At 39.3% G+C, this 72089-nt stretch overlaps 1 protein-coding gene across 1 annotated transcript; it reads left to right on the plus strand.

Annotated features, from left to right (window-relative positions):
- The first annotated feature begins 1537 nt into the window (after window positions 1-1537).
- Window positions 1538-59735, plus strand: LOC145994106 (uncharacterized). The gene is made up of 4 exons (XM_083130193.1): window positions 1538-1840; window positions 27363-27438; window positions 31913-32386; window positions 59548-59735. The coding sequence occupies exons 1-4, from the start codon at window positions 1679-1681 to the stop codon at window positions 59733-59735; spliced, it is 900 nt and encodes a 299-aa protein (XP_082986319.1). The 5' UTR covers window positions 1538-1678.
- The last annotated feature ends 12354 nt before the right edge of the window (window positions 59736-72089 follow it).

Below are 72089 nucleotides of genomic sequence, written 5' to 3' on the forward strand. Positions count from 1 at the left end.
TAACTGATTTGACAGTCTCAATATCGCAGAAATTCCACAGAAATGGGCAATAACCAGGGTTAAAATGTACAAAAATTGCTTTTGGACACTTCTCTAAAATTATTAATCTATCTCACCCCCTTAATTCTACCACCCGTTACATCAGTACCATCATATTCTTCACCATTTCTTTTCTATATCCACAACCACTCAACCCAGAGAGAGAGTAGAAGTTATAATCTCTAATAGGGACAAGTTTTCCATTCCGATCTAAATTTCGAAAACAGTTTATCGACTTTCGACAATTGGGAAATTTCAAACTTAGAACCTGAGGATTTCTTAAATCTTGAATGATAAAACCATATCGGGAACTTCTAATGAAATTATAATGTTCGCGCTATAATTTCACAAGCAGCTGCTTCGGGCAGAACTTACATGAGGTATTTGTTAAATGTCAGGAGATTTTTGAGTATTTTCCAGAGAAATTCTGAAACTATCAGGAAATTGCATACATTTGCTTTGCAGTCCCATCTGGTATGTGGAATTAATTTATTTCCCATCCGGATCCTGTTCTATACGCTTGTAATTTATGAGAACAAAATAAGTGTGAAGAAATTGTTACGAACATGTCTCCGAGCATAGTGGATAGAACAGGTAATCTGGTAATTTTACTGAACCTAAGGAGGGTTTTGATTTGGTTTGAGTTGGTGTTTTAAGTTCACTTTATGCACAGATAGGCTAATCGGTACTGAACCTACAGTTTAAAGTAGAATCCGAACCACTATGTGCCTCCACCGGGTATTGAACCCGGGACTCCTTGATTACAAGGCGAGGACGCTACCACTGCGCCATCGGGGAGGCCTGATCCTAAGGAGGGGTTGGACCCGTTGAATCCCCCCTTAAATACGCCCATGGGTGCACCTAAAATTGACATAATATGTATATAAGTTTATGCAAAATCGCTTGTTAAGATGGAAAAATGCTTCAGTTTGAGTTTGGTTTGTAAATGTGTATTGAAACATTCTGAATCTAAGTGAATCTAAGTACGTTCATTGGGAATCCTACAGAAATATATAATGATGTAACTATTGTGACTATTATGACGAGTGTCTCATCTACGATGTTGTATGCAGCAGAAAGTCACATATAAACTGTAACAAAAGTTCGTGTCTAACAGTGACGTTAAGTTACCTTCACCGTGACGTAACAGCAGGATGAGAGATTCGAGCTTTCAACAGGAGAAACACTAAAATACTTAGCTAGAAATGATCATATATCTAAAATAACATTCATACACATAACTGAGTTTATAAATTATGATTAAAACGTAGAAATGTTGAGAATTATTAGCAACTAGGAAACCATGCATTTTCAGTGTAAATTATAAATAAAACTGCGCATGACAACTACAATTAGTGAAGAAATCAAACAAATTGAGTTTAAAGCTATAACATACTTTATCACTTGACACGCTCTAATGTCGTTTCCGATCTCATTGTTGTTGCATCGAAGAGGGAATTTTATGATCTGCTACATAAATGAGTGAAATGTAGAAACGTTTCTCTCAAAACTCGCTTATTAGAACCATTTGCACCTGCCATGAAGACATATCGAGTAACGAACATCGCTGAAGGTGTTGAGTCAGATGAACAGAAGATTACGAATCATTCTAATAAGTAATTAGAATATAAATACTGATATGAATAATTTGGCTTCATCAAATTGTAGTCTTATAATTTTTGTGACTTTGTTTGTGTCTATGAATACGTGCTCACGATCTATGAAGGCGTACCATCGAAATCCTATATCATTAGAGGCCAGGAAAAACAGAAGTGAAAATGCAGATAATATGGTTGTTTCAGTAAGTAAAAATGTATTTTATTTGTAACGTCACCACGACAAGTTGTCTAACTAGATATATATAAATTAAGTTTTAGTGGTCTTCAATACTGAGTTCCGAACATGTAAGAGCAGGTAAACATTTATATTATTTTTAAATAATGATTAAATTTGTCAACGTATAACTAACTATACTCCATGGTTAACAATCTTTGCTGACCAAGGCCTGCCAAGTGATCTTTTTCATTTGGTTATGCGTAGTAACCGTATCGCCGAGTTCTATCACTCTTGTTTTCATGATTTTCATAAGTCAACTGGTTTGTACTATTGCTTTTCAATAGCTCCCCGTTTTTTTCCTTACGATTCTGTGTAAACACCAATATTTTGGGGCTGCTTCTTAGGGTCGAACATAGGACCGCTCGCAACAAAGGAAGCAGCACTGACTATTCGCTAGAAATCAGCTCATATAGTAACTCAGGAAATATTAATTTTTATATTATTATCATAATCTAGTTTGCCTCTAGCTGTAGGTATCGAAGTGTAATACTTCATTGTTCAAAGTTCGTTATCAACTGTATGGAGTACAAGGACATATTTGCAACACATGCACATTTGGCTTCACCAAGTACGAGGTTTGGAAAGAAAGTAGCTGCAACATTGAGGTCATGTTGCTAGTGGGCATTATCAGGGCAATGTAGTGCATCAGTGCCAGACTGTGAATATTGCATACAACCATTGGAACATGGAATATCATCATCCTACGGTGCTGAGGAAATGGTGGGTTTCCCAAACAGGTGTTTTTCATGACAATCCCACCTGTCGCTATGTTGCCAGACTGAGGTATTAGGAACGGTGGGAGTACAAACTAAAGGAACTCCGTCCTTCGAGCAGAACTGTCACTGGTGCCTAGTGTCTTCCAGTAGTATGGTAGAGGAATAAAGAGATGACAGGAATGGAAAAATATGTTGGTTTTGGAATAAATGCACTGTTATAATGCATATGTTATCGCAACCTTACTTTCCTAGTATAGTTACGCATACAGATGAACATATATTCCGTTTAGTATATTTTTCAGTTTAAGTCAAATGTAACAGCAACGTTTATAAGTGAGAAGTTTCTTGATGTTTCCCATTAAATTTTCGAATCATCTCTCGTCCCTCCGCAGTGGCGAAGTGAAAACGGCCTCACCATGTAATGAAGAGGGCGCCCGGTACGATCTCCGTAGAGACAAGTTGTGTAGTGGTTCTATTCTAGCTTTAAATTGTAGATCCAGTGCTAATTAGTCCATTTGAGTATAACGTTGACTCAAACAACGAAACATAGGAAAGTAAAGATCAAATGGAGACATGGTGAAAACAAAACAAAATGGTGGCTATCAGTTATGACAGGGGTTTTCGAACATTTTTCAGTCGTGGCTCTCCTATTCTTTCAAAAACTGTACGCGCCTATCCTCAATAATAATGTTTAAATACATGTTGCGTAACCATGAAAGATCAACACAAAATTTGTTCATGTGTTTATTTAGTGTTGTCCGTGCCAAAGGGGAGGCCATGGGGACCATGTCGTCCTCCCTACCTCGAGCTATTTAAAATTTTAATTTGAACCTCTAAAAACATACGAAAATAACGTTGATGATTTTGCAAGAATTTAATATTGTCCTTGCACAAATTAATGGGGTGTTTCTGGAGAGAGACAGGCTCCAGAAGCCTACAGTCTGCAATATTTGATAATTTAAGTTCCATAACCATTGATACCAGACGTCCATACTTAGTCCATTCCTTTTAATCCAGTCCCGACATTTTTCGTCTCAGCTCGGACACTACTTGCTGTAAAGGAAGTATCTTGCCACACTTCAGCCATTGTACTGTTTCCGTAGGACTATCCTGTAGAAAACTTTGTATATTTTTGAAATAAATTGTTTGAATTTATTATGTGCCAAAACAGTTGTTTGACACTCCACAAATAGGAATCCCCTGATTATTGAATGGTTTCTTCGATTACAGTATCACTAATGTTTCACATTAATTTGCTTAGAGGGGAATTTTGTATATTCTTTACAATATGGAACTAAGGTTCCTCAATCACTGTTATACAAAACTAACCATGTGACAAGGGCATTTAGCTCTTCACCCTCAACGCAAGATCTGGGGTCCCTTTTCACCACCACTGTGCAGAAGGATAAAACAGAAGTTTTCTTTCTGCAGCATCAGTGTTTTTCTGCAACTGATGTCGATTCTGCCTATGCCTTAAGGTTAATGAATATAACGTAAATAGGGGAATCCACTTCACAGCAGAATCCTTGCTTGATATTTTTAGCAAAAAACTGCCTGAAGTACTTTTAACAAATACTGTTATTTTTCCAAAATACTCAAGAAATTAAGTACAATATTATTTTAGAGATTCTGTCAATCGGAATTTATTTTATTATAACTTTACTCTTCTACTTGTAATTCTCTTTAACATAAATACACAGGGATGTAATCGTACGTACAACAATGAAAACTTTCACAGCGTGAAGAGAACTTCAAAGCAAGAACATTCGCGTTGAAAACAAACTACATTTGCCATCTCACATGTATGCAACCCCATTGAATAGCTCTTTGGTTGCCATTGACATTTATTTTTCTATCGAATGAGATTCTAAGAGCGAAAATTCGCCGTAGAAAATATAGTATGCCAGCAGAGACACTGCAGGGTGAAGTCATATATCTTAGCCGTTTCCTTCAGATAATTCATTCACAGGGATCGCACTGACCTACGAGAAGTCAGGGAAGTCAGAAAAAACAAGATAGGAGTGAGAAGGTCGTTGGAAACACAGGAATTTCATTAAAATCGTTCAAAACCTAAGACAGTCATGGAAATCCAATGATTTTTGTTTGCCAGAATTGGTAACCGAAAACATATTTAGTTTTTTCTTCTCAACAATCTTCCTTTGGGTGCAATATTGCTTAAAAATGTTCGTTTACTTTATTTTTCATTTATTTTCAGACATATTGAAAAAACTTGATTTGTTTAATTAACTTACAAAGTTGAAGTGTAACTCTTATTTATTAGCAAGTTAAATAATTATAAAGTGGTCTGCAAAGTTATGTAAAACACCAGAAAAAGTCAGGAACTAAGGTTTTTCAAAATGGGTGAACCCTCATCTATCACCGCACACGTATATGTTGATTATATTATAAGCTATTTGATTTTTTTGCATTAAAACAATTGTGAGTTTTGTAAGAGATGTTTACAATACACAGGATTCCTGAAATCTATCCATATCATACATATTTGTCACGTAGTTGCATAGTTACACACCAGTTAGAAAATGTTGTTCTTCAAGGATTCGTAGCATCGAAATGAGCAAACTTCTTTACACACCCTCCGCCATACATATACATATATAATATGTTTACAGCATTACAACCTCTCCAGAGAAAAATTATAAAATCCGCCTATGGGCCTGCTCCTCCTCAAAAAATCCTGCTAAGGGTCTGGTTGGAATACTTCTGTTCACAGAAAGTGGCACGTTCGTTTGAGTTGAAGTCCAGTATCGGGTCCGGCAGTACAGCCGAAGTAAGTGTTCGTAAACCAGCAGTGTTGCTTACTATCAAACATTTTAACCACATGCAGGGAATTTTGTGTCTCTCAGACTCAAAGAAAAAGGGCTAACGGAAAGATTGCAGAGTAAATGTGAATTAAGGGGACTGTTCACGCCTACATTGAAAGTTATGTAAATGCGAAAAATTCGTGAAAAATACTTTGTATATTTAAAAAAAAAAAATATATTCTTTTTATAGTCTCTTCATCGTTGCGAGTAGCCGAAAATGGAAGAAAAGCAACACTAAATAAAAAAGGCAATTTGAATAAGCGAGGAGGAAATAGTACTGTTTGTTTTAATTGCTGAAAATGATGCAAACAAAAAAAAATAAAAAAAAAATTTCTTATTTCGGAAAATTGTTATCCTAGTCCGGGAGAAGGCTTGAAGAATATATAAACTCCTTCCACATCCACATTGGCAAACAATCGCAAAGTCGGCACAGAATATGCGATGGGAAAAATTTAAATCCGAAGCAAGAAGAGTTTGTCACAGCCAGGGAGTCACATGACACACGCACACATCAGTCAACCAGGCTATTAACAATAAGTCAATGGGGAATATTTGTAAAATTAAAATTGTCGGTCTCTCCTTTTTTACACGTGCATGTTGGTTTCGTAATTGAGCAAAAAATAGAATTGTGACTCGTAAAATCACTACCGGCTGAATGAATTTCTCCGTAGATTCCAGAATAATGACTCTTCATTTTCTTTAAATAAATAGTTTAAAAATAATATAATATATGTGCCGTCACATAGCGGAATCCGCTATGTTGATGGACCCTCGAACACGATTATCATTTAGGGTTGGAAACATTCACCTTCCACAAAAGCACGACTTCGCAACGTTTTCCTTCATTTTCATGCACAAGCTTGACTTGTATCCTGTCAGCAATGTGCACAGCACACAAACACTTCTGATGAAGCGTATTGCTTTCAAATGAATGTACCTAACGAGAAGCGACATCAAAAGTTTCGAGCTGGACAGGAAAAGATGCAATCTTATGGATAAATTATTCGAATAGCTTGATTTCTTCACCGTGGTTTGTGGCCATGTCGGATAAAGGCCAGCTTTGTAAGCAGAAATCCTAAGCTCGAATCCCCGTGTCTCCAAAATATTTTTTCTTACCAAATGGGTGCTACGTAATTATTTTATTCTCGTCACACCAATTGCAGCCTGAAACTTTGTTATTGTTTGCGTGACAATAAGAAAATATGTATTAAAACTACTACTCGTTCAGAGAACGTGAATGTTACTCGAGACTACTTGAAATTGAGATTTTTTAGTTGCTGCTAAGCCTCGATATTTACAAGAAGTGCTAAAATTGAAAATTGTTGTGTGATTAAACACACCGTTAATATTTTCAAGAAGAAAACCACTGAAATTAATTGAGTAAGTTGTGAGGAACATCAGCAGATGTATTTTCAGATTTTCCGTCATTCACGTGTCACTCTCCTCGTTTCATACAAAAATATATATTTATAAGTGGCCCACTCGATGAATGCTCGCACCTCAAGAGGAATTTTGAGATTTGAAAGAAAAAAGCGTGGTCCAAATTGTAAAGTCAAGACGTACGCAGATTGTAGATGTTATTATTATAAACAAAACAGAATTAATCAGTAACTACAATTATTTACCTAAACATCACTCATATGGCACTTAGAATAGAGCTGTATAATATGTCTTTTGGATGATTAGCTGTTTGAGTTATTTTATAGTGCACGAGTAAGTGTTTGGATAAACCCTCTCTTCTAAATCTGTAATTTTGTAAACGTCAAGGAATATAATTTGATCCGGTTGCAAGAGTTATTACTAAGAATTAAAAAAAAAACTACTTTTAACTACAATTATCGACCAAAATTGCTTTCAAGTAGTGTTTGTATAAAAATAAAGCACTATATTCGGCGACTATATAATTCATAAGTCCTCCTCCGGAGTCGAGCGGGCCAGTCTCGCATGGAACGCGTGAGTGAGCAGACGTCGTGCGCGCTGCTCCTGCATAAGCGGTTACTTTCCATTCGCGTGGCAACTTTTGTGTCCTGTTGAATAGAACCAGTTAGTAGAATGGTGCTTCGGCGAATTAATACCCTGAAATTAAACTTTCGGAATGTTGCAACTAGACCCTCGACCTTAGACTTACATCGTTGGATTAACGACACGTTGCAGCTAACGCCAGAACAAGTAGTGAGTATAGAAATTGATTTGTATCATAAGTGTGTGTTCCTGAAATTAACTTCGCGAGTGCTTGGTGAACGTTTGATACAGAACTCAAATGGCTGTGTTAAATATCACGACGATACCGATGAATATAGTGTTGACATGACGTGGGCAGATATGGATTATGTGACGGTCCGGATACACGTTGTACCCGAGGAACTCAAAGATGACGAAATACGTTCAGTTTTGAGCCAATATGGCAAAATTATTGACAAAATTTTGGACGAAGTGTACACGGGAGAACATATTTATAAAGTTCGAACGGGACGAAAAATCTTGAAAATGTCATTACGTCACCCGATTCCCTCGTATGTTACAATATGTGGACAACGGTTCTGGGTGACGTATCTTGGTCAGGAACGCACTTGTGCTATCTGCGATTTGGGGGGACACGTGGCTGGGAAGTGCCCCCAACGACGTCCTGTTGGGCCTGTGAAGAATCCTACCCTGTATGCTAATGTCGCCAGATTTGGGCCCAACCAGATCGATGCCACTGAACCAGTGATGTCGGCAACCTTTACGAACCTATCTGCGCAGCATACCGAGACCGACACCAATAACTTGGATCGCGCTTCGACTTCGAACTCCCCCCCAAAACAGACGGAACAGCTACTAGTTGAGCCCCTGAGTGAGACCGTCGACGCAAGTGAAATGGAGGTGATAACGGAGGAGTCAACAGACCAGAACCAGAATGCAGAAGACACCCCCATACTGGAACCAGTGAACATGGATCTCGAGCAGCATGCCGACACGTCGGTCGATTCGTCCGACGGCACGCCGGAGCCAGATCCGGGGATATCCACCCCCGAGATGATGGATGCTACAATGAAGATGGAAGGTGCGAACAGTGAGATGCCTATGCCCATAGATGCCGGAACTTTGAAGTCCTCACAAGCTAAGGAAGCGGAATGGCAACTTCAACGCCGTCGCCAAGACACCTTTGAGCATCGCCAGAAGAAACGCAGTACGTCGAGATCGCCGACCGCGTCGAAGCGACCTCACCCCAAACGAAATAAGGCAAGGAAACCGGCAGTAAATACGACAGTGGGCACAGGTACCGGTGATAGAACACAGGATAATAAGTAACTTTGACAAAGTATATAGATAGTAGTAATGGTAGTAGTGTCTGTTCTATGGTGTCTAGTTCTAATATTTGTAACCAATAACTTAAGTTCTGACAACTCAAGCGAGTGTTATAAAACATTAATGCAATGCAAGCATATGGAACAGGAAATAATTTATCACGTGGCTACCATAAATATCAACAAACTTTCATCTGAACTGAAACGAAAAGATCTCATAGACTATATACGTTCTTATAATTTAGATATCGTTTGTATTCAAGAACTAGGTATAGGAAATCTTGATATTGGGTTTGATTATGTAGTATATAATAATAGTAATCATAACTCAACGGGAACGGCAATTATAGTTAGAAATAGTATTACAGTATCAAATGTACTATACCATCCATCAGGTAGAATAATTTGTGTAAATGTGGGTGACGTGTGGATATGCAATATTTATGCTCCGTCAGGTAGTGACGCACGAAAAGAGAGAGAGGAATTTTTCAATACTCAAGTAGCTACAGCCCTCGGTGGAAATATACAACATATATTGTGCACGGGAGACTTTAACTGTACGTTAAGGCGAGAGGATCAAATCCCTGGTTTTAATACTTCACCAAGTTTAAACATTTTAGTGTCTGGGTTTGACCTAATAGATGTGTGGCAAAGGAAACATCCTAGCGAAAAAGGATATACATACATTAGAACAAATACTGCTAGTAGACTAGATAGGTTTTATGTAACAAAAGAACTGTTCTCGCATTCCACAAAAATAGAGGTACTTCCAAACTGTTTCAGTGATCATTTAGGTGTCCATTTAGATATAGCTTTAAATATCCCACACGTTCGGAAAGGAAGAGGTTATTGGCGATTAAACCTTCAACTACTTCAAGATGAAGCCTTTCGTAAGGAATTTGAGGAACAATGGGGAAAATGGGAAGCCATGAGTCATAGACAGACGGACTTCATAAAATGGTGGGACTCCTATCTAAAACCCTCAATTAAATACTTTGGCATGCAATACAGTAAAGGAAAAATGGCGGATTTTTATAAGAAGTATAACTTTTACCATGCAGTTTTGAGAGAATTAGCAAACAAACTCAAAACAGATCAAACTGTTCTGAGTGAATATAAGAAAATACAAGCGGTCGTCCTGAGAATGTACAACCAAAAAATACAAAGATATAATTATCTAAGCAAATTAGTAATGTTCGATCCCAAAGAACAACTTTCGCTGGCGCAAGTCCTAGGAGAAAGACGCAGAGAACAACGGAAGTTGATAACAGAGATCGACGATGAAGGAGGAGTAAAACTTACAAATACGAAAGACATTCAAAGACATTTAGTAGATTACTTTTCCAATAAATTCAGTGACACAAGTGCTGACAAGGAACAAGGTTTTTCCGTTATTGAAAACTATATACCAAGAGTAACAGAGGAAGAAAGGGATTTCCTCCAACAGCCCTTTACAAGAGAGGAAGTGGAACTAGCTGTAATGGCCGGCAAACGCAATCGCGGTGGAGGCATAGATGGCTTACCTATTGAATTATTCCAAACATTTTGGCCAGTGGTACAGACCATGCTGACGCGATGGGTAAATGAAGTTTTCCGACAACAACGCATGGGGCAAACGAGCCTGTTAGGAGTGATGGTACTCGTGCCGAAACCAGGACGACTCATCTCGGCAAAGAATTTTCGCCCGATAACACTCTTGTGTGTGGACTATACAATATACACACGACTGCAACAATTGGCGGAGAAATTAATAGGACCACAACAATTCATCTTTCGAGCGCATGGTGCAATTTTTGAACTGTTAAATACATTAAGAGACGTTGTGGCACTTCAACAACAGAAAGTTGGATCAAAAGCAGCAATCCTGGCCTTGGACTTTGCAAACGCGTTCGACACAATCAAGCACGATTATTTCTTTACGTTGTTAAGAAAAGTAGGATTAGGAGAAAAAATTGTATCTGCTATTCAGTTGCTTTACACAAATGCAAGAGTACGCCTTAATGTTAACGGGACACTGTCAACGTCTTTCCCACTGAAGCGATCATTAAGACAAGGGCGTCCATTATCACTCTTTGCATTTGGCTTAGCAATTACACCCATTGTACGGTGGATGCAAGAACAGGTGCGGGGAGTGGAAGTCTACAGAAAATCGTTTCGAACATTCGCGTATGCAGATGACGTAACTGTTCTGATAAATGATGACAACGACTTGCAGAAGTTACAGGCTATCTTAAAAACAACGCAAGAATTAACAGGGTTAAAAGTAAACGATAAAAAATCCAAAATTTTGCAGCTAGGAAAAAACCCAATAAACTGCTATCAAGATTCACCTTATGATATTGCGAATGAAGTGACAATCTTTGGGGTAGTGTTTTGTTCAACGATACAAGAAATGAAAAATAGAACATATAGTGTGGTGATATCAAGATTACGACATGCAGTGTTTGGTGATAAGCGAAGGAATATATCCATAATCTCTAGAGTGACTTACAGCAACGTGTTTCTTCTTTCAAAAGTATGGTATGTTGCTCAAGTATTACCACTACCACCAGCAAGTGCAGCAGAAATACGACGGCTGGTCACACAGTTCATATGGCAGTCCCATGTACTTAGAGTGGCCTATACCACTTTGTGTTTACCATTAAGAACAGGTGGACTAAATCTAATGAATATTGAAATACAAGCACAGGCTCTCCTCAATCATAGAAATATTCAACTAGCGCTAAAAGATACGCCGAACTTGACCGGATATATACTCCATGCCTACTTAAGAGACATCGAACTTACAGCACCTGTATTACTGCCAAAATTTGACAGTGATACAAGTTATTTCCGTCCAACGGTATTAGAATTTGTGTATCTTTTGATAACTAGTCCACAAATACAGACTGAAGCAATTACAGTGCAATTATTGTATCGTCAACAGTGCGACAGGCTCAAGGTCAAACCCAGAATAGTGAACCAGCAACCTAGTATTAACTGGTCGAATGTATGGCGCAACTTAACAGCAAAACATATTCCAGCCTCCGTGCGCTCGATATGGTACTTGGTGATTCATGATATAATATTAACTAAAGAAAGAGCATATCGGATTAATCTAGAGGCAGAACCTAATTGCATAACTTGTGATCAAGTAGATACCCTCAGACATAGATTAACAACTTGTACTAAAATGACAGACAATTGGAAATTCCTCTGCCGCTGTCTCGGCAGTATATGTAGGAAACCTCCTGCATATTTTACAGTGGAACATCTCCTCTTCCCAGATTTTATGCTTTTCCCGTTAAGAAAATTACAGGCAATACAGTGGCTATTAGCACACTACATCTATTATGCCTGTACACCAAAAGGCATCATGTGTAAACAAACATTGTGCGAATACTTTCAATCAGTTTACTTACAAATTGAGGCCGATGCCCGTACATATTTATATGCAAACTATTTAAGAAATGTATTATTTATAGGAATGTAAAACATGGAAAGTTAGGTAAAAATGTAAGCAAAAAATAGAGGTAATTATGCAAGATATTAAAAAAAAAAAAAAGAAAGAAAAGCGGGTTAAGGCGTTCACTCGTCTTGAGATCGTTCGCTGCGGGACGGCGTAGGTTCGAATCCGGCTCTGGTCGGAATTTATTCGGCCTACGTATAGGGCCGGTGGCAACCCACCATCGTGAGGAAATTGGGAAGCTCCGAGTGAGTGAGCGTAACCTGGTCAAGAAGACCTACAATAACGGCTGGGGGTTCGTCGGGCTGATCACCCATCACCCCAACACTGGTCTGAGACCTCCAGGCTATAACAGGTGACGGCGGAACAGTGTGGGAGGGAGACCAGCAGTCGGTAGGTAAGCCAAGGCCCGCCATGGTGCTGTAGAGCTGTAGGGTTATGTTATATAATTCATAAACATGATGGAAAGTTTTCCTGTCTCTTTTTTATCTAGGAATTTGGATTATTTCATTTTTATGTTGTTGGAAAATTATTTTTGTTGTTGTTGTTTCGACATTTAATTTTATAGTTCTCCAGATTTATCGTGAGCTACATTAAAAATTGATAAATTCCGTTACATAAGAGAGAGACTTTCGTATGTTGTGTTGTATATTAGTCCCTTGTAAGAGAGTGGCTCTGGGTTCGATAGCAGGTGGCAGGCACATAGTGGTTCAGATTTCACTTGCAACTGTAAGTTCCGTCCCGAGTATAATTGAAGTGTGAGTGTGACGTGTCCACAGACTTTTGCCCCTTTTTGAATACAAAAATCACTTTGCCACTTGCCCCTATGAAAATCAAGAGATATTTGAAATAAATGTATAAGTTTTCCTTCTCTATGTAACCTCTAAAAGCTCAGAAATATAGGTCCTCCGGTTAGCACCATATGTTTTTACATCTGAATGTTTGCTATTGAATTGAACGTTGGCGGTTTTCAAAATTACATATTATACATCGATGGCCAAAATAAACCGAAATATCGAAATCTACTTTCGAATCTTGCTACACTTCACTGTTTACCGCGTAAATAAAGAGAAGAAAAAGAATCATATCCTGAGAGGGTTCGAACTCGCGACCCTTGCAGTTTGTTAATTCATACCAAAGCAAATTGAATTATTTCTGCTTCTCGGTCGCAGAGAAGAAACAGCTGGATTGACAGGTTAACGAAACTACGTGACTGGTGCTTATATTACTCGAACACGGCGAATACTAGACCTTGGCAGTCTAAAGCAGCTCTCGCGAAAGCCAACAGACAAGAGGAAGCTTTTATTCAGATAGTTCGTAACAAGGAAACAAACATTCCATGGAATGTAACGTCGAATTTAATTAAAACCAAGTCATACGATAAGTTACCCCAGACGTTACCTGCGTAGCATAATGTGTATGGAAACGACATATTGTCCCTTTCATCTCTCTATACTGCAATGGTTGTATTGCTATTAATATTAGATTGCATTCCGGATTCAGCTGTTTCGCTCAAATTGCACCTCGAAAAGAGAAGTATGGAGAAGTATAATAAGTAAAATATAAGAAGAATAATTCAAACAGATAATTATCCAAATTCATATTTTACAGCTCTATTTTAAGTGCCCTATGAGTGATATTTAGGTAAATAGTTGTAGCTACTGATTAATTCTATTTGTTTATAATAATAACATCTACAATCTGCGCACGTCTTGACTTTACAAGTTGAATCAGATTTTTTTCTTTCCCATCTGAAAATTCCTCTTAAGGTGCGAGCATTCATCGAGTGGGTCACTCGTAAATATCTATCTATGCATGAAACGAGGAGAGTGACACGTGAATGACGGAACACCTTAATATACATCTGCTGATTATTGTAGATTAGACACACACAGGAGATGTACTACGCAGAAATTTTCAGCGAAAAATGCAGGCTCGACCAGGACTCCAACCCGGGTCTCTGGCATACCGTGCCATTGCTCTACCCACTCTTTTTATTATTATCATTACTATTATTACAAATTACATTTTATATGAGCATGGTTAAAAATAATATACCTTCTTTTTTATTCATATACAACCTTTAGGAAATTTGCATAATTCTTTCTGTTATAAACAATTGGCCTTTTCCGAAAGTCGCACGAGTTTAACGCGTTAAACGAGTTATGGTAACTGGCTGTCCTATAAGTGCTTCCGTGCGTTTCGTGAGTTTCATTATGCTGTCCCAAAAGTAGCATTCCGTGCGTTTCGTGCAAAAACGAGATTCACCAAACTCACGGGCCAGGAGGCTGGTTTGTTATGTGAGAATCGTCTGCTCCTTGCAGACAAAGCGCGTGCTGATGGATTCAAACTGCACTAGTTCGGAAAATGAATTATAATTTTAACAGATAGCGATATGAAGGCAGATGCACAAGATGAGTATGCCTTAACCGTTCTTGGAATGCGATTAATATGAGTAATAGTGCCCAAAGTAGAGTTTATTTATGCCATTGGGACATTCCTTCTGCTGGACGCCATGTGGAAAATTTCTCTAAAACAAAATGCTGCACCTGTGCTTTCGCCTAGAGTGTCCCATAAGTCTGTAAAATAACTGGTTTCACCAGATTCACGAGCCCAGTTATTTTCGTTGAATGCGTTCGTTTCGTTAAGACTTTCGGAACGCACCCACTAGTGTTTTCCATTAATTCTTGTTGTAAGAAATCTTTAAAATTACATGCGTACTTGCAGTTTAATGTATAGTAAATAGAATTGCTAATAAGCCATTGTACTGCATTCCATTTGGTTTTAGGATAATACTTAAAATCTGGTACTATTACAGTCTGTGTCGTATAATTAGCTGTTGATGTACGACATATTCTACTTAACATGTTTCGTAATTGTTGCCACATGGTACTTGCGTGATGACATTTAGATATTCTGTGTTCTATTGTATCTTCCTCATTGCACACATTACATAATGACGTGTCACTGAATTGATGTGGATGTATTTTACTTTTGGTATCATATTTATCAGTCCTCCTCCGTAGCGGGTTAAGGCGGAATTTATTTGGCCTACGTATAGAACCGGTGGCAACCCACCATCGTGAGGAAATTGGGGAGCTCCGAGTGAGTGAGCGTAATCCGGTCGCGAAGTCCTACAACGGCTGGGGGTCGGTCGGGCTGACCACCCGTCCCCCTAGTCTGGCTGCAGATCTCCACGCCCCCTTGGTGGCTCGTATGGGAGGGAGGCCAGCAGTCGATAGGTAAGCCTTGGCCCAATATTGGGCTGTTGCGCTATTGGATTATCATATTTATCAAGTACTAACAGGTACCATAAGGATTGAACCTTGTTAGTTAAATGTTTCGCCCAAACATTCGTCCATACTAGGTTCCATTCCTTATTGGGAGTTTGTTGCTCTACTTTCGTTAACTGCGTATTTAGGTCAAGTTCCTGGCGATACAAGTTATTGACTTGTAGGTTCCCTATCGTACTTCCTGCTCTCAGTCTGTACACACATTCTGCAATAGAAGGTAAAAGATAAGCAAAGTTTCTCGGGATAGCTGCTGTGTGCATTGGCAAGGTCAAGGGAATTTTATTGAGGATCGATCGTAGTACTATCGCTGTGTAGCTATCTGGTTCTTGTATAAGCATCTGTAGATTACGCGTGTTGAACAATGCCACTGCTTTCCATTCCAGGTGCATTAGTCCCAATCAACCTGCCGTTTGCTGTTACATTGCAGTGTTATAAGCCACTCTGAAAACCTGACATTGCCACAAGAAATACGTAGCTAGCGATCGTAAACGTGTTGCAAAAATTCTTGAAAAAGGGAAGAGTGCTGCAACAAACCAAACTATTGCGAATATTTATCTGTTTAAGTAATGCACTCGTGATATAAGCGATAAATTTCTTAACACATTGGTTTTAATCAAACCTTGTATGTTATTTGTTATTGTTTCAAAATTTATATTTATCGTCGATTGTAATTTATTATCAAAAGATATCCCAATATTCTTACTTTATCTTTAGTTACAATTTCACGTCCATATGTTAAGTTTGTTTGCTTCCCCAGTGGCAATAAATACGATTTTCTATAATTAATTTTTGCACCTGATATTTGCATGTATTCATTTAGACAGACTATAACTTCCTCAAGCCCGACCCTGTGGCCGAGTGGTTTGTCGACCTCCGTGGCGAAGTGTCGACCTCCGTGGCGGAGTGGTTAGCAAAGCGCTTACAACGCCAGAGGTTCTGGGTTCGAGTCCCGGGTAAGGCATGGGTATTTGTGTTCGTCCAGTTGATAAGAAACAAAGGAAAATGTAAGAATTGAAAAGTGTAAAAGTGAGAAAAAGAGTGAATGGTGGGGGATACCTCCGTGTAGGGGGTATTTCCTTTTAAAAAAATTAAAAAATAAAAAAAGAAGAAGAAAGTGGTTAGCAGAGCGCGCTACAACGCAAGGGTTTCTGGGTTCGAGTCCCGGGTAAGGCATGGGTATTTGTGTTCGTCCAGTTGATAAGAAACAAAAAAAAATGTAAGAATTGAAAAGTGTAAAAGTGAGAAAAAGAGTGAATGGTGGGGGATACCTCCGTGTAGAGGGTATTTCCTTTATATATATATATATAAAAAAAAGTGGTTAGCACATAGCGCTGCGACGCCAAAGGTCCCGGGTTCGAATCCCGGTCGGGCTTGGTTGTTTGTGAATGTCCGTTCATCAATTTCATCATTTCATCACTCATCCCCCTCTTCGCAAATTAGCCAAGAGGCACAAAACGCGAAGTAAAATAAACTAAATCAATCAATCAATATAACTTCATTCCGCGACGAGGCGAGGTAGAGAGCAGACGTGTCTAGCAAGCGCTCCCCGAACATTCGTCAAGTAGAGTAGAATCAACACGCGGAATTTAGTTCCTACAGACAGGTGAATATTATATTAACAGCAGAGCGAGCAGCTCTGTATCAGTGACGTTAAGTGAACGTATGTAATTTCTCAGACATGCCGGTCAAAAGGTTAAACACTTTGCAATTTTCCTTTGCAAGAGTGCAGCAAAGACCTACCACGCTCGCCATTCACGAATGCCTGAGAGATGTAGTGAAATTGTGCGTTGCGGATGTTTTGAGTATTGAAGTAGACTTCGTAAAACACCAAGTGTTTGTTAAGGTAAGCACCGAACAATTTTGCAAGGAAATAATAGCACGTAGTAAGGGAACTTTTGTATTCTCAGACGGCACGGGAGAATATGATATTCCAGTACACAGAGCAGACAAACCTGTTACAATCGTTCGTATTCATCTAGTTCCCATGGAATTACCAGAAAGTGCCATAACAACTGAAATGTCTAAATACGGAATAGTACAAACAGTACGAGATGAAGTGTATTCCACCTCCCTCCCCTATCCAGTCAGAACGGGCAGGAAGATAGTCCGTATCATTCTACAAAAACCGGTGCCATCTTATATTATGTTAAATGAAGAGCGTTATTGGACTACGTATGAAGGGCAACCCAAACTCTGTTTTAGATGTAATGCACAGGACCACTTACATCATGAGTGCCAGCATAGAGTGGCAAGGTCGACACGTACTACAGGATACGCTGCAGCGGTGGTTAATACACTCCCCAGTTCTTCACACACTCATACGGAATCAACTTCTCAAGACCAGAATACCAGAAGCATTTTACCAGTACCGGCATACCGACAGGCTACACCAGATGACCACAAGGAACAACACGAGCAGATGGTAGTCACTGAAGACAACGAGCCCAAGGCAAGTACTACGATTCCCAAATCCCCACAGTTAAATCAGCAAGAAGATAATGCAAGTGATGGTAACAAGGAAAGTGTGCACGAAAGTGCAAGTGAAAGTGTAAGTGGGAACGAATCTATAGTCCCAATTACTCTATTCGAATTCCCGAATCAAGACCCCCAAATCCCTACAAGTTCGATGTTCGCAGAAGCAGAATTTTCAGAACCTACCCCCAGAAAAAAAAAGCTCACGATCCGTCACGAAAGCGAGGAAAAATGCTACAGATCATATGACCTTACGTCCGAAGAAACAAAAAAAAAAAGGATGACGTGGTAAGTACAGCAGTAGAAGTACAGCTTAAGTCCAAGAGTGAAAACCCTATTCAACCGACCCCTTTTTTAGGAAAAGAGGAAAAAAGTTTAGAACTAATAGGGGCAGGGACACATAAACCAAGTGATACAGTAATGCGTACAGTTCTTGTCTGAGGTAGTGACGAAGAGATATGAGTGAGTCTGCCCAGCGTCAAAAGTGGAACAATTGCAAAGCGTAAAGTACTAATAATTATTAATGCATTGCTTAAATCACATCCTTGCATCCATAATGTATATATTCACACTAGCAACGATTAACCTTAACAAATTACAAAGTCAGAATAAACTAATGGCGTTAAATGTGCAACGTCCGCGCGCCGGAGCACTGCACACTACACCACGGAGCGGTGCAAAAGTGTACCCATATATGCTAGCTTGTAGCCAGCCGAAGACATGGACTCAAAGTATCTCAGGGCTTGCGGGGTTTAGTATGGAAAGGTCAAAGGTCAACTTGTAAAAGTTTATTTATATTTATACACGCATGTAAATAACCTGTTTAGCACATACGCTCTTAAATCCTCCTCAGTGAGGTACCTGGGCAGTATTAGTATTCTTATCTAATTTAGGGGGGAACCAACTAGTACAGGTAACCAATAGGAACCTTGGTAGCCGTCACGTGCCACGCCGTCTGGGGACAACATGCGAAAGCGTCAATAGCGAGGGACGGGCCAAGGGGCCCGCGGTTTCACAAAGGTGTTGGTGTGAAAGGACGCCGCAAAGTCAATCCAGCTACGACAAGGGAACGGTTCGGTCCCTTGGCATGTCCAGTCAGTAGCAAGAGACGGCAAGGTACAAAGGGTAGGTCTGGAAGCACCCAGGAGACTTGGGCTTGGGCCGCCACGACCCAAGGGTAGCACATCAAGCTCTTATGGGGCAGACCAGGTAGGTAGGAAAACTGCTTTTCTTTTCTCCTCCTTCCTTCTCAAGGAAGCTATTGGATCCTGGTAGGGGAAACTTCCAGACTAGATCTGGGAACCAGGTCTTTCGCAGTCGGCATCTGGCAGTCGACTGAGCTCCGGGCCTCGCTGCTTTGTTTATATACTGTTTGGTGGCAGCACTGAGGCGGGTGGAGAAGATCGGAACTAAGCCGGCTGCAGCGTTGCAAACTCCCTTCAATTCACGAGATGCAACTCGTGCGTTATAAAAGATCAAGTTTAGCATTGTAAAAACCACTAGCATGTGGCGATGTAAACTTAACACTTGTGTGCTAAACTGAACACGTTACATTAAAGAAATTACAAGATAAAGAGATTCGACAATGCAAGTTACAAATTAAACAACAATTACTGCACAAAAGATAACTGAATGCGTAAACCACGCAGGGTATTTAGCATGCTTTCTTTAACCAAAACGTGTGTGCCATAACAATATATGCTTCATGCTTAACAACAATGCACTCAAAATTAGATAAAAGATAAATCAAAAGCGTAAGCCTCGCAGGGCATTTCTCAAGCATTAATAATTATATATGAAAGAATATGGCTATCACGCAGGATAGCTACATGTGATGACCACGCAGGGTCGTTACAAATGATTTTTTGACACAGTCGGATATTGATATAGCCTTCCTACAAGAGGTAGGCATTGACAATTTTTCATCTTTGGCCAGGTACAATGTTCATAATAATTTTACTGCCACATATCAAGGCACAGCAATAGCGGTGCATCAAAGAATTGATTTACATAATGTTACCCTCCACCCATCAGGAAGACTAATAAGTGCGGAATTATGTCCTTTGTTTTTATGCAATGTATACGCGCCTTCAGGAAGTCATAATAAGCATGAACGAGAACATTTTTTTTCTACCATCCTAAGTCCAGAATTAACATCGCATACATTACATGCGTGGCAGGTGACTTCAATTCCGTCCTAGATAGGCAAGACCAACAACCTGGTTATAATTTTTCCCGGGCACTCTATGAATTAACAAAAGGTTTGTAGTTACAAGATGCATGGAGTTGTAAACATAGAGACCAACCAGGATTTACACATTTTACAACTCAAAGTTCTTCACGCATTGACCGATTTTATATAGCGAAGGGTTATAAAGAAAATGTACATAGTGTAAGTGTGTTTCCCGTTTGCTTCTGTGATCATAGTGCCTTAATTTTAAAAAAAAAATTGGAACAAAACAAATCATGTATGGGAAGAGGATACTGGATGCTAAATTGTTCAGTATTGGCAGATAAAAATTATGAACTGCTAATAAAAGACACTTGGCTAGAGCTAGTTAGGCGTAGATCACCCATTAAGACCCTAACAGACTGGTGGGAATTCATTGTAAAACCAAAATTTCGTTATATTAGTAAAATGTATAGTATCGAAAAAAGTAGAGATTTTAACAACATGTATAATTTCTATTATGCCGTGTTACACGATTTACAAAGTCTAGCATTACAAGGTAATGTAAATATGCCTTACATTAACGAGATGAAATCAAAATTACTCTCTCTACACCCACCGAAAAAAGAGAAACATCGTAAAAATTAAAAGCAAAAAGTTATCTTTGGATAATGATGAAGAGGCAAATTTATATCATATTTTACAAGAGCATAGACAAGTTAAAAGCCACCTAATAACAGAGATAACAGATGACACAGGAGAGATTACAACTAATCCCAGAGTAATTCAGAGTACATTCTTACAATATTATTTAAAATTAATGGGTCAAGCTCATAATCTCGTAGAATCCGATTGGGACTTTACGAACCAAGTGACAGAAAGAATAACTGAAGAAGAGCGAACGGAAATTAGTAAACCCTTTACGAACACCGAAGTAAGAAATGCAGTTTTCAAAGCGGCCAGAAATAAATCAACGGCAGAGGATGGCCCGCCCTCAGACTTTTATCAAACCTTTTGGAATCTAATTGGGGATGTTTTCACTCAATGGGTCAATGATGTATTACAGAGTGGGAAATTAGGGTCCTCAAGTCGAACAGGAATAGTGGTTTTCGTTCCAAAAAAAACGAAACCTAAAGTGGTTACTGACTACCGCCCGATTACAATTCTAAGTAGCGATATTAAGATTATCAGCAGATGCATAAAGATCCGCCTAATTCCTTACATGCATAAACTAATAGGGGACACACAATATGCATGTAATCCTCAAAGAACAATTCATCATTTATTACAAACTATACGTGATGTAATTATTACAACACAAAACCAGCAAGTCAACAAAGCAATTTTATCAGTGGATTTCTCACAGGCTTATGATAGAGTTAGTCATAAATATATGTACAGTGTTTTAAGGGCTTTTGGTTTCAGAGATACCTTTATAAAATGGATACAAATTTTGAACGGAGACACTAAGTTAAAGCTAAAACTTAATGGGCGTCTTACGAAAACATTTCTAATGAAACGAGGTGTTTTACAAGAAAGTCCACTCAGTAGTGCATTATATGTATTAACACTGGTTCCCTTACTTAAAAGATTACAAGAAATAAATGAAGGCATTTCTGTCATGTCAAAAACGATTCAAGTTAGTAGTTATATGGATGACATTACGTTATTGTTAAATAACGAAAGGGATTTGGAGAATGCACAAAAATACTTGAAATATTTCGAAAATGTCTCGGGTGCAAAGCTAAATTTAAACAAAACGTTTTTGTTACCTTTGGGAGTCAACAATTTGTTTAGAAATAACACTAGTGTACGTGTAGCACAGAAAGTGAAAATACTAGGTATAACATTTGATGTCGCTTCTCGTTAGTTACATTCATTTGAAAGCAATACGCTTCATCAGAAGTGTTTGTGTGCTGTGCACATTGCTGACAGGATACAAGTCAAGCTTGTGCATGAAAATTAAGGAAAACGTTGCTAAGTCGTGCTTTTGTGGAAGGTGAGTGTTTCCAACCCTAATTGATAATAGTGTTCTAGCTTCCATCAACATAGCAGATTCTGCTATGTGACTAGTAACCAACGGCACATATATTATATTATTTTAAAACTATTTATTTTAAAAAAAAGAGTCATTATTCTGGAATCTACGGAGACATTCATTCAGCCTGTAATGATTTTACGAGTCACAATTCTATGTTTTTGCTGAATTAGGAAAACAAAGTGCACGTGTAAAAAAGGAAAGTCTGACAATTTTAATTTTACAAAAATTCAATTTACTGTTAAAGGTAAATGAGAGGAGAACCATTGACTTATTGTTAATAGCCTGGATGACTGATGTGCGTGTGTTTATGGGGGAGGGGTACCTCCTCTCATGTGATTCCCTGGCTGTGACATAAACTCTTTTTGCTTCGGAATTATATTATTTTTCCCATCGCATATTCGGTGCGAATTTGCGATTATGTTAGCCAAAGTGGATGGGGAAGCAGCCTTCTCCAGGGTTAGGATAACACTTTTCCGAAATATATATATATTTTTTTATCTTTTTGCATCATTTCCAGGAATTAGAACAGAACTATTTCCGCCTCGCTTATTCAAATTGCTTTTTTTTATTTTTTCGTTATTTAGTGTTGCTTTTCTTCCATTTTCGGCTACTCGCAACGATGAAGAGAGACTCAAAAAGAACACCCATGCCCAGGCCAAATTTGAACCCGGGGCCCACGCATTCTAACACATTGTGATAACCACTTCGGCACGAACGTCAAAAATGCGTTTTTAAAAAATATATACAACGTATTTTTCACGGATTTTTGGCATTTACATTACTTTCAATGTAGACGTGGACAGTCCACTTAATTAATATTTACGCTGCAATCTTTCCGCTAGCTCTTTTCTTTGAGACTGAGGGACACAAAATTCCCTGCATGTGGTTAAAATGTTCGATAGTAAGCAACATTGCTGGTCTCCGTACACTTACTTCGGTTGTGCTCCCAGACACAAAGCTGGACTTCAACGAGTGTGCCACTTTCTGTGAACAGAAGTGTACATGCGCAAGTAATGAAAATATAATCTTTGTCATTAATACAATTGGTGTATCGAAACAGCATATCAGCAATACGATACTCATGAGATAAAAAGGATAAACACAGACAGTAAGAAAAGTTGGATAAAAGATATTAAAAACAGGCATACAGCAATGTTTGAATTTTCTCATTTAAATGTAGTCATGTATCTTCTAACACCATCCTCAATGTACGAAAGATTCGAGTTCTTTCATCTTTAAATCTTTCTCTTACAAAACAGCAACTTCCTTTTGAAGGCTGACACCTTCTCTGAGAGGTGGTCTGAACATTCAGTTTGTGGAAAATATCAGAAAGGTACTCCAATTTCTGTACAAAGGCACTATCAATGAAGCTTTTTACATTGGTACGGTTTCTTCTACAAGTTACAGTACGAGTGTAGTTTTATATTTCACTTAAATTAAACACGGGAGATGACATTGCCGATGGACAACCAACGTCAGGTGCAGTAATACTAGGGACGTTCAATATATAAGTTCCCCTGTGCTATAAAATATTGTATAAAGCAATGCCATTAAAAAGAAGCACATGGTTGACAAGCACCATCATTCGTCTATAAGGAACAACAATCGATTCGTTATCAGACGTGAAGGCGCATGCACTCCAGGGCGAAAAGTAAATGCTTGTTCGGAAAACGCGGGCTCGCGTCATAAGGAGTTCAGAAACATGGATGCTAAGGGCGTTCTGCTGATGGACTTTTTGGAACAAGGAAGAACAATTAATGCTGACAGTTATTGTCAAACATTGGATAAACTGAAAAAACACAATTCGACATAAGCGACCAGGTCTCCTGTCAGCTGGTGTCATTCTTCATGACGATAACGCTTGCCCCCACTCAGCAGTGCAAACACAACACAAAATTGAAGTATTGGGATTGGAACTGCTGCCCCACCCTCCATACAGCCCCGATTTAGCGCCGAGTGATTTTCATCTTTTTCCGGTGTTAAAGTCTAAATTGCAAGGTTACCGTTTCGAAACAGATGAAGAAGTGAAGCGGAATGTGAGAATAGTGTTCAATAGCCAGAGCCCTGATTTTCTTGCAAAGGGTATGGACAAATTGGTGCAACGGTTTGACAAATGCCTGAATATCTATGGGGATTGTGTGGAGAAGTGAGGAAGGATCCTCCTACACATGTATGTATAGTTTTCTAATATATCTTAAAAACAAAAATTTTTACAGCATACGGAAACTTATATATTGAACGACCCACGTAGAGAAGAAGAAATTGGTATTTTTTATATTAATATATTTTTGAAATTTCATAATTTTTTTATTTCTTTTTCGGAATTCACGCGCTTCCCCTGCGAAGCTTCTACGCCTTCCCAGGGACGCCGCACAGTGTAAATATCACTGAGTTATAAAATCGTTACAATTTGATGCACTAATGTTTGCAGATTGTTAATTCGCTTGTAAGAGAATACAGTCATTGGTGTGAAGCTGTAGTGAGCACTCATTTACAAAATTGAATGGCAATGAATTGTCAATAGATTGATATAAATGAACCAAATGGTAATGTCAAAACCGTCACTCTTAAATGGTCTGATCCATATCGATAAGGGGCATTCCATTGTCACGGGTGGGACAAGCAGACTACATTTTTTGTATTAAAATATCTATTTTACTGACAGTAAATCAACATTTTTATTACAGTTTCTGTGCAATGAAATATGAAACGTAACCCTGATAACGACCATTTGATTAATTTAACAGATTTGTAGCTATAAGTGAACAATATTTTGTCACGGGTGGGACAGACGAAACACTACCTCTTCACTTAATAACAGATTTGTTTTAATTTCTGTGAATTGTCAAATTGTGAAAAATAAATTATTTAAGACGAAGAGGGAAGGTAATTTACCTTTTGATATTATAGTGGAGTTCAAGAGGAAATGTAAGAGTCAGAGGAGAAATTAATTGATTTTTGGTGTCACGAGTGGGACACAATACAAAACACAAGTAAATCAAAAAGTTAAGGTAAACTAACAATATGTAAAATACCTTCTTCCTTCTAACTTAATTATATATGATAGTTGAATTTCTCTGCAAATGACAATTTTAGATTAATTACTCACAAGATAGGATAAAGTTAAAGCATTGCATTTAAGACTAAAAATTAACGTTCGGGGGCACTTTCACATGGAATGTTTCATATGCATGTTCAGGCATTGAAAAGTATTAAAAATGGCAGGCAAGACGGCAACGAAAAATTGAAAAAAGGGCAGTGTATGTTGAAAAAAAGGCAGTCAAGTTTCAGAAAGAGGCAGTGAAAATTGAAGAAGAGGCATTAAAAATTGAAGAGAAGGACTTAAATTCTTCTTAAATCTTAAAAAATGTATTTACAAATAATAATTTGAATAACAAGGAAAGTTGAAAAACGAAATCAAATAGAAGAAGAGAAATATAATTTTAAAAAATGCTTTGTCGGAATGACAAAAGAGGCAAAAAAGGCAAAAATGTATGAAAAAGGCAGCGTAAGGTGAAATAGGCAAAAAATGGCAACATAATTCCTTGTCGGAATGACAAAAGAGGCAAAAAAGGCAAGAATGTTTTAAAAAGTCAGTGTAAGGTGAAATAGGCAAATCAAGACAACATAAAGTATTGTTCAAAATGTTAAGAACCTTCGGATCGGTGTACTTTTATGCTCAATTTTTGTCTACCAGCGTCGGAAACGAATAGGCATTTTGCCTAAAATCCGGGCTCTATTCATAAGTATATTCATAATTATTCCTAATATTTGTGACTTCATTGTATGTGAGTTGTAATTGTAAACTTCTCTGTACTTGATTGTTACAATCAACACGAACGAATAAAAACACCGAAATCTTATAACTACTTGTTGGATGCATCATCGGCTTCAGAACTACTTATGTGGTACGAAAGACGAAGCAGTACATTGAAATGAAAGCGCAGTTGTAATTTGCAACATGAGTCAGTGTTCAAGGTTTGTACAATTAAATTCCAGCAACGAAATCTAAAATCCCTTCTATGTTTTCATTCAAGATATTTTGAAATACCGGGTGGCCAGAATTAAAGTTGCCCAACTCAGAGCCTTCTGTAGCCTGTTTGAGGTATCATAGAACTCTGAAATTTGGTGAATCCACAATGCAGACCATGGGAAAGAGGATGACGATAATAAAAAAATATAGTTCATTTTCCGCCACCAGGTTGAAATGTGGGCTGTACTTCCATGATAGGTTGTAATAATGACGTAAACTGCTCCGATTGGTTAGTATTTGCCTTTACCTTGAAATGTTGCAATAAACGAAAGAGATTATTTTCTTGCAACTTCCAGCCACTAACAAATGTCTTTCTAACTCAGCTATATCACTTAACGTGATTATTTGTACGTACAACCCATCATGGAAGTACAGCGCCACATTTCAACCTGGTGGCGGAAAATTGAACTTTTTTATCGCCATCCTCTTCCCTATTGTCTGCATGGTGCATTCACCAAATTTCAGAGTTTCTACGATGCCTCAAACAGGCTATGGAGGGCTCTGAGTTGGGTAACTTTAAACCTGACCACCGGGTAGGTACGAATCTTGCTGTTGTTCCTAATTTAACCATATTTACGGGCATATTCTTTCACTTCAGTATGGTACTTATTTATTACAGTAATTGCACAAGGGCCATATTTTCTGAGCATCCTAGCAGTCTAGAATTTCCTTTCTCAGCTTTCCTTCCAACTGTGAATGAATGAGGCACTGGCTTCATACTTACTTAAGGTATAAGGAAATATATGGACCTTAAATGAGAGGTAAAATTCATTCTTGTTTTCCCTCACATGACTTAGAGGTGCCCTTATAAAATATCCACTGATCTCCCGCCTACTAAGGAGAACTGAAATGAAGCGATTCATTATTACTACATAGCGACACGCTGTGAGTGCAATTTCCTATCGCGTGCATCGTGCAAACGTACACAAAAGACGCATTTTTAACTCCTACACGAGTCACACACAAATCTGTACTCATACCAGCAAAAATACATACAGTCGTAATTAACCAAAGTATACGAAAATGGACTCAAATTAACAGAAATACATACTAAACATTGGTTGTATCTGTATCTCAGGTTATATTGACATGATATCACTATAAGACGTACTTCATAGTATTCTTTATCATTTCCTTATATGTCTATTTCACTTTACTTACAATATTTGGACAAAGAATCGTAGATTTACTTTAACATGTCGTTGCAGGACTTGAATCTGATGCCAACTATTGCTTCAACTCTGCCAGATAGCAGGAAAATGAACAAGGAACAAGAATTAGAAAGTAAGTTGCGCATTTCCTCATGAAGTGTAAAATACAATCCAATGGGATTTTTCATTTCATCGTATTGCATCAAGGAGAAGCTCAAGAAGCTAAATCAACTTAGTACAATAATTGCCTGTGGTATTATATTTCCGTGTTTCCCTCTACAAGGTTCCATTTCTAATGAGTGCTGCTACACAGCATTTCACATAAAATTAAATATAAATATTCTTTCTTTTTTTAATATACTTTATTTGACTGACTATCCCTTCCCTCTGTACTTGCTTGTAATATAAACAATATTCATTAAACTAAGAAACGTATGTGAATGAGACATACATTATTGCTTAGATTTATGCAGACTTTCACTAGTTTGAAACATACATTTTCTTATCAATTTATCACGTCGATTGAGAATAGTTTAATATGCATATACTAGATGATATAATTAGTCCCTTGTAGGACGTGTATAAATGCCACTAAATAGTTATCTCCCTAAATACTATCTATGTATTGAGGTAAATATAAAAGTATGTGGAAAATGAAGATTACAACTGAGGAGAAATAGGAAGATGAGGAGTGTGGATAATTCAGAGCCAATTTGAACGTAACGGCTGGGGAGGGAAAGTACATCAGGGAGAGTGGTATAAAAAGAAAGAACCTGTGTGAGAGAGAACGAGATCCTAAAGGTAGACACACAGAGGGTCTAAGAGAATAGAGAAAACCTGAACTTAAAGAGAAATCTCAGAAACGTTGGTGAGATAGAATAGAAATAAGGGATAATGAGAGGCAGAAAGAGAAAGTGAAAGGACCGAAGAGGGATAGAGAGAAGTAAAAGGGCCTAAGGGATTGAAAAGTGAGAGGATGAGAGAGGGATCCGAAGGGATAGAGAAACATAAGACAAAGTTAGGGAGAGAGGGAAAACCTCAAAGGAGAGGTAAAGAGAGGCATAGAGAAATTAAGAGTAATTAAGAAAATTGAGGTGGGAAGAGGAGAATAAGAGTACGGCAAGAGATGACATGAAGTTTGAGTTTGTTTAAGTATGCACATATTACATGTTACTTCTCTCTTCATAAACTTTTGTCTTCTCGTTTAATATCTAAGAAACTAAAAGTTAAAATATACAAAACCGTAATTTTGCCTGTAGTATTATATGGATGTGAAACTTGGTCCCTTACATTGAAAGAGGAACATAGATTGAGAGTATTTGAAAATAAGATCCTTAGTAAAATCTTTGGACCTAAAAGGGATGAGGAGACAGGTGAGTGGAGAAGGTTACATAATTTAGAACTACATAATTTGTATCCATGTCCAGATATTATTAGAATGATTAAATCAAGAAGACTTAGGTGGGCAGGCCATGTGGCACGAATGGGAGAGGAAAGAGTAGTTTACAGGATTCTTGTTGGGAAACCTGATGGTAGTAGAGCATGTTGATTGATATTGGGGTGCAAAGTTTAAATATTATCCCGGTTTACCTATAGTGAACCTAAAGGAAAACCTGTAGGAAGGCCAAGACGAAGATGGAGGGACAACGTTGAGATGGACCTAAGGGAAATCGGTAGGGATGGAAAGGAGTATATAGAACTTGCTCAAGATAGGGAAAGATGGAAGGCCTGTGTTGCTGCAGCCATGAACCTTCGGGTTTAAGAAGGCTAGGGAGTTAGTTAGTTAGTTATGCACATATATGCTTATGGGGCTGGACCTAGAATGGATTTTAGCATCATTCTAACTGGAGGCAAATTGTACAATGGTTGGCGTTCTCAGAGGCAGTCCCGTTTTACCGTAATGTAGAAAGAGGAAGTTAAGTAAACAAAAAAGTATGGCTGCCGACCCCTGTTTTAAAGTCTAGGTCCTGTACCGGTTTGCTTTTTGTATAAATACAAAGTAAAACAAACAAGAAAGTTCAAACTGTTGCTTTGTAATCATACAGATTCCATGTTCGATTCGCAGTTGAGACAAATTTCACAGTGATCGCAAGTGAAACTCTACAATTATACAATTCAATTTTCAAACTGACCATAATACATAAACGGAAATGGATCCCATAAGAGAAGAGATGCCAACATACTTTTTTTGAAAAGATAATTTATAAGATTGTGAAGTCAAAATAGGTAATGAAGGAAATAATTCATATCAATCTGAAATTTGTTACATAACTTTTTTGTAGCATTAACAACAACATATCAAAAGTCTCCGGTGATCTCCTTTCCGCTAAGTCCGCCGTATTGAAAAATTGCCGACAAATTCACTTTTTCACGAAATAAAAGGAACTAATTGGCAATGGCTTGGATTTTGATATATATTTTTCCTGTAACACTAGTAACATCAATTACAACATAATAAGTATTTTGCAGATTATTGGCAGGTAGGCAACGCTGCCACATTAGAAGAACGGTAGACAATTTCAATATTTCAAAATTTAATTGGCTTATGACAGAATGAAATTTGGAAAATATGTTTGTTATGTAAGGCATGACAACATCCCATAACACTTGCCGTCTCATCATATGGGCTTTTCACATGTTTCGATACTCTGCAGGGAATCGAACCCCTTCATTAGAAGGTAACAACATTAACCACTAAGCCCGTGAGGAGGTTCACGGCTGATCAACTCGCTTTTCGATGACTGATGCTTGCTTTAGGTTCACTATAGGTAAACCGGGATAATATTTAAACTTTGCACCCCAATATCAATCAACATGCTCTACTACACTCATCCCCCTCGAACTCCACAAAGCTCAACAAATTTACATGCTAATGTATAGGTATATTTTCTCTTTATTTGCCATTCATTTCCTCAGAAACCGTCTTTCCATAGATTAAAATAATTTCATGAAATCCCCTAACTAACTAACTAACTCTCTAGCCTTAGTAAACACGAAGGTTCATGGCTGCAGCAACACAGGCCTTCCATCTGTCACTATCTTGAGCAAGATCTATATACTCTTTTCCATCCCTTAGACGAAAAAAAGTAAAAAAAAAAAAAGTAAAGTGTTCCCCTGTGCATAGCACCACGCCATGAAGGCGTATAGGGGGTGTGGGGGTAACGCCCCACACTTTCTTGATCCGGTCGTGATAGACGATGAATTGAAATTGATCTTTAATTTACTATTACTAAATAAGTAAAACTTTTCTTACTTTTTGTCCACAATACCGATCCCCGTGGCGGAGTGGTGTTAACACATCGCGCTGCGACACCAGGGATTCCTCCTTCGAATCCCCGCATGGACATGGATATTTATGAGTGCCCAATCATCAATTTCATCATGTCATCACTCATTCCCATCTTCGCAAAATAGCCAAAAGTGGCACAAAAAGCGAAGTAAAATAAAGCAAGTCAGTACTTGTCCACAACATTTCAAGGAACAGTTTCTTCATTTTTCTTCTGACCAAATATTTGCTTCATGTTAAGATATCACAAAAATATTACACAATTATGGAGTTCATGCGAAACTTGAAAGAGTCTCAAAATGTGTTCATTGTTCACAAAGTGAAAAACCGATTTTGTCCGGAGTGTAAAGCTACAAACTTCCTGCCAACCTTCGTGGCGGAGAGGTCGCTCTACGACACCAGGGGTCCGGGATATTACCCGGGCTGTGTATGGATATTCTATGTGACTGTCCCTTCACCAATTTTATCAATTCATCACTCATCCTAATTTTTGCAATTAGTCAAACGTGGCAGAAAAGAGATGTAAAATAATGCAAATCAATCAATTAACAAACCTCTGCATTTCATGTGCAGAAGTATGAAACTCTGGAAGTATAATATAAATACGCGTAATTTCTAATTTTAAGCGTTATAGGTTTCGGCAGAAAGCATATTGAGGCACCATATTGGAAAATTGTCTTCACAAACTGCTTCACACCTGTAACTCTTGATCTTACAAGTCTAATTCATATTTTTCTTTCTTCTTCTTCTCGTCTCAAATTTCTTACTAAGAAACACCTTTCTTGCAGTTAAAAAGTCTAGACTCTTTTCCAAAAACTATTATTGCACTTATTATTAAATCATTATTGTAAAAGTAAAGTAAAGTGCTCCCCTGTGCTTAGCACCACGCCATGATGGCGTATAGGGGGTGTGGGGGTAACGCCCCACACTTTTTTCATCCGCTAGTGAGTGGGGGTGATGTGATCAGCATCACGCCCCTAACCCCCAGGGTTTCCCCCAGGTACCCATGTTATTCGACACTGGGTGGGCGCCGGGGCCGCTTCCAACGTTAGAAAAGTTCCCGGATTTGAACCGACCGGGGATCGAACAAGGGACCTTTAACATGGTAGTCAGACGCGTTACCGACTGAACCACCGCGGCCTGTAGTGTAAGTTATTGCAGAAGTGGGATATATAAAATATCTCGGCTTCAAACTATCAATATGTACAGAAATATATCTGTACACCACCTGAACAAAAATACGTTTAATGTATTCGTATTTCAGTTACGTATTTTCAAATTGTTTAAACTCGTTAGTTATGCACTTCTTCATTTATTTCAGAGAACATGGGACAGAAACTCATTAAGTTCATTGGAGGACCTAGCGAAAAACAAGAAAAGTCACTCCTCGAAAGTACAGCAAATCGTTTTTTTCCTTTATATCAGTCAATTTTATCTCCTGAGGATTTTACAACACATAATTTTGATGATGTCCAACTAAGCGCTCTAAGTAAATTCTTCTACACGCTTTTTCAAATCAAGCATCCCAAAGTATGCATAGATATTGAGACTAGAAGGATTATACTGTCGCCAGGAATTAGAACAGGAGACTTCGGCTGTTTGGAAATGAACGAAGAGGAAGAACCTACACGTGAAACGAAGAACAAAACTAAGATAGATCGAAGCTTTACTTTTCCTGCTTTCGATATGAACGCTTCCACTTCCACTGGACAAACAACTGTTGATGATAATGCTATCAAGCTGTTTGAAACGTCTCCTGCAAGTGCATTAAGTAGTCAGGGAGGTGGGTATAATGGTACGTATATATGCATGTGTATGTTTGTATTTGCGTGCGTGTATTTGTGTGTGAGGGTGTGTGTGTGTGTGTGTGTGTGTGTGTGTGTGTGTGTTGTACAATTAATACTTCTTTGAATGTTAGTGGCAATGGTTATAACATGTAACATGTAATATTAATTGAACATTATCCAATGTCTAGTGATTTAAATAATACTTATTCTAAGACTACGTTTCTTCTCTAATTAGAAATAAAAGTAGAAAATGGAGCAAATTAGTATTGAATTCAGGGGGCCCTTGGAGTGGTTTGCTAGAGCACTGGATCTTTAGTAAAATCACAGGTCTGTCGTAGGTTCGATTCCCACCAGCGGCAAAAGAAATATCCCCTGAAGACGAAACAAGAGATGCTCTCTCGAAACGTTTGTGTTAGAATAATTGATTTGCTTTTTTTTACTTCGCTTTTTGTGCCACTTTTGGCTAATTTGCGAAGATGGAGATGAGTGATGATATGATGAAATTGATGACACAAACATCCATCCCCAGGCCAGGATTGGAACCCGGGACTGTGCTAACCACTCCGCCACGAGGGTCGGTTGCGTAAGAATAAATATATTTTAAACCACTGGACAATTGATAATGCCCAATTAACATTGTATGCTGTGTATAAAATTGTTTACAAATATGACACCCACGAAGAAATAGTCGACCAATATTTAAGGCATGTTTTCTTGCGATATGCTACGTTCTGCGTTGTGAATGGGGGCCGGTTCGTAGTTGACCCGGGTATAGTTTAAGGGACTTTTTATCATTGTGGTTCGATTTAAGTTGTTTTTCGCATATAAGCAATTACCAATTAAACTATTTGATGAAGTGTCAATCAAAATTTTTTAAAGGTAATACGTACAGTTACTCTAATCTCGATAATTTATAAAATGATCATATATTCGTGGTAAAATATTCCAAAAACATTCACAACTATAGCAATGTTCTTAATTGATTTGCAATTAGTCCACAAAGTAAACATAGAGAATACTAGATAATTTTTTCAGTCGTTCGTTAATAATGTTATTCTCCGTAGTTTCCTCCTTTACAGGTTGCATGTTGGTTGTTGCATTCAATAGTTTCATCACGTGCCACTTAATTATTGTTGGGTAGTTCAGGTAAGACAATCTTAAGCCGGAAGTTAAAGTGCGGCCAGCTTAACAACCGGCGTGGGGAACGTCTTTATGGCAGGTGCCCGCTGTTGCCCCGTTAACTACGATGAAACTTGCGACCAAACAGTCAATTAGGCCTACCGCTGTCTCCCTGTTTGGTCAATAAGCGGCAACATTAAAATCCCTTTTCTCCGAAGCAGCCAGCAGGAAAGCAGAATTCTGTCAAAATAGTTGTTCTGCGCTGTGAATGGAGACAGGATTTTTTTAGCATGGCCTGGTATAGTATCGTCTTAATATCTCATTTGCGCCCCCGGAAGGAATTCTAAGTCTTGAATTCTTAAAATTACCAACATTGCACTTCAGCGCCAGCTGAGAGTGGCCAACTTTCAGTCGGTCCCTCAACTAGACGAAAGGTGAAAGAATATCGACGGCAGGGTAAGATGGTAAAATGATGGCTGACTACTAAATAAACATATAGGTAATCACCCTTTCAAAAGTCCTTGGTACGCCATTATATATGGATTTTGATAGAGGTTTGCTTTTAAGGCCATTTTTTGCGAAGTTTTCAGTGGGTTCCAAACCACTTGTACTTCCACTTTGCAAGAAACCCGAGATCCCTTTATTACAAGGAGGCGACGTTACCACTACGTTATCCAAAAAAGAAAGAAAAAAATCGTTTACTGTTCCACAACTTGTCAAGACATGGACTGTTCCATTTGGAACAAATAAAGGGAGGAGAAAGGGCTTTTTCACTTTCTGATATGGGAAGAATTGTGATAATTTACATTGGCATTTCTTAACATTTTAAAATTTTGTTTCTCGAAAATGGGACGAGGCCCTAATGTTTTTTATTAATATTATTGTTATTATTATTTAATGTGACATACATTCAGCTCCAAGATGGCATACATAGGTTTTTCTATCTGCCCTTATCCTGTTTTGAGATAAACATAATTCTAAAGTTGCGATTTTTCCATTTTTTTAGTATTTAAAGGGTTATATCTGCTAACAGCACAGTAAAGTGCTATGTCAGAGGCGCAACCACGATTTTTTGTCGGTGGGGGGTAAGTACCAGGATAAATGTACCAATAATAATAATAATAATAATAATAATAACAGTAATAACAATAATAATAACAACAGTAACAATAATAATAATTTTAATAATAATAATGCTAATAATAATAATGCTAAAAATAATAATGTTATTATTATTATTATTATTATTATTATTATTATTATTGATTTGCTTTATTTTACTTCGCTTCTTGTGCTACTTTATGCTAAATTGCGAAGATGAGGATGAGTGATGATATGATGAAATTGATGAATGGACACTCACAAACATCCATGCCCAAGTCGGGATTCGAATCCGGGACCATCATTATTATTGTTAGTAGTAGCAGTAATAGTACTACTAGTAGTAATAGTTTGTATCAAAGACGTTATTACCCTCGTAAATTATGCAAAAAGAAGTTGCTGCTAAAGCATTTGTGTTCGATCAAACTATTTGAATTATTTTTCCAACACATTCAATTTCACATTAATAATGGAAAACAAGAACACAAACTATTTCTGAAAGACAGAAAATGCTTGATAAATGCATTCCAAATATAATTATTTTTTACATTAACATGTATTACTTTCTCATGCTCATAAATTAAGGATAATAGAGGTTTTGGTGCCCCACGATACAGCACTGAAACAAACTAGTTGTGGTAGCACAGACACATGTTGAACACACAAGAAAGACATCCACATACCCTGTTTAACCCTGTTTATTGCAGAAAATGTGAGAAAAACCAAAGAGCGCACATATGATACAAAGCAAGGATGATTGTAAAATGTTATTTCACAGTTCTTTGAGCATGTGCACAGGTTTCAGTATGGAATGTGATGCCCATGCACATTGACACATGCAGTACAACGGCTTGGCATACTCTAGAGTGGGTTGTCGAGCAGCTGTTGGGGTATGGCCTCCCATTCTTGCACCAGTGCCTGTCGGAGCTCCTGAAGAGTCTGAGGAGGTGCAAGACGTGAGGCGACACTTCGGCCTAGAGCATCCCAAGCATGTTCGATTGGGTTGAGGTCGGGGGAATAGGCAGGCCACTCCATTCGTATGATGTCTTCTGTTTGAAGGTACTCCTCCACAATAGCAGCTCGGTGTGGCCTGGCATTGTCATCCATCAGGAGGAACGTAGGACCGACTGCACCTCTGAAAAGACGAACGTAGTCTTGCAGAATAACATCCCGGTACACCTGACCTGTTACAGTACCTCTGTCGAAGATATGCAAGGGTGTACGTGAACCCAGGATAATGCCACCCCACACCATGACACCACCACCTCCATACTGGTCCCTTTCGACGATGGTACCGGGTCGGTATCTGGTTCCTGGTTCACGCCAGATGGTTACACGACGAGAATCATTGTTGAGACTATACCTGGACTCGTCAGTGAAGAGTATCTGAGACCATTCTTCCATTGTCCATGTCCTGTGTTCTCTACAGCAGTTCTTACGGGCTACTCTGTGACAATGTGACAGTGCAAATTGCAGGCCTCCGGGCGAATAAACCATGCCTGTTGAGTCGTCTGTACACAGTGTGTCTGGAAAGAACTGTTCCAGTGGCAGCTGCAAGGTCTCGAGCAAGGCCCCCCGACAGTACTCCGTCAGTGTCTCCGGGCACTTACGGTGAGATACCTGTCTTCTCGTGGTGTTGTACACTGTGGACGTCCTCTGCTGTAGCGCCGAGACACGTTTCCAATCTGTTGGAATCGTTGCCATAATCGTGAGGTGACTTTGTAGCACATGGAGCACCTGTGACACGACCTACTGTCTTTGGCCCGCCTCTAGCCGCCTAAGTATCCTTCCCCTCATTACATCATCAATATATGTTCGTTGAGCCATTTCACACACACACACACACTCACTCACCATTCGCACAAACGAGCACAACTGCACACTTCCTATAGGCACTGTACTCTGGCCAGCAGTTTCGCTCCTGTGAGTCATTTGTCTGCTTACAGCGCCACCACACACTGGATCAAGGTCATAGTCAACACAGGTTCTTTGATACAGTACCCAGACATCATTTCAAGCTGCAACGTGCACATCAAATATTTCTTTGTACAAAATTCAGCATTATCCTTAATTTATGAGCATGAGTGTATGTTTCACATTATTCAACATGGAGCGACGTGGACACTATATTGTGTACGTATTGAAAACTTCTTTAATACATATTATATACAACATATAGGCTACATATTATTTAAATACATTACACATCCAAATCATCCATCTCACAATAAACCAAAAGCAAAAAATATATAAATTGTCTCTGAAATTTGCACGTTCCCTTTCCTCAAAACTATTGTTCATGCATTTAAAACAAAATGAATTTAGAGAAGTCTTACTTCTCTGTCTGGAAATGTACAATACATTACAGAGAACAATGAAATATTGCGAGCGAAGCGAGCAAGACAATCTTTGGATTGACTTTTTATTTGCAGGCTGTAATCAATATTGATTTAATAGTACGCAAATATTTTCACGGACGCCAATGCATTCTCTCTTTTACAAGTTTTGTGCCTCTCTGATGGAGTAGTGGAAACATCGTCACCTTGTGATCAAAGGGTCCCGGGTTCGATATCCGGTGGAGGTACATGGTACAGTGCTTCGGATCTCACTTCAAACTGACTGTAGGCCCAGTCCCGATTAGCCTTTCTGTGCGTAAAGTGGACTTAAAACAAAAAATCAATCAATCAATCTTACAACTTATTTTCACTTAGATCGTTCGGCGCCCAGGGCCTACTCCCGCCTCTTCCTAGCTACAGTTCTGAACTCGATAAGACTAAGCAACGCAGGTATTGCGAGCGAAGCGAGCAAGAACATTTTACGACATGTATTTTTATTTGCATAATATTTGAAGTTGTGGGCGGTAATTGCCCCCTGCAGGTACACTTGGCTGTTAATGTTTGCCCCCCCTTGACCCCCTAGAACAAATTTCAGTCAAAGGTTGGCTGCCAATGCCCCCTTGCCCCTCCCTGTGGTTGCGCCACTGAGCAGAACAATAGAAAGCAACAATGCCCGACAATAACAAGTGATGTTTATAATCAAGGAGCGTTATACTAATTGTATATTAAAACATAAGTTTGCGATATTGTTGTTTTCCAAAGATACAGCACTCCGAACTTACTCATATTTCACTTTTCATGAAAAATGGATGGCAAGGCCTTGAACATCAACATTTTCTACAGGAAGGGGAATTTTTTCAAGGTCTCAAAATTGCACAATATTCAATTCTCATAACCTACTTCAACATGTAAAAAAATGAAGCCAATCAAAAATACAACTATCTCACTTTGTTCGAATTTCAAAATAATGGCTCTTTAATTTGACGTATGTCTGGGTTCGTTCAACTCATTTTGTTATATCGTTAATTGAGAATGCAAATGTTATATCATCAAATTGTAAACAAAAGGAGATATTTTGGATGTAGTCTATTTAGGATGCAGTTGATTCATCTCTGCTTTGGTTTGATGCCTATACACAACCAATATTGATATAATTGAGTGTGTTTTTGGCCCATGTACAGAATTGGGAAGCAGCCCCGAGAATGCAAACTCCAACAACCAATGAGACCTTAGGACAATTTACTCAACCAACCACAAGCGCCATGGGAGTATGAGATAAACCACTTGCATTCTAACCTTAGTCACTTGTGGGAGATGCTTAGCAACAGCAATGGTCTTCGGTTATTACTTTTGTTGTTAAGAGACAAAAAATTTGAATAATAGTGGATTCAAAGTAGTTGATTGATTTCCCAAAATATGAATTATATATTTAACTTTGCTACTGAATGACATATTTTTAATAAAATTGTTTCATCTCCATCTCGTTTCCAGAATGCAGTGTTCTATCTGATCGATAGAACATTGGCACTCTCAAATCAAAGCTTGTGTTGCGTGCAATTGTTCTATCTGAAATTTCAATTATTAATTACAGCATAAGTACCTAACCAATATCCCCGGCGGGGGAGAACCGATTTCTTCCCCACCTGTTCAAGCGGCCCCGAAGCCCACCCAGCGTCGTACAAAGTGGGTACCTGAAGGAAACTCTGGGAGGTAAAGGTGGCCAGGGGCGTGGTGCTGATCACATCACCCCCATCTTCGGCCGTGATCAAGAAATTGTGGGGCCCTAACTCCCGGGAATTTTTCAAATCAGCCTTTGCAATGATACAAACTTTCAGCGCATTGGTGAACAAGGTTCAATAAATATATCATGTCAAACTTTAAAGGGCTCTACTGGAAAAAATGAAAAATTGGACATAGGAAATTTACATTCTCAGTGGACAATATATTTCCTCCAGTGTAAAATAATCCCACCAACCCCTCTAAGATATTGAATGTAAAATTTCAGAATAATAATCTTCACAAGAAAAAAGAAGTAAACATTACGTTCAGTGGCGTAACAAAATCGTCAAGGCCCCGGCCGCAAGAAACAAATTTGTCACCCTCCCCCCACCCACCCAACACCCGTGCAGTCAGCGACAAAAGTTTCTTGCTATATATTTATGTAAATACTTTCAATGGCTGGTTGGGGCTAAATATAGGTAAAATAAATAATTATTCAAGTCGAACGTGTGTCTATGAATTATCAAAGATGAGAATTTATATCTCTTTGACACTGGTGTATTGAAAAGTAGAGAAAATCAACTTCAAACCCTCCTCTTTACAGAAAGCGGCTTTCTGTCGTGTTTTCTGTGCTGCGCTGTGAATGCCGCTATTACTTTATTAACATTAATAAATATTTCCATATCAGATTCAACATATTCCGGCAAGTCTGGCCTCAAACATAGTTAGGTAGTTATTTATACGTTTCAATTTTGAGAATGATCATTCTTCTGTAGCGACAGTTACGGGAAGAGTAAGAAGAAAACGGAAAGCGGTGCTGTGATCGGAAACACGAGAAGCTAGTGTAGAGTTATCAACCAGGAAAAACTGCCAAAGCACTTATGAAAAGCGTTGATGTGATATCAGACGTGATTACCCGTTCTTTTAACTTTGAACTTGATCAGAAAATTCAGAGGATAAACCATATTCGTACTCATTACGGAGGGCTCTGAAGCTCATCTTAAGCTAAAAAATAAAAAATAAAAAGGAAACTGTGGCAAAACTTCTACTAACCTATCCCCTCAAATCTGTTTTTAAGTTGAGTAATAATCATGTCAAAATAATGATTAAATACAGCTATTCTAAAATATGTTTCGGGATTTACTTAACTTTCATCATAACACAGTTCATCCAAATGACGTTTTAAATGTCAAACTCTTATATTTTCAAATTTCGGTTCAACTCCCCATGTTTTATAAAGCGATTTAGTAAACGACAATAATTTCTGAAAATGCTGGCTGTATTAGGATAACGAACAGATTGAAATTTGAAGTACAAGGTTAGGAGAAATAAGATAAGACAAAGAAGTCCTCTTTATTCAAAATCAAATAAAATTGATAAAATGTCAAACATGTTATCGTGAAAATTTGCGTATGAGAAATACGAGAATAATGTGTACGTTTTTCGGGTCCCTTAGAATTCTGGCCTTCCCGCATTGCGGGCCCTGCGGGTCTGCACGTTACGCCCCTCTATGCCAAATGTTACGGAAGCCGCAACACAAATATCCTTTGTTGATCGATTAATACAAAATATACGTCCTTAATTTTAAAAATTAACGTTCTTTCAAACCGCCCGTATTTACTATGTGACGTTCATGGTTCATTATACTGAAATAGCACTTAGTATATTTCAAAATATGAAATTTCTCCTAAATTCAGTAATTACTTCACATATGTTTAAAGCTCTTTGAGAGATATTCTACATTCTCGATTGCTGCAAACTACTATTTATCAGTATGGTGATTCTAATTATCAGAAAACGAATGAATAGTAAATATTTAAAAAAAGTATTCATATAAAAATACATTTGTTTACTTTTCGACAATTTGATTAAAAAACTTTGTTACTAAATAATTAGCAGTCTGATTTTTTCATCCTTTTCCTGCAAAGAAAGAAATAAGGAACAACGGACAAGGAAAATAAACACTTCCGTTGCCCACCGCCAATAATAAAGCGTTATATCTAGTTCTTCAGCCCTAAAGAGTTTGTAAATACACATCCGGAATGGACCAGCTGCCCATATTCAAAGTTAAATGTAAGAGCTGTAAATTTCAAGTAGCGTATGATATCATTTAATCAAAAGTGATTTTCAAAGCAAGAGCGCGTTTATGAACAGTCTCTGTGAAATACACAGGAACATGATGATTAATCCCACACTGTTCAAAGCATTATTTCGATACAGGAAAGGCACTGTACACTACAAAGAATACAAAATGTGTTAGGTGGCTTGTTAGAACTTCACCAGGACTAAGGACCCTATTTCCAGCCGACTTAACACCCTTTGATATTTTGTTTTCGGGTTTAATTATCTCAAGATGTACGCAATTAAAGATAGTACCCTTCAGTCAGATGGGTGAATTACCTGAGACATAAAATATACACAAGGCCAATAACCAACATTTTTCGGAGCTCGGAATAAATCAGAGACTCTTGTCCCTTATTCTGAAGTTTAATATATTCACAAAATAAACATTATTACAATTAATAAACTATTAATTTATAAATTACCAATGAGTAAATAAGCAAAACATGTTGAAAGTTAAATGCAGAAAGTATGGGAGTAGTACAGGTGGCCCGGTTCTGAATAATCATTTGGGGCTCGAATCATCATATGGGGCTCGCAGTGTTGCCAACATCTTACTCGAAAAAATCACCAAGGTTTTTTTTTGTCTAACCTAACCTAAAGCAAGAAGCTGGCAACCTTGCTTGAGGCTTGCCTTACAGTGCATAAAGCAAGGTTGCCAACCTACTGGTACTTTTGCTATAGTTTTTTACAAAAAAAAGAGAGAGGGGAGAGAGAGAGGGAAGAGTTAAACAACCGGCAGCTGCCAACACCTACCTACAGCTTTTTTTTTTCTTGGTCTAACCTAACCTAAAGCAAGGAGCTGACAACCTTGCTTGAGGCTTGCCTTACAGTGCATAAAGCAAGGTTGCCAACCTACTGGTATTTTTGCCATGGCTTTTTACAAAAAAGAGAGAAAAAAAAGAGAGGGGGAAGAGTTAAACAACTGATAGTGCTGCCAATACCTACCTACAGTTTTTTTTCTTCCTACTTAGCAAAAGCTACTATTTTTTTTGAGGCTTAGCCAATTTATATACTGGCGTAACATACACACACTGGGCAAGGAAAGCCGGCAACAAACACGCACTGCCGTAAAAGAGAGAGAGATGGGTGGATGGCAACACAGTATGTGTGTGCGTGTGTGTGTAACCTAACCTAACCTAACCTAACCTAACCTAACCGAACTTGCTTGCCAATTTATATACTGGCGTAACATACACACACTGGGCAAGGAGAGCCGGCAACAAACACGCACTGCCGTAAAAGAGAGAGAGATGGGTGGATGGCAACACAGTATGTGTGTGCGTGTGTGTGTAACCTAACCTAACCTAACCTAACCTAACCTAACCTAACCGAACTTGCTTGCCAATTTATATACTAACGTAACATACACACACTGGGCAAGGAAAGCCGGCAACAAACACGCACTGCCGTAAAAGAGAGAGAGATGGGTGGATGGCAACACAGTATGTGTGTGCGTGTGTGTGTAACCTAACCTAACCTAACCTAACCTAACCTAACCTAACCTAACCTAACCTAACCTAACCGAACTTGCTTGCCAATTTATATACTAACGTAACATACACACACTGGGCAAGGAAAGCCGGCAACAAACACGCACTGCCGTAAAAGAGAGAGAGATGGGTGGATGGCAACACAGTATGTGTGTGCGTGTGTGTGTAACCTAACCTAACCTAACCTAACCTAACCTAACCTAACCTAACCTAACCTAACCGAACTTGCTTGCCAATTTATATACTCGCGTAACATACACACACTGGGCAAGGAGAGCCGGCAACAAACACGCACTGCCGTAAAAGAGAGAGAGATGGGTGGATGGCAACACAGTATGTGTGTACATGTGTGTGTAACCTAACCTAACCTAACCTAACCTAACCTAACCTAACCGAACTTGCTTGCCAATTTATATACTAACGTAACATACACACACTGGGCAAGGAGAGCCGGCAACAAACACGCACTGCCGTAAAAGAGAGAGAGATGGGTGGATGGCAACACAGTATGTGTGTACATGTGTGTGTAACCTAACCTAACCTAACCTAACCTAACCTAACCTAACCTAACCGAACTTGCTGGAATTTTTTTCCTGGTTGTTATCGCGCCCGGTCTGAAAAAGCACTACGACGAAATCTGGCATGTCGAACTGTATATTGTTGAACTGCGTCGTCACGTCGAATTCCATGTGACTTCCCGACGCCATCTTCTGCACGCACTGGTAACCGTGAAAGTGAATCGGCACCTGCGGACTTTTCAAGATCTCCGCTTTGTACTTGAGGGCGTAGTTCGTTTCGTATTCCACCACCGGCATTCTCAATTCCATGCTCCGGATAACGCATTTCGCTGCTTCGGGTAAAGTATTGGCTATCGGCGTGGTGCCGTCCGGACCCAAAGTAGCGTATCGCATCAGTGCGTCGTTGTCGTTGGCCGCTCTTCGAAACGTGATCCTCAGTCCTCCCTTCCACATGATCTCCTTGTAGTCCGAGAAGAAACCAGGCAGCAGACGCATGGGAAAGAGCACCGTGTGACTTTTCGTCGATATTTTGGTCCCGGCTTCGAATCCCCCGGCCTGGTAGTACGCTGCGTCCGTTTTGGATAATTTCAACGTTCCCACTGCCGTCGACGTGATGCCTGGATAATCTATTCTGTCGATGACGGTGTTGTGTTTCCTCACCTCCACCTGCGAGAACAGGTGAGGTACGAAGTTGTCCACGAGTATCAAGTTTGCTGCTGCGGGAAACGCGTCTCCGCTTTCCTTCTTCACTATGTTGAATTCAAGGTAGAGGTCCGCTCTGTGAGGATGAACGAACCCGTCCCCTACGTCCACGTTGTATTCGATCTCTCTGTTCGCTTTGTTCAAATTTCCGAACATAGGTTCTATTCATATTTTACTCACGTATAGGCGTACATGATGAATCAGCAAACATATTTTTTCTAAGTCTTGCCGTTTCCAAGATAACCCTATTTCCGGTCGCCATTTTCGATTTCCGAGCATAGGTTCTATTCATATTTTACTCACGTATAGGCGTACGTGATGAATCCGAAAACAGATTTCTCCTAAGTTTTACCGTTTCCAAGATAACCCCACTTCCGGTCGCCATTTTCGATTTCCGAACATAGGTTCTATTCATACTTTTTCTCACGTATAGGTGTACGTGATGAATCCGAAAACAGATTTCTCCTAAGTCTTACTGTTTCCAAGATAACCCCACTTCCGGTCGCCATTTTGGATTTCCGAACATAGGTTCTATTCATACTTTTACTCACGTATAGGTGTACGTGATGAATCAGCAAACAGATTTCTCCTAAGTTTTACCGTTTCCAAGATAACCCCACTTCCGGTCGCTATTTTGGATTTCCGAACATAGGTTCTATTCATATTTTTTCTCACGTATAGGTGTACGTGATGAATCCCCAAACAGATTTTTTGCTAAGTCATGAATTGGAGGGTTTTATGACAACCTATATTAATTCTCGTAAGAGAACAGAACGTGTCCTACGGGGCAAGTTAAGGGGCATGTGCATGGCCAAAGGGGAAGTTTCTTTGCGCGCTCAAGCATGATTTAATTTTATTATATTTTCAGATTGACCACAAAACAAGGTGTTGACAGGCAGTGTGTATATATATTGTAAGAAGATGTTTCATTATCAACCTCCACTTTTTGCAGTACATCCTGGACACAGCGTTGCAGGTTAACAAAGGACCTTTGGTCAGTATATATTTTTTTTCTTAAAACTGTTCGGTTACTCGCTCGTTCCTGACATCATACACAAAAGTTTTCTCCGCGATGAGGATGACGCTACACAGAGTGTCGGCAGGCAAGGCATCGTGGAACTCGCACACAATCTTGATGTTGGTGCGATCGTTAACAACCACCTGCTTTCTTTTAGATGTGTTGATGACGAACATGGGTCTGCGAGCTATGAACTCGTTTGGATTGTAGTACACGTCCACGTTACCGGAAGTCACTTGTTTGTAAGCTGTGTACGCCTCGTACAGTTTCAGGTAGTCCTCTTCTGCGATGTTTAGGTTGTAGTTCTCACGTGGGAAAACTTCGTTCCTGCCATTTTTGAGGTAAATGTTCTTAATCTTGCAGTTGTCGAACTGGCTTGAATTTTTCTCCTGATTGTTACCCCTTCCTGTCTGGAAGAGTACGGCTGCAAACTCGGGCATGTCGTACCGAATGTTGTTGAATTGCGTGGTTACGTCAAATTCGAAATGATTGCCGGAAGCAGGTTTTTGCACACACTGGTAGCCATAAAACTGAATGGACACTTGAGGATTCTTCAGGATGTCGGCTTTGTACTTGAGAGCATAGTTTGATTCGTATTCTACCACTGGCACGCGCAGCTCCATGGACCTTACAATACACTTGGCAGCGTCGGGTAGTGTGTTGGGAAGCAAGGTAGTCCGGGCCCAAAGTGCTGTATCGCATCAGTGCGTCGTTGTCGTTGGCAGCTCTGCGAAAAGTGACGCGCAAACCACCCTTCCACATGATCTTCTTGTAGTCCGAGAAGAAACCGGGCAGCAGACGCATGGGAAACAGTACTGTGTGACTTTGAGTTTTGATTTTTGTACCTGCTTCGAATCCCCCTGCCTGGTAGTATGCTGCATCGGTCTTGGAGAGTTTCAGTGTTCCCACGGCAGTCGAGGTAATCCCGGGGTAGTCAACCCTATCGATGACGGTGCCGTGCTTTCTAACTTCCACCTGCGAGAATAGGTACGGCACAAAATTATCTACGAGTCTTAGGTTTGCGTTGGCAAGAAATGCTTCGCCGTTGTCTCTCTTCACTACATCAAACTTGACGTACAAATCAGTCAGCTCTGTGAGGGTGAATGAATCCATCCCCGACGTCTACATCGTATTCTATCTCTCGATTCGCTTCGTTAAGGTTGGCAAACGTGCGACGGTTGGGAGGGAAGGACTGCAACTCGTAACTTTCGATTTGTTCCATGATGGTTATTTATTATATGTTAATCTCCACGACGGCAGTGGTCGCGGCTCCTGCAAAATCAACCACCTCCCTCTTCTTGTTTGTCACTGCTAATTCTATGTTGTCTATGCGATTACGAGATACAGGAAAGTATATCGGTGGGGAGGGTGTGTAGATAATTGGCTCCATGAACTCAGAGTTTGGTTTGAACGTAGCGATAATACCTGTCTGCTTGTGACTCCCTGGGATGCCGTCAGAGGATTTGGTGATCATACCTTGATCATTTTTTTTACAGAGCAGTTCGGGTAGGTTGTTATTTATAGACCCCACCCTATTTTTTTTTGTTTTGTGTTCATGGCGATGGTCGTACCTAATGCGGCGACCCGTTCGCCCAGCGAGACGTCTCTGCTGACGAGTCTCCCGAAAGCTGCGTGCTCTAACTTTCTGTCAGCATCATGACGTACATCGAGATCGGTATTGGTATTGTAGGCAATATCGTGATCCTTGCATGCAGCATCCAGGGGATTCACACCCTTGTCGCCTCTTTTTAGTCGCTGTTCGAGTTTGGTACCGGGGCCGCGGTACTGGTAACCTGGCAAGTGCATCTTGAAGGGTAGCTTGTTGATGATGTCGTTCACGAGACCTCGACCTTCGGCCACGTTCCAAAATTTCGGAGGTAGGGTGTTGATGATTTTGATGAGGTACCCTATGCCTTTGTCGTTATTCACAATGAAGTTGGCAAGCTTGGAGCTAACCATGTCCACAATTCCTACCTTCTTGTTGCGAAAGTTGCTGTTGCCTGTATTCTCCTCTCCTGCAATAACCAACAACCTGTCTATGAGCTTGCGCACGTCGTCAACCCACACAAACTCTTTGGACAGGTTGTTGTAGAGTTTGACGCCGCTGCCTGTTTTGACCTGGTTCCATATCGGCTTGATGAGGTTCTTGTATTTTTCGCCGCTGCTAGATTTGACGCGATTCTGCGTAGCCTCGTTGTTTTGGTACAAGGCATCCGTCATGATCAAAATTTCCTTGTAACTTTGGTAATCTTCGTCTGTGTAATCTTTTGGCTGCTTTTTTGGTGATGAGTTCCCACAGTCCAACCGTGCCGGGATACCTGTTCCAGCTGTTTTTCTCACCCAAATTGACTTTCACGTTGTCACCCTCGAACGTGACTTTCGATTTTCCGATTTTCCAAACCACGCCCTCGTTGAGTTCTATGGTTGGGTACAATCCGAAAACCTCGTCTTTCTCGAACTAAACTCAACGGCCTGTTGATCAATCAATTTTCGGAACGCTACTCTTCTTGCTGGAACAGTGACGATTTCGGATTCGCGACGATCGACATGACGAGGAAACCCAACGACGGAAAATACAGAAACAAAATTAACGACTTTCTAAACGTTGCAACGTTGCAACGAGGGCGTGGTTTGGAAAATCGGAAAATCGAAAGTCACGTTCGAGGGTGACAACGTGAAAGTCAATTTGGGTGAGAAAAACAGCTGGAACAGGTATCCCGGCACGGTTGGACTGTGGGAACTCATCACCAAAAAAGCAGCCAAAAGATTACACAGACGAAGATTACCAAAGTTACAAGGAAATTTTGATCATGACGGATGCCTTGTACCAAAACAACGAGGCTACGCAGAATCGCGTCAAATCTAGCAGCGGCGAAAAATACAAGAACCTCATCAAGCCGATATGGAACCAGGTCAAAACAGGCAGCGGCGTCAAACTCTACAACAACCTGTCCAAAGAGTTTGTGTGGGTTGACGACGTGCGCAAGCTCATAGACAGGTTGTTGGTTATTGCAGGAGAGGAGAATACAGGCAACAGCAACTTTCGCAACAAGAAGGTAGGAATTGTGGACATGGTTAGCTCCAAGCTTGCCAACTTCATTGTGAATAACGACAAAGGCATAGGGTACCTCATCAAAATCATCAACACCCTACCTCCGAAATTTTGGAACGTGGCCGAAGGTCGAGGTCTCGTGAACGACATCATCAACAAGCTACCCTTCAAGATGCACTTGCCAGGTTACCAGTACCGCGGCCCCGGTACCAAACTCGAACAGCGACTAAAAAGAGGCGACAAGGGTGTGAATCCCCTGGATGCTGCATGCAAGGATCACGATATTGCCTACAATACCAATACCGATCTCGATGTACGTCATGATGCTGACAGAAAGTTAGAGCACGCAGCTTTCGGGAGACTCGTCAGCAGAGACGTCTCGCTGGGCGAACGGGTCGCCGCATTAGGTACGACCATCGCCATGAACACAAAACAAAAAAAATAGGGTGGGGTCTATAAATAACAACCTACCCGAACTGCTCTGTAAAAAAAATGATCAAGGTATGATCACCAAATCCTCTGACGGCATCCCAGGGAGTCACAAGCAGACAGGTATTATCGCTACGTTCAAACCAAACTCTGAGTTCATGGAGCCAATTATCTACACACCCTCCCCACCGATATACTTTCCTGTATCTCGTAATCGCATAGACAACATAGAATTAGCAGTGACAAACAAGAAGAGGGAGGTGGTTGATTTTGCAGGAGCCGCGACCACTGCCGTCGTGGAGATTAACATATAATAAATAACCATCATGGAACAAATCGAAAGTTACGAGTTGCAGTCCTTCCCTCCCAACCGTCGCACGTTTGCCAACCTTAACGAAGCGAATCGAGAGATAGAATACGATGTAGACGTCGGGGATGGATTCATTCACCCTCACAGAGCTGACTGATTTGTACGTCAAGTTTGATGTAGTGAAGAGAGACAACGGCGAAGCATTTCTTGCCAACGCAAACCTAAGACTCGTAGATAATTTTGTGCCGTACCTATTCTCGCAGGTGGAAGTTAGAAAGCACGGCACCGTCATCGATAGGGTTGACTACCCCGGGATTACCTCGACTGCCGTGGGAACACTGAAACTCTCCAAGACCGATGCAGCATACTACCAGGCAGGGGGATTCGAAGCAGGTACAAAAATCAAAACTCAAAGTCACACAGTACTGTTTCCCATGCGTCTGCTGCCCGGTTTCTTCTCGGACTACAAGAAGATCATGTGGAAGGGTGGTTTGCGCGTCACTTTTCGCAGAGCTGCCAACGACAACGACGCACTGATGCGATACAGCACTTTGGGCCCGGACTACCTTGCTTCCCAACACACTACCCGACGCTGCCAAGTGTATTGTAAGGTCCATGGAGCTGCGCGTGCCAGTGGTAGAATACGAATCAAACTATGCTCTCAAGTACAAAGCCGACATCCTGAAGAATCCTCAAGTGTCCATTCAGTTTTATGGCTACCAGTGTGTGCAAAAACCTGCTTCCGGCAATCATTTCGAATTTGACGTAACCACGCAATTCAACAACATTCGGTACGACATGCCCGAGTTTGCAGCCGTACTCTTCCAGACAGGAAGGGGTAACAATCAGGAGAAAAATTCAAGCCAGTTCGACAACTGCAAGATTAAGAACATTTACCTCAAAAATGGCAGGAACGAAGTTTTCCCACGTGAGAACTACAACCTAAACATCGCAGAAGAGGACTACCTGAAACTGTACGAGGCGTACACAGCTTACAAACAAGTGACTTCCGGTAACGTGGACGTGTACTACAATCCAAACGAGTTCATAGCTCGCAGACCCATGTTCGTCATCAACACATCTAAAAGAAAGCAGGTGGTTGTTAACGATCGCACCAACATCAAGATTGTGTGCGAGTTCCACGATGCCTTGCCTGCCGACACTCTGTGTAGCGTCATCCTCATCGCGGAGAAAACTTTTGTGTATGATGTCAGGAACGAGCGAGTAACCGAACAGTTTTAAGAAAAAAAATATATACTGACCAAAGGTCCTTTGTTAACCTGCAACGCTGTGTCCAGGATGTACTGCAAAAAGTGGAGGTTGATAATGAAACATCTTCTTACAATATATATACACACTGCCTGTCAACACCTTGTTTTGTGGTCAATCTGAAAATATAATAAAATTAAATCATGCTTGAGCGCGCAAAGAAACTTCCCCTTTGGCCATGCACATGCCCCTTAACTTGCCCCGTAGGACACGTTCTGTTCTCTTACGAGAATTAATATAGGTTGTCATAAAACCCTCCAATTCATGACTTAGCAAAAAATCTGTTTGGGGATTCATCACGTACACCTATACGTGAGAAAAAGTATGAATAGAACCTATGTTCGGAAATCCAAAATAGCGACCGGAAGTAGGGTTATCTTGGAAACAGTAAAACTTAGGAGAAATCTGTTTGCTGATTCATCACGTACACCTATACGTGAGTAAAAGTATGAATAGAACCTATGTTCGGAAATCGAAAATGGTGACCGGAAGTGGGGTTATCTAGGAAACGGTAAAACTTAGGAAAAATCTGTTTGCGGATTCATCACGTACACCTATACGTGAGAAAAAATATGAATAGAACCTATGTTCGGAAATCCAAAATAGCGACCGGAAGTGGGGTTATCTTGGAAACGGTAAAACTTAGGAGAAATCTGTTTGCTGATTCATCACGTACACCTATACGTGAGTAAAAGTATGAATAGAACCTATGTTCGGAAATCCAAAATGGCGACCGGAAGTGGGGTTATCTTGGAATCAGTAAGACTTAGGAGAAATCTGTTTTCGGATTCATCACGTACACCTATACGTGAGAAAAAGTATGAATAGAACCTATGTTCGGAAATCGAAAATGGCGACCGGAAGTGGGGTTATCTTGGAAACGGTAAAACTTAGGAGAAATCTGTTTTCGGATTCATCACGTACGCCTATACGTGAGTAAAATATGAATAGAACCTATGCTCGGAAATCGAAAATGGCGACCGGAAATAGGGTTATCTTGGAAACGGCAAGACTTAGAAAAAATATGTTTGCTGATTCATCATGTACGCCTATACGTGAGTAAAATATGAATAGAACCTATGTTCGGAAATTTGAACAAAGCGAACAGAGAGATCGAATACAACGTGGACGTAGGGGACGGGTTCGTTCATCCTCACAGAGCGGACCTCTACCTTGAATTCAACATAGTGAAGAAGGAAAGCGGAGACGCGTTTCCCGCAGCAGCAAACTTGATACTCGTGGACAACTTCGTACCTCACCTGTTCTCGCAGGTGGAGGTGAGGAAACACAACACCGTCATCGACAGAATAGATTATCCAGGCATCACGTCGACGGCAGTGGGAACGTTGAAATTATCCAAAACGGACGCAGCGTACTACCAGGCCAGGGGATTCGAAGCCGGGACCAAAATATCGACGAAAAGTCACACGGTGCTCTTTCCCATGCGTCTGCTGCCTGGTTTCTTCTCGGACTACAAGGAGATCATGTGGAAGGGAGGACTGAGGATCACGTTTCGAAGAGCGGCCAACGACAACGACGCACTGATGCGATACGCTACTTTGGGTCCGGACGGCACCACGCCGATAGCCAATACTTTACCCGAAGCAGCGAAATGCGTTATCCGGAGCATGGAATTGAGAATGCCGGTGGTGGAATACGAAACGAACTACGCCCTCAAGTACAAAGCGGAGATCTTGAAAAGTCCGCAGGTGCCGATTCACTTTCACGGTTACCAGTGCGTGCAGAAGATGGCGTCGGGAAGTCACATGGAATTCGACGTGACGACGCAGTTCAACAATATACAGTTCGACATGCCAGATTTCGTCGTAGTGCTTTTTCAGACCGGGCGCGATAACAACCAGGAAAAAAATTCCAGCAAGTTCGGTTAGGTTAGGTTAGGTTAGGTTAGGTTAGGTTAGGTTAGGTTACACACACATGTACACACATACTGTGTTGCCATCCACCCATCTCTCTCTCTTTTACGGCAGTGCGTGTTTGTTGCCGGCTCTCCTTGCCCAGTGTGTGTATGTTACGTTAGTATATAAATTGGCAAGCAAGTTCGGTTAGGTTAGGTTAGGTTAGGTTAGGTTAGGTTAGGTTACACACACATGTACACACATACTGTGTTGCCATCCACCCATCTCTCTCTCTTTTACGGCAGTGCGTGTTTGTTGCCGGCTCTCCTTGCCCAGTGTGTGTATGTTACGCCAGTATATAAATTGGCAAGCAAGTTCGGTTAGGTTAGGTTAGGTTAGGTTAGGTTAGGTTACACACACACGCACACACATACTGTGTTGCCATCCACCCATCTCTCTCTCTTTTACGGCAGTGCGTGTTTGTTGCCGGCTTTCCTTGCCCAGTGTGTGTATGTTACGTTAGTATATAAATTGGCAAGCAAGTTCGGTTAGGTTAGGTTAGGTTAGGTTAGGTTAGGTTAGGTTAGGTTAGGTTAGGTTAGGTTAGGTTAGGTTAGGTTACACACACACGCACACACATACTGTGTTGCCATCCACCCATCTCTCTCTCTTTTACGGCAGTGCGTGTTTGTTGCCTACTTTCCTTGCCCAGTGTGTGTATGTTACGTTAGTATATAAATTGGCAAGCAAGTTCGGTTAGGTTAGGTTAGGTTAGGTTAGGTTAGGTTAGGTTACACACACACGCACACACATACTGTGTTGCCATCCACCCATCTCTCTCTCTTTTACGGCAGTGCGTGTTTGTTGCCGGCTCTCCTTGCCCAGTGTGTGTATGTTACGCCAGTATATAAATTGGCAAGCAAGTTCGGTTAGGTTAGGTTAGGTTAGGTTAGGTTAGGTTACACACACACGCACACACATACTGTGTTGCCATCCACCCATCTCTCTCTCTTTTACGGCAGTGCGTGTTTGTTGCCGGCTTTCCTTGCCCAGTGTGTGTATGTTACGCCAGTATATAAATTGGCTAAGCCTCAAAAAAAATAGTAGCTTTTGCTAAGTAGGAAGAAAAAAAACTGTAGGTAGGTATTGGCAGCACTATCAGTTGTTTAACTCTTCCCCCTCTCTTTTTTTTCTCTCTTTTTTGTAAAAAGCCATGGCAAAAATACCAGTAGGTTGGCAACCTTGCTTTATGCACTGTAAGGCAAGCCTCAAGCAAGGTTGTCAGCTCCTTGCTTTAGGTTAGGTTAGACCAAGAAAAAAAAAAGCTGTAGGTAGGTGTTGGCAGCTGCCGGTTGTTTAACTCTTCCCTCTCTCTCTCCCCTCTCTCTTTTTTTTGTAAAAAACTATAGCAAAAGTACCAGTAGGTTGGCAACCTTGCTGTATGCACTGTAAGGCAAGCCTCAAGCAAGGTTGCCAGCTTCTTGCTTTAGGTTAGGTTAGACAAAAAAAAACCTTGGTGATTTTTTCGAGTAAGATGTTGGCAACACTGCGAGCCCCACATGATGATTCGAGCCCCAAATGATTATTCAGAACCGGGCCACCTGTACTACTTATGGGAGTCTAACTAAAGTTTCTAAATAGGCGTTTATTTTCCTGCCACTGGTGCGACGTTCAAAAACTTAGTGTGTTCAATATCAAACTTTTCTTACTCATCAAAGTGGAAACTTCTGATCATATCCAATAACCATCTCTACCATTATGGTTATTTTGTTTGTTCTTAATTGAATTTTGACACTGTCTTGAGTTTACATTACTTATCAATACAATTCATTCAGTCAGAAAAAAATCAGATTAGTAGCTTATTTGGAAGCACCAGCATCCTAAAAACTCAAAATAAACCACATACAAACAATGTTGTTTTTTTTATCTGGCGCTGGCGTACCCGAAGCGAGGGATCTGGAGCAAATGACCGAGCTGCTCCTCCCTACATCCTCTGCCTACACAATCTCAAGTATCGCATTAGGGATGCTGGGGCATTTACCGATGACTTAGTACTAACGTCTGCGTATTGTAATCAACGGGTCCCGGATTCGGTTCATGGTGGAGCAACATTGTACTTCGGATTGCACCTTAAACTGTATGTCCAGTTCCGAATATCCTAGCTGTGTATAAAGTGAACTGAAAAGAAACTCATAAACATTAGGTATGCAGTTGCAATTATTACTGCAGCTATTCTGTATAGTGTGTTTCGTGCAATAAAATAAGTACTGCCACCAGTGAGGTCATATCAAAGTGAACTAAAGTAAACTACATTTGATGAACATATTGAACAGCATGATAAAGGTTTTGTCCCCACCCCCTTATTTTTTACAAAAAAAAAGAACTTTATGAAGTAAGTCTTGAAGCTCTCCTGATGAAAAGATTCTCTCGGGCTACCGACCGGGTGAGTTGTAATCAACATGATGGTCACTTTGTGATCAGCATGTATACCCAACTATCTCTGGAGCAAGGACGCGCATAGCGTCAGAAAAGGGAAGGAAATCGAGTGTACAGAGCGAAGCAGTACGAGCTACTGGGAAGGCTCATAATTGCAGTCGCTTCCCCCTCCCCCTCCACGCAATTCGATTCCCTATCACGTGTTCACTGCTGGAGCCGCGTCACTACTTTCGCAGACACTTGTGTTTCTTCGTCTGCTCAAGAGCTGGGATAGCTGGCCCTAACTCTGGCAGTTTATGCAAGAATCTCCTTATCGATTAAGAAGACGGTAAAGGTTGTAATATTTTTAATGAGCTAATCATTACAAACAATTTAAAAAGCTCGTTCAGATTGGATAAAAATTATCTCGGATATTTAATTTTGAAACAGATTAGTAAAGATGAAATTCTAAGGGTTCACCAGTTACCTTACGGAATACATCAGCAAATAGGCCATTGGTATTATGATTGACATATGGGTTTTCTAGGGCTAGTGTTCGTCATAATCTAAATCAGATTCGTCTGCAAGTTGGCCGTTTGTACAGGAACTTCCTTGGCAAATGCACTGAACTTTGAACACTTAAGATCAGCTTTCTTACACTCAGATGTTGCTCGTTCACAATCCTTTCTCGCAGTCACTTTGCACTTACAGGCAAGTAAGTTTAGTATTTCGGCTGGAGCTGGTGGTAGCTCTGTGGGTACTGGATTCGGCATATCCTCTTTGACACACCAACCCCATTCGATTGGATTCAAGCTTCTTCCGTTCCACTCCTAGACTTGAAGACACACTCGAAGTGAATGCTGAACCGCTGCTGCGCTGATAGGGGAAAAAGTGGCCAAGTTGAAATGTGAATACAGATTTTTAAGGACTTCATTGCTATACCTGATATGTCTCAAGCTGTCCAGGGAGGACACATCTCCTCCTCAATACAGGCGAATAAGAAACGTTTCTCCAATTTCTATCACTCTGTCGCGGTTGAAGTTTGGTTGGTTGAAGATGCTGACTAACGTGCACAATTCTTTATCTTTTTGGAGTATCTTGAACGCTGTCGACTTTCCTCTTCTGAATATAGCCGAGGTGGTGTCACAGCCTGTAGCAGCATGAAAGAAGATGAAGCAGTCTTTGAGTGGTCCAAGAGTTTCTTGAATTTTAGCGATATCGCAGCATTTTCCCTCAGTTTTGCTTGTCTGGGGCCTTAACAGAAAGAGCGACTGCTCAGGAAGTCTTCTAGCAATTAAGATTGTTAAAGGCCAGAATCGGATCAAACAACAGCTACAGATTTGCCGTTCTATTGCTGTTGAACAGATTAATGTATCGGCATCCCCTTCTGCTTGGTATACGGTGATCCTGGCTGCTTCGAATTATGTTTTCATCATTAGAATCAGTCTAGATTTGTTCCATGAGTTTCTCAAGAACTGTGCTTGATCCGTCGTTGCTTCCATAGCAGAGTCAAATGCGATCGTTGCAGACATTTTCCCCAAAGCTCTTCTCTGTCTTTCAGCATTCTTTGTGTCTGGTTGTAATTTGTATCCATCAAATGCAACGGCACTACAAGGTGAAAAATGTCGTTTGACATAACTCACATACTTAATGCAGATTTGTTTGTAAGTGTAATTTTTAGTCCACACAATTGCGTGAAGAACGAATCCTCCATCCATAACATATGTAATGTCTTCTGGTGTTTTAACACAAGGCAGGAGACACTCAACAATAGTTACCATAGTTGATTTGGCATTCTTACGCATGCAGATGTTGTCATACAGGGAAGGTGGCATTGGAGCTAATTGATACTTCAGATACTCACGAAGATTTCCACCTCGCTTAATTACAGCTGCGATTCTGCCGATGAGCTGCAACGGGTTTATAACAATCTGTTCTTCTTTGATTTTGACGGTGCTGTAGGTGGCCAAGATAGGGTGGACTATCTTCTTTCTTTCAAATTTTACTGAACCGTAGAAGCCTCCAATCATTCTCTGAACTAATGTTTCCCCAACACTCTTCGCTTGATCACAATTTGTTTTATTGTCTGCAACTGGGCCTGTGGCAATGTCCTTGAGTAATTCCTTTTGAGTTGTGTTTTCAAATGGGTCATGAACGGACAACCATTCTCAGAATTTCTTCAAGTCTCTGTCGTTTCGAGATGAACGGGAGGGTCTTAGCTCGACGTGCTGTTCAGATGTCACAAACTGTTACCCACAAAAGTTCTCTAGAACTTCTGTTACCTTAACAGTGCCTGGGAATGACAGAATCCATCTCGCTAACGTAGGAGTCCGTTAATCCACGGCCTTGAGTTAACCCCCAGAAATTTTCATGGATTTCATTAAAGATTGTCCGATAACCAGATCAGTTGGAACTCCGCTCCAGAAAGTCTCTTTTCTGTGAATTGTGAAGTATCCTTGGGTTGTTAATTTATTGAAATTCTCTAGTTTCATAGTTGCCTCTAAAGCTTCCATCTGCTGAATATAGTGATGGGCACATTTTGCATAGAAATGATGGCCAGCTGCGTGATAATACGGAAGCATTGATTTAATAGCATGCAAGTGTAGTTTCCAATTTCCTGTCCGATCTGCATGGATGAACAGCAGTACGATTCTGACCCGCTCAATGTAATGTATCCAGAGTTTCCCAGTTCGGGAAAAGTCACCTACTTCGATTTCCTCGATATCGTTTGTCACGTGTCGAATAGTTTCATTTTCCTGCAAATCTTGGATATTGTTTTTTTCCATCCAGACATTGTTGAATAAGATTTCGGATCTCAGATTTTGTGATATCGTCAATGGGTTGTAAATGTTTCTGCAACTGCTGGTATAGGGTGAGCAGGGTCAAGAAGTGAGCTCTCAATGATGTTGAGTAGGCATGGCCATTCAGCATTTTAACTACTGTTGTTTTGGCGTACAACATACCCCAAAGTTCCTTTATACCACTTCCTGACATAGGCTAATGTACCCGATCGTGCCCAGAAATGACATAAGTAAATGGAAACCTTCTAAGCGCACTACAACTTTGGACAATTCAGAATTTTCTTCAGTTGCACATACAATTTCAACAGCTTTCCAGTATAATGGCTGGTCGAATGTCACAATACAGGTGCTCTGCCCCATTTTCTTGCACTCTTTCACTGCATACTTTACACTTTTCACAAGATGCATGGCTATCAAAAGGTTGCTTGAGAACTCTGCCAGTCTGAGTCCAGGAATTAGTGTCCCATCTGGAAGAGAGAGATTTTTTTTTTATTTCGAGTCTGGACAAGCCTGTTTCAAAATTAAATATCTGAAACAATTTTTATCCGATCTGAACGAGCTTTTTTTAAAATTGTAGGTAATGATTAGCTCATTAAAAATATTACAACCTTTACCGTCTATTTCTTAACTGATAAGTAGATTTTTGCATAAACTGCCAGAGTAAGGGCCAACATTCCTACATTTTTCAGGTTTAAATAAATGTAAATTCTTTAAAGTGATTGAACTGTTTCACTTAGAGTTAAAATTAGGTGTTTTTAGAGTTCAAATGATTTTACACAAGTGAACTACGACTTATCATTTCCGAACTATGACCAAAATTCCGAACTGTACTCATATTGACTGACTGCCATCATTCTCCGCCATTTTGAGGATGACGCACACATAGGATTCTGCGTGACTTTTAGTAAGTTATCCCAAATAACTTGAAAAACAAATACTGAAATTTTTAGCTTTATATAAATTATTTGAGCTCACAACTCTTTATTTACTGGGTTATTTATATATTTTCACAGTTGGGATCAAAATGACTTGTTGGTACGACAAATGTATGACAAAATGAAAGCATAAAAAATAAAAGAGTACAATACAACTAATGTTGTACTTTATAAATATTGAATAGTGAGAAAATCTATAACAATAGGACAAAAACTGTCACTTTTAGATTCACTGAGCCCGAATTGTAGTCCAGGGGCATATGTCAATATTTCTATAGTTCGTGGGTTTTTGTATGTAGGGAATATATGACTATCGGTAATATGTTGCTAGTGTGGTACATAATAACGTACTACCAGGTGTTTTGCCTGCAATTGTGGCAGAAGACCTGTGTGACGTCATAAATCCAAGATGGCTACCGCTTCATGCACTAACTAAGAAAATCAATCATAACTCCTCTAATAGTAGTTTTGGAAATAAATGTATAGTTACATGTTTTGTTTAAAATTCAAAAGGAAACAAACTTAGTTCTTACAGTTTTTTTCATATCTCTCACTGTTGTGGAGATATATCTAGTGAAACTATTTCGTGCCCTTTCCTGCAAGGACTCTATGCATATGCTATACTTTACTTGACATTCTGGCATATAAAGGGGAAAATTACTGGACATGGACAGTATTTCATGTGCAGAACCTCCAAGGCGGCCATCTTGGATTTCGGACGTCATGTATGGTTCCTGACACATTGTAATACACAATTTCATTCCTCCAAATGAAAGCATCTTCCATACACATGTCTTCCCTTCGTCTAAAAACCCAACAAACTTACAAATGGTCAAAATTACTCCTAAAGGAGTTAAGTAGATATGGCCGGTTTTGTTTGTTAATGTCTGCTGAAGCAGCCATCTTGGATGTATGATGTCACACAGGCAATACTCCAGATTAGTAGGCATCAACAAAATATCACAGGCAGTAATTTTCCTCTTTATATGCCAGAATGTCAAGTAAAGTGTAAAATATGCATAGAGGAAAGGGCACGAAATAGTTTCACTAGATATATCTCCATAACGGTGCGAGATATTAAAAAAAACTGTAAGAATAAAGTTTGTTTCTTTTTTAATTCTGAACAAAACATCTATCTATAAATGTTTTTAAAAAACCAATATTAAAGGAGGTATGATTGATTTTCTTAGTTAGTGCATGAAGCGGTAGCCATCTTGGATTTATGACGTCACACAGGCCTACTGCCTCAATTGCAGGCAAAACACCTGGTAGTACGTTATTGTATACCACACTAGCAACGTATTACCGGTAGTCATATATTCCCTTCATTCAAAAACCCACGGAATTACAAATGCCTTGGACTATAGGTGGAAAGCGCCCAGTATTTTAAAAACATGCATACCTACCTGTGTAATACTGAACTGTAAGTTTTAGTTTACTTAGAAAATCTTTCATCATTTTTCTTTCTTCAAATGTTATGCTACTTGTTACAGCGTGTATTAACCTACTACCACCGACGGGTTGAAAGTAGCCGAACATGCGTGAAATGAATGAAATAGAATAGGAAGCTACACTGCCACCAAACAAACAAGACGATTCACTTAAAGACGAGTTGCACCAAGACTAGATGCGCGATTGCAGAGAGAGTCCCAAGATGCATCAAACTAGACTACTATCCCAAGTGAAGTATTCATGTTAATAAAGAGTAAGGGGTAGGCAAACGTTACTGTACAAGTACAATTTCATACCAAGTCAAAGGATTTTGTCCAATAGATCAATTTTTGCTTAATTGGTAAACGTCCAAAAATATCTGATAGTCTCACGTTTTATACAATGCTAATAATACTGTTGATATCTCTAACAACCATTTCCCAAAATCTCCTTGCATTGCATGTGTTCTGTAAAGGTAACAAAGCTAATTCAACCTAATTTTAAAATTATTGGAAACTACATTATTCACATCCCATTTTTACAGGTTTCGATTTAATAAAATTCGAGACCATTCCATGGTTAAAAGATTACGCAACTGATAGAGGGATAATGTTTCCATATCTAACCGAGAAAATGAAGGAGAAAAGCAACGAAACAGAATATTTAGTTCCAATGGAGGATGAAACAGTAAGTTATTTTAACTATTTACAAGTTATCAACACTTGCAAGTAATGTTTCGTACAAATTACTCCTCCCTTTCCAATTGAGATTTGAAGTCAAAATCTATCTAATTTCACATATTTTAAAAGAGATTAGAAGAGTTTCAAAATTATGTTAAGTTTTACTTTTCTTTTAATAAGTCGATGGTTCGTACATATCACGAATTTTAGTTTACCATCAAATAGGAATAAATAACATATTACTTGTTCTACGTCATACAATCAATGGGTGTCCAATTCGATCCAAGTGGACGTTTATTTAAGTCTTTCCAGTAACAATTTATAGGTTGACCACTGATTAGCTCATCTGTGCTTGAAATAAATAAACTTTTAACTCCACATGATATGTTATGTTTTGGGAAAATTACACATTTGGTTGGAAGTTAGAAAATGAAGATCTGTGAGAATGTTATTGAGTATGAATTGGAATCATAAATGCTAATGGCTTTCTCCTGCTGTAATTGCATATTCATCTGTCAGTGTGTACATATAACAGAAATCATAGTTTCATATATATCTGAAATAAACGTGTTTGCTCAATCTGTAAACATTATAACATTTAAGAATTTATAAGAGCATCCTCAAACCTTACGTTCATAACATGAACGCTATAATTATGTCGATAAATAAGAGCATATTATTTCTATTTTACACGGAAAAGAACACAGGAGCAGTCAAGATATCTGTCAAAACGGAGTGTTCAAAACTTTATATTAACACGTACGTAGAATAATAATAATTATTATTATTTATAAGTAAATATTACGTAGTACTATTTGATATGTTACTATTAAACAACGATTAATTATTTTACTTTCTATCAAGCATACTACCTATTTCATGTATAAAAAAGATAAAAAAGGTAAAGTGCTCCCCTGTGCATAGCACCACCACGCCATGAAGGCATATAGGGGTGTGGGGTAACGCCCCACACTTTCTTGATCCGGTCGTGAGTGGGGGTGATATGATCAGCATCACGCCCCTGATCGCTTTACCCCCCAGGGTTTCCCCCAGGTACCCATGTTATTCGACGCTGGGTGGGCGCCGGGGCCGCTTTCACCGTTAGAAAAGTTCCCGGATTTGAACCGGCCGGGGATCGAACCCGGGACCTTTAGCATGGTACCGACTGAACCACCGCGGCCATCATTTATTACATTTATTGAATTTATCTTCAGAATAAAATATGTATTTTGACGATACACACACACATACAAACACACACACACACACACACACAAAAGGCGAATTTAAGGAGGTTCAACGGGTCCTTTTGGTTCAGTAAATTTACCAGATTACCTGTTATATCCGCTTGATCATAAAAATTTCTTCGTACTTATTTTAATAACCTACAGCGCGACAGCCCTTGAGAGCCTTGGCTTACCTACCGACTGCTGGTCTCCCTCCCACACTGTTCCTCCGTCACCTGTTATAGCGTGGAGATCTTTCGTACTTATTTTATTTTCCTAAATTCGAGACGTATAGGACGGGATATGGATGGGAAGAAAATTACGTAATTTTAAACACCAGATAGGATTGCAGGTTAAATGTCTGCAATGTCCTGATAGTTTCGGAATTTCTCTGGAAAATGCTCAAATAATTCCCGACATTTTGTAAATTCTATAATGTTACACGTAATTTATTCTGCTCGAAGCAGTTGTTTGTGAACTTGTAGCACGAATATTACCATTTCATTATAAGTTCCCAATATTAAGCATTCAGAAAGTTCTAATTTTTTGACAATTTGATCTAACTGTTCGATAATCCCGAGTTGATAAATCGTTTCCCAAAGACTAGATCGGAATGGGAAACGATCTTTCCGATTTTTTCCTATTGGAGATGTAACAGCATGTGGGTTAGCTTCAGCTATTACTTCTACTCTCTCTGGGTTGGGTGTGGATTTAGAAACAAAATATGTTTGTTGAAGGATATGCTGGCGCTGATGTAATACAGGGTAGATTTAAGGAGGTGAAATCGATAATTTCATAGAAGTGTCCAAAAACAATTTTTGTGCATTGTTCAGCACATATTTTAACTCTAGGCGTTGCCCATCATGTGAAATTTATGCGATAAGAAACTACATTGGGACTGTAAAACCAGTTATAATTTTTTTACCCCAGTCTTTTAAATATCGTACTGCAAGAAAGCCAAGGAAACACCGTAATATTCTCAAGTAAATTGACACAAGATTGACAGAAAGGTATCAACACAAAGTAGCGTGACTTGTGGAATTGTTTTCACTAATTGTAGAAACTTAACAGACTTTACAATTTACAAGCACAAGAGAGACATTTCAGCAAGCTCTTCAGTTTCTTCAGTGTGTAACCTATGAGGAGTTTGAAATATCTCTACTTGTTTTAATCAAATTGTTTTCATGCATTGCAACATTATTTTGGGCACCTTAAAAGGTTGACTGTTCAGCATTGTGAACATATCAGCATTCTAATAGAGATCATCATCATCCTTCCTGCCTCTGGCTAGGTCGGCATAGAAGTCGAGACTCTCCATTATCTTCTGGTCTTCCACCATTCCTGTCTTTCAACGGTTTTCCAATCTTGTCCTTTTCTCCTAACACTCGCCACTATCTGCTCCTTTCACCGACATCTTGACCTTCCCCTCGGCATTATTCCCACTCCTTGTGCATTGTAAGCTCTTACTGGAAGTCTTTCTGCATCCATCCTCTTCATGTGTCCAAATCATCTCACCTGTACCTGATCTATTTTGTCATGAAGCTTTACCACCTCCACTGTCTGTCTCCCCATTCCTTATTCTATCCCTTCTAGTCTTCCCCAATATAGTCCTTAAAAATGTCATCTTCAGTGTTTGCGTCTTTCTTTCTTTTTTAATAGAGATGTATAAAATGAAACCCTAAGAGAGAGGCCTGAGAACTTAAATGAAATTTATTCCAAAGCAGAGAAACTACTTAAAGACTATTATGATGAAATGACTTTACCAAGAACACCCAGCCGTCAAATAGGAGGAACAATGCACCAGCTGAGAGCACAGAAGAATATTACAAGGTAAACCTCTGTCGCCCATTTTTGGCCCAGTGTGTAGTAGAAATGAACTCACGTTTCTCTGAACACAGTCAACACAGTGCAAAATTGCAACAACATATTCCAAAAATGTGAAATTGCTATCCCTAATTCATTGTAACAGTGTGTCAAAATGTTGAATGGTCTGGTTGATAATTTTTACATTTTCAAATCTGAATGACAATTGCGACCAAAAGAGTGGCAAACAGTAATTGATGAGGCACGTCCAGGATCGGCATTGTAGGCAGTAGAAAATTGTGATATGATTTTTTACCTATGCAGAACTTGTTTGTGATCTAGTCTACACTGCCAGTTTCAACTGCAACACCCGAGAGGATGTTTTTAGCATGGTGTAAATTGAAATCGTGTCTACGAATTCAACGGATAATTCTGGACTAATGGATCCTGCACTGTTAAGTGTACGTACGTAGAAATATTAAAATATCACCGATGATGTTATTTTCAATTTTGTAGCAAGGAGAAAAATACTAATTCTAATATTGTAATTCTTTTTTAAAGTGAAGCTGGGAATAGCTTTTCAAAAGAATTTTCTACTCATTTTATATGGAGAATTAGAAGTTTGTACGGAGTGTTATCATTTGTCCCGCTGTCCTGAATAATTTCAACGGGATCAATGATTAAGACTATACTTTCCTGAACTTTATTTACGAGGGAGAATAAAATGAAAACCGCAAAAGTGCTATTGAAAACCTTTTTTCTTTCTAGGCGTTTGGAAATTTGCAGACACAGTCCTTGACGTCTTTCCGAGCTGGTACTATGATGCAGTGCCGGTAGGTGGGGTTGGATGTGAGTAACAGCTAATTCAAGATGGAGGCACCACTACGCAGTTACACCAAGCAGGAACAGCCTGGAGTTATTCGATTTTTATGGAGTGAAGTTGTGAAACCGGTTCATATTCATCGGAGAATGCAGACGAAGTATTGGGACGCCTGTCTGTCACAGCGGCAAGTCTACGATTGGTGCAAGAAATTCGCAGAAGGTACGACTTTATTGACTGATGTCCCCGTCCGGGTCAGGCTCAGCGAGTTGTGACAGAGGAGTCCATAGCCGCAGAAGATCGGCTTATCCAGGAAAACCGGCGTCTAACCCTGGCTGAAATGGCTTCCTTGCTGAATATGAGCTTCGGTTCAGTACAACACATAGTGCATGACGAACTCCGCTACAGAAAAGTGTCTGCCAGCTGGGTTCCTCGACAGCTGACGCAGGAACTGAAAGTCCGTCGGGTTGACGCATGTCATGAGCTGCTGAGGCCTTATGAAGAGGAGGGTGAGGATTTTGTAGCTCACGTTGTCACCGAAGATGAAAGTTATATGCACCATTTTCAACCGGAGACGAAACGTGTAAGCAAAGAATGGCGACATTCGTCTTGGCCGAAACCAAAGAAGTTTCGCAGCCAGCCCTCTGCAGTGAAAGTCATGTTGACTTTATTCTGAGATAAGAAAAGTCCTATTCTGGAACACTACATGCCCCCATGTACAACAGTAACTACTTACTGCCACCTACACCGACCTTCTCAAGAACCATTTGAGGCCAGCGATACGCACAAAGCGAAGGGGATTTCTGAGTGTGCTTTGGTTCAACATGATAACGCCCGTCTTCATTCTGCTCGTGCAACCATGAAAACCATCGATGACCTACGCTTCAAGTGCCTACCACATTCGCCATACTCACGAGATTTGGCACCATCTGATTTCCACATCTTTGGTCTATTAAAGGAGCACCTTGGAGGGCAGAGGTTCAAGTCTGATGAAGACGTCCAATCGGCGGTACACGAGTGGCTACACAGTCAACCGAAAGAATTTTTCTCACGCGGTATCGAAGCACTACCTATCCGATGGCGTAAGTCCATTGAACTGGGAGGGGACTATATAGAAAAATAATGTACAATCAAACATTATCCCTGCATTAAAATAGTGGGAAAAAAATTTCGGTTTTCATTTGATTCTTCCTCGTATATTTAAATGCGTGGGCGTAATTTTAAAATGCTCATTTTACAAAACAATCTAACTGCACATTGAACCGCTCCCTCTCGATAATACAGAGTTATCGAGTTACAAGAAGATGCTGCAAAGACTGTTTGACTCCACGATGACACCGCCATTTGCTAGCAGCATAGTAAGCTGCTTACTGTAACCAGTCAGTGCTCGAGTGCCTACCTGTTCAGTGAGAAGTTTTCAAGTAGATATTCGACATTGTGAGATAGCAGCTTAGTTCATTCTGGCCACTTCGAAGTGGATTTCAGTTTATTTATTGAAGTGTAAAGAATATGATAATGGATAATGGACTATACAGATTTACATAGTACTTACGTTGTACACATACAACTTTGTCTGGTCCCTCTCCCCCCCCCCCCCCCGCTCCCTAATAACCTTCCAGTCAGCAGTGTCCCAGGTTTTCACTTATGAAATGCAGGAATCCTAATCACACCAAATGTTGAATCCCCCCTTACGTGAACTATACATACGTCCATGTATATATATACAATTTGTGTGTGTGTGTGCGTATATATTATCTCCAAGGATTTTCTGTAAAGCTCCCAAATTTTGCTTCCAACTGGTTCCTTCTTTCAAGATGCATGTTCTGTGTATTCTTTGCATGCAGTCAATTGAAGAGTTTTTTTTAGCAGTGTCGATGCACAACCAGTGTAATTATTTCTTGCCACTGTAAAAATATCCAGTTTTCTCTTCATTAACATATATTCGTTCAATAAGGACATAGCATTTTGTTTAACATTGTCGGAAATGGTCTAACATAGATCATTTCCTATTTCAACGTATTTCGTTTATCATGGCATTTACGAAATTTTTTATTGGTTATTCTACGTGTGCTGAGACACCACTAAATGAAACAATTCCCAAAAAGAATAAAACGCAAAAACAGTCAAAATTAAACTCAGGTTACTCGGTAACTCAACTGGTAGGGCAATAGCAGTCAGCGATCCGGATTTGCATCTTTACGAGGTAGCTTTCTCGCTCCAACTTTTACATGTAGGGACTATATTGCGCACTTTTCCTTGTTTTATAAAAAAAATAGGGTGCTTCTCCTCTTTTTTCCTATTTCAGTCAACAACCAACTATTTGCTTAGTGAGTTAAGTATGAAAAAAGAGATTCCTTCATTATTTTGGACAGTTTTTTATTATGATTTGACGCTACACAATTCTTAAGTAATCTTCCATATTACTATGACGATGGTTAATCGCATCGCAATTTTGGTAACTTTCACCGGAAATCAAACACGAGACCGTTTTTGAAAAAGGATAAAATATAAGAAGTAGATGAAATGGATGAAAGTACACTCAAAGAATATCCATGCGCAGGCCGGAATTCAAACACGGGACCCCTACAGCTGTAACATTCTGTGCTAACCACTCCGACATGGATACAAGAGAAAATACATTTGTTAATGTCTACTTTAATTTATTAACACTATGGTAACACTCAAAATTTAGTGGTTACTTTGGTCGTAAACTTATCATGATAATAGTAGATAGAGTACATGCATCTTTTACATTAATGCAAACTGGTTACAGAATGTGATTTAATATTTACGAACTTATCAAGTTTGTAGTATATAAGAAATTATTGATTAAAATTTTACTGTCTCTATAGAAAAAATTATAGAGACTGTTTTGAAAGTCAACTGTCGTCATCATTCCAAGAAAATTTGAGGAGATGAAAATAAGCAGACGAAAAAAGTTACATCGAATTTTTTGCGTTATGAAACCCCATATTTGAATATTAATCTTTAAAATTCTTATGAGTACTAATTTACTCCATGCTCACTTTTTATCACAACGCACAAATTAGGAAAAGAAGAATAGTAAACAAGAAAGCTAATTAAGTCATTATTCAAAATATTGTGACAGGTGTCATGCTAGCCTGTGCTTTCTGGCTAAAGGAAGGAAGGAAGGAAAATTACTGATCACATGATCATATAATCGCCTGGAGAAATTATAATCATAAATTTAGTGCCAAATTGAAGTTTTGTTGAACCTGGCAACACCAGAGTATGGCACTTCAATATGTTGTCTAGGCCCATTTTAGGCTCAGATACGCTAATCAGTACTTTATCTGATCCATTCTATCAGGACATTTCATAGGCGATCGAATCCAAGGCATCTTGATTAAAATATGAACGCTTTACCGCTACTCCATCGTTGGTACAGGAAGCCCCCTCGTCTATCTCCACAGAAGTTCTAATTGGTCGTGGAGTAAAGTGAAACCAGAAACCATGAGCAATTCAGTATCAAACAATATTCCTATAAATTATTTATTTTTACTTCGTTCATAAAATGACTATTCCCGAACCCATAAAGTGATTCACGTGAATCACAAAGTTGGAATTACGATCTTATGATCATTTATTTTTCTCTCCAGAAATTGGAATTCTGGGCAAATATTTGTTCTAAAATTCTTCTAAAATTTTATAGGTTTCTCCATGGCACACATTTGTAATCAAAAGGTATTATAAATACCTAGACATGTAGAAAATTCGATGTAAATATATTTTACTGCTTTCGAATTAGAAATCATGAAAGTATGAATTCCGTAAAATTTGAAACACGTTCCAAATTACATTTCTCCCGCTAGTGCAAATACGAACGCTACAGAAACAATCGTGATCTTAGACTTTGTAGCGAAGCTACATGAGGACAAGAGGCCATGAGAGCTAGTGAGAATTTCAAGATTTAGGTCTTTTTTCTTCTTTATCTACGTATCCAATAAATATCTGCTTGCTTTTTCCTTCTTTTGACCTTAATCCCCTTGCTTCCCATGTCTCCTTCACAGCCTTTTTCTTATTGTGTACACACACAACATTCTTTCCAAGAAATAGTCGACCCATGTAGACACTAATAAGAAAACCGGTTTCCCTTTCCTGCTTACAAAAAACGTTTCATTAAAAGAACACAATAACACTTCTTTTACACATACATACACATATTTGACTCATGTCAGACTCTACACCGGGGAACGCATTTGAAAACTTTTGAGTTACTTTTTTCTTCATTCTTTTTTTTTTTATAGTTCTTGTCTAGTCTTGCGGCGGGCGATATACATGCTGGCAAGGGAAGTGGGAAGCGGGGAATGCTCCGCAGACCAACCAGACAACAGCGGTGACGTCGAGAATTACGACGTCGCGGGAGAAGGTGCTGTGCGCACCTCGTTCTACGGGCTGCTATGTTTGTTATCGCGCTGGGTTCGCAGCAAATGACTTCCTAATTTTCTGGATCCCGAGCAGTCTGAAATACCGAATGGTCATTTTAAAACTGTATTAGTTCTTGAAATTTTCTACATTGCAAGTGTCTGCAACTTATCGGAAATTGTTAGTTTTCATTCCAGAAATGCAAAGACATTCACTTAAAGTGAAAATGACGTGTACAATTTGAGATTTCCAGAGCCTCTGGAAATTTCGGAAATTTCCCGTCCAGAAAATTTCCCGACTAGTCGAGAAATTGCGAATTATTTCCGTCCCGAATGTCGGGATTTAAAAAATTACCGTTCCGATCAATAATATTCTGTCCCGCATAACAATCAGTACCTATCGATATTTATTTTCAATTTGTCTGAAGCCACAAAATGTAAATGGGTGGAAATGCTCATTTGTGTACTCGATTTTGTGTGTTCAGTTTCTGGCATGGTTTCCTATCTGCATAGTGCAACACTAGTGCATAGATTTGGATTTCATTTGATGGATAAATTCACCTCTTACCGTCGTTTCGTCATCACGAGTAAACAACGGATTGGTCCAACCTATACTTCTAATAACCTTGGTTTTTTTTAACATGAAGTTATAAGTTAAATAAATGTTGTTTTGGCTCGGGTACCCTTTTCTACACCCTCGATTTTTCGCACATTTCAAATATTCTCGTTACAAAAATTAGTTCTTCATAATAAACGATGTTTCTAAATAGCGCGGAAAGTAATTTTTTAGATCTACGTGCTAAGAAACTTACGTTTTTCATTAAATTAAAATTCCTTGCGTAACGTCAAAAACGTTTTTCACAACTTTATGATGGCGAATGATGCATTCATGTCACAGGCGCAAGTCTGAAGATTTCGGATGATCGATTTATGGCACAGGCGCACGTCTGATTTTTTTCTTTTTCTTCTTATGATTGACTTGTGCAATAGGAACATTTGCGATTGCGATATGTTCTTTGTGTGATATATTGGCGGATTGGACATTTCAGACATTCGATTTCATTTATGCGACTTAACAAATTGGAAATAATAATATTTTTTTGGCAACTGCATGCCGTAAAGGGGAGGCTTGTTTTTTCTAAATGACTTGTGGGATGGGATAATTTGCGACTTCTAATTTTTATGATGGGAAGGGAGTGGAGGTTGGTATTCTGTGGAAAAGGACAACAACGACTTTCAACGTAGGAGTTACTTCATTTTTGGACTTACAAATTGAACTTCGACCCACAATTCAATACCTGGCCTTGGTAAAAAGAGGTAAGTTACCTTCTTTGGTTTAATTTTAGCCTTCAATGCGGAAAACAGTGAAAAATAGTGTTGGGGGCAGGTGACTTCGCCCAATTTCTAACATGCCTTTAAAAGGGACTCTATAGATACAGGCGGGGCCGCGGTAGCGGTAGGGGGCGGTAAGTCAATTACCCCAGGGGCGGAGCCGGGAACCGGTGGGAAATTTTGACTCAAGAATTGCAAACGACAAAATCGCCACTTTAAACGGCTGTACAGTCGTAAATACTTCTTTCCGCGCTCCAATGTTTTTTTATTCACAAATAGGATCACATAACCTTCATAATGAAAGAAAAAAAAATTCAAAATTCGAGGGTGTAGAATAGGGTACCCGACCCGTTGTTTTTTCCTATTAATGTTTTGCCTAATTGAAGATCATCTCAATTGGCGACGAGGATAAAAATGGAAGGAAGGTAACAAGAATAATGTGTATAAGAAGATTAGCCTTATTATGAATAAGAGGCTATGAATAATGGAGGTTAGTAATCATGTACAGTTTTTTGAACAGTTTGATGTATAATGTAGCAATATTCAAACATACATTAAAAGTTTGACCAATTCTGTTTGGCAAATAATATTGCAGCAGATAAAAGAGTTTGTACATTGAATGTTTCAATAACACGAAAATAGTTTTGGGTAGATTGACATATTACAATATAAAAGTTAATCTCGATAAATGTCAGTTCTTCAAAAAAGAGGTAGACTATTTAGGGTACAGGATATCTAGTAATGATTTTCCACCTTTAATCAAGACTAAGACAGCAATTTTAAATTGTCCAAAGACAACAAACGTTAAATATAGTTTTACCCAAACATGACTTAACAAATTGTAAATTTTACAGTTTATTTACAACCTTGTGAATTTAGTTTTGTCTTTTGACTGACGATTACATTTCATCACAATTTTTATGAATTTCATTTCTCTATGAATGCATTCATATATATTTTACTTAAACGCTACAGCCGATAGCTTGACATACACAAAATTATTATATTTACAAATAAAACAAGGACATAACAGTGTTGATAAACAAAAGACGAATGATTTCCTTACAAACTAATGTTCTATCGGCATCGCTTTCCCTTTCATTGAAAGGCAGTACAATGACCTTATGGTATGTATCTCCACTCTAGGCAAATAACGCTTGAGCAAGGTCACGTGACACCTGCGTTGAACAGAGGGGTTTAGCTCATGTTCCAGCAACACGCTAGATGGAGTTAGATACGATCAATAGGAAAAGGTCCCTCATAAGGAAAACTGAGGCTTTTTGTTGTGTTGCCTTTCAAGGACGAGATCTCCTACTACAAACGGAAATATCGGTGAATCTTTTCTTGTAAAGCTTGTTTCGTTTATCCCAGTGTTTCTGCAAACTGGCTATTGCGTTTTCGCATTCCTCTTTTAATTGCTCTAGAGAAAGGGAATCTTCATTTATAATCATTGCCATTATATTTCTAGGGGATCATAGAAATATCTGCCCGTAAATAGCAAAGCTGGACTGTTTTCATTTGCTGAATTGTATGAACAATTAATTGAATATTGCATTTCATTTAACCTGTTCTTCAAATGATTGTGTTGTTTAGAAAAAAATGTTCTCAAGGTTCCTTTTAAAATTTGGACGTACGTACCTTTCAGCCAAGTTACTTTGTGGATTGTACGGAGAACGAGTAATGTGTTTGATGTCTAAATGAACAAAAATGAGGTGAAATATTTGGAAACAAAATAGGAACCGTTATCAGAAACGACTCTCATACAAATCCACGTATCTAACAATGCATTATATAAATGTTTTACTATTATTTTAGATTCAAGTTTTGTTAGTGGCTTTCAACGAACAAATTTTGACATGGCATTTACAATTATAAGTACATATTGATAACCTTTAGATGTTGGTATTGGACCGACGATGTATATGTAATACCTTTGACCTACTTTATTTACTATTTCAGAGGAAAGAGTATTGACAGGTCTTACATATCTTTCCTTAGCCTTTTGACACACATCACAACTATGACAATGGCCTTAACATCTTTGGACATACCTTCCCACGTGAAATGACGTTGAAGACGTCTAAGGGTTTTCTGCCAGTTTCCATGATATGATCCACATTTTTATGTGACGCCACCGTAGAAATGTCACTAATGTATTTATTTTTGTGAAAGAAAGCGTAATTTCTTTATTATTATATGTAATAATGCACCTTGTTTGTAATGTATATCTTTTGTTTATTAAAAACTAAATATGCTGACCAAGGCAGTAATTTATTTTATTAAAAAACATAAACTAACGTAACGTTTCAACCTTCTAGCAAGGTCTTCTTCAGACTCTGTATCAAGTACAAAAGTAACCAGATACAACAAGAAGGGTAATATATATACACAAACATTACTCCCTCCAGACTATTTAGAAAGTTGTTTGGAACTTTCTAGCAGATGACTTTCACTTTCCAACTTTACTTTCACCTAAAAGGCTAAACACTTCCATATAGAATGTGGTTGGACTTTTTAATCTCACGCTCTTTTCCCTTCATTTTTCTTCCTTCTCCTCTCCTCTTTTTCTCTTGTCCTTTCCACTCTTTCCAACATCTTCTTCCATTCTTTGTTTAACTTCAGTCCCCCATTCCAGTTCATTGTGTCTTCTTCGCCTTTCTTCTCTATTTCCTTGGCTTCCTTCCATTTTCTCACTAGCATTCTCTTCTCCCTTCCTATCTGCTTAGCCTCATCCCACTCTATGTCATGACCTGTTTCTCTCGTGTGTTTAAATATTGCATTTCTCTCTCTCTTAAGTCGTACATCATCCCTATGTTGTTTCAACCTGTCTTTCAGCCTTT

The sequence above is a fragment of the Lepisma saccharinum genome, chromosome 10 (genome assembly GCF_977018435.1).
Source record: "Lepisma saccharinum chromosome 10, izLepSacc3.1, whole genome shotgun sequence".
NCBI lineage: Eukaryota > Metazoa > Arthropoda > Insecta > Zygentoma > Lepismatidae > Lepisma > Lepisma saccharinum.

Bases quoted from the DNA above. Each gene is read 5' to 3' on its own strand.
- LOC145994106 (XM_083130193.1), top strand. From the start codon at position 1,679: ATGAATAATTTGGCTTCATCAAATTGTAGTCTTATAATTTTTGTGACT. The intron at 1,841-27,362 runs GTAAGTAAAAAT...ATGTCGTTGCAG, and splicing joins CAGATAATATGGTTGTTTCA to GACTTGAATCTGATGCCAAC. The intron at 32,387-59,547 runs GTACGTATATAT...CCATTTTTACAG, and splicing joins TCAGGGAGGTGGGTATAATG to GTTTCGATTTAATAAAATTC.